This window comes from Scophthalmus maximus, chromosome 16, assembly GCF_022379125.1.
Source record: "Scophthalmus maximus strain ysfricsl-2021 chromosome 16, ASM2237912v1, whole genome shotgun sequence".
In the NCBI taxonomy this organism is placed as follows: domain Eukaryota; kingdom Metazoa; phylum Chordata; class Actinopteri; order Pleuronectiformes; family Scophthalmidae; genus Scophthalmus; species Scophthalmus maximus.
Genome location: NC_061530.1, coordinates 7,875,657 through 7,945,679, shown reverse-complemented (window position 1 = coordinate 7,945,679; position 70,023 = coordinate 7,875,657). Strand labels below are relative to the sequence as shown.

Below are 70,023 nucleotides of genomic sequence, written 5' to 3'. Positions count from 1 at the left end.
TCCAAACCGTGGAAACAGCAGCAACGAAAGAATATATCCAACATGTCATCTTTCCTTAAGGCATTAAGTGCCACAGAGGAGAGCTGTGAGGGGATGTTAATCAAAAATGGAGACTCTAATGGGGAATCATGGGATAAGTCTGCACTTCGCAGCATCCAAAGGGAATTATCAGAATTCTCCCCGGAATATCACACCAATCTGACAGAGGGACATTACAAGAACCATCATCGACATCACGCTGGTGGTGGCTCGTCAAACAAATCAGGCAAAGATTCTTCCCTTCCCTCAGGGAAATCCTCAAAGATCAAAAATGGGAAAACCACTGTCAAACTAAAGAAACTTAACATCAAAAACTTTTTCCTCCACAGTGAGTTTAGCCCTTTCCAAACATGGAGAGATTTTAAACAGTTCCCCTTTCGCCAAGAGGAGACAGTAACCTCTATTCTTCCCACAGATGATATCCCTAAATGGTACGACTTGACGTTTTACAAGGAGCTGACAGATGCACACAGAAAAGAGACTCTGCACACAGTGGAGACAAAGTCATGCCAGAAAACAGCAGTTGAGCCCCCTCCTCCCACTGCTCCTAAACCCATCCCTCCCCCTCCACCTCCGAAGGTCCTGCCAAAGCCCTCAGCTATTCCAGCTGAGAAGAGGTGCACATCAGAGGGAGGAGATGGAACTGCTGCCCCCTGGAGGCGCAACAGGTCCAGGGCAACAAGTGCTATTCCAGTAAATCAGCCTGGAATATTAAGTCAGGACAATTATTCAAAGACAGTGGATGAAAGTCTGTCGTTGATCAAAAAGGAAGCTAGATCTGTGGAGGTGAAAGCAATCGAGGAGGTCAGCTCTTTGGCCTCTACTCCGTTCAGTATCTGCCAACTGATGACTCCTCTCATTCCCTCCAGACAACCAACAGAAACATCTGAAATCCTCCAATCAGTCCTTTCACCTTCTGTCCTTGACCTTCCACTTAGACCACACTCTGAGGCCAAAGGGACCCCTGAACCTCCAGTCAAGAGGGAAAGCTACAAATCACTTGCTTCCAGCATCCTCTTCAACCTCAAAGACAACAGGAAAAGGGTTAAAAGCCGGTATAGCCCACCTAAATTCAAAACCATAGAGTTGCCTGAGAGTGGCATCCAATCTCCACAATCAGATCATTTGAAACATCCACAAGCTGGCTCCGAGGGCTATGCATCTGGATTAAGCACTCCTGCCATTTTTAAAGATGGACAGACAGTTTGCAGTCCTATCTTGGAAAGTGCCGGCACACCAACTCTTGGTCTTAAAAAGCATAATACTGACAGGCCTCTGTCAGGGGATTATTTGTTATCAAATCTACTGCAAACCAAACGGGAGGCTGCAGGTAGCACAGGTTTTGGTGAGGAGAATCCCATCTCCCCCTTAATACACTCAAAAAAGAACAAGAGCCCCATGGCTAAAAAGCAGAACTACCCCTCTCTCAATTTGTACAAGAAGGCCAGCCCTGTTGACAGTGAAGAGAAATATCTTCAAGTCCCTCCAAGCAGCAGTGCTCCTGTGCACACAGACCAACTAACTCAATCCAATCAACTTTCACCACCCATGCAAAACAAAGAACTCTCCCCACAAGCACTGCCAACAAATGCAGGGCTTTCACCGAATACTTTAAATGTCAACAAAGATCAGTCATCCACGATTTCACCCCATGTGATTGAGAAGGAGAGGTTGTCATCCAATATATTAGTGGGGAAAAGAGTCTCAAATCTACCAGACAAAGCAAAACAGCTGTTGAAAGACACAAAAGAAAAAGACTTTGGAGTGCAGCCTGCTTCTAGGGAAAAAGATAATTGTGGCCAAGCCATGAGTACAATGGATGTGATCAGAGCAGCAAGGCAAGCGATTAATGCAGCAAAAAATAAAGCTCTATCTGCTGCTCAGGCAGAAAGCATCAATAAGCCGATTTCAGACATAGATGGAATTAATGAGACAGAGGTAGATGTGGCCTATTCAAAGGAAAGGGTTAGCAACAAGAGGGAGAGTTTAGTACCAGAAAACAACAATGTTTTCTCTCAAAGTAGAAATGAATCCACTGGTGCAACACTGGTTCAAAAACGTAGTTATGTCAAGAAAGAGCCTCCGCCAGTTCCAAAGAGAAATTTTGCAAAATCTGATATTGAATTTGCTCTTGACAAACATCAAACGCAAAATGCTGAAAAATCCACTAATTCTGATTCAGCCGGTGCAAAACTGAATCTACCAGCAAAAGAAAATGAATCCGTCTCAAAACCAGGGAAGATCAAACATATGTTCTCCGCCAGACAGAACAATTATATAAAAAATCAGAGATGTGCAGTGACAGATGATGATCAAGTAGAGGAATATGAGGAACGTGATCTGAATGTGAACACACGAACGGAGATGGATGAGAAGATGATGTCCCTTAGAGAAACAAGTGATAGAGAGCATATTATCAATGATTTGCATGCTTTGAAAGACCTGGAGAGAGCAAGACTTGGTGATCGTACTCTAGATAATGGAAAGAACAAATTAGGGGTTATAAACATAGATGAGGAGGCTCGGGCTAAGAATGATTTGATCTCAAGGGAGCTCCGGAATATAAAGAAGGGCATGCTGTCTATGAGAGGGAACACATCAGTTAAGAGAGACGTATTTGTCAAGAAAGAGAAGGAACAGAGAAAGCAGGAGGCTTTCACAAAGCTAGACAATAATGTCATGGTAAACAAAGCACTTATAAATGACAATTATGACAAAGCCAAGATGGCACTTGAGGAGATCATTTCAGAAAGGCAGAAGATAAGGAATAAATTCACAGGGGAGGTAGATCCAATATTTGATGAGAATGGTGGTGATGAGAGTTATGTAACAAGTGTAGAGCAATGCAAAAAAGCAATGGAAGATTATTTGATGGAGGGCCCGGAAAAACAAAATGGCAGCACTTCTGCACTAAAAGAGAAAGAACTAAAAGAGGGGTTAAGTGATCTGAGAGACCACAATTATGTGAGGCAGATTCTGTCACAAACTGAACACAGACTTGGTGAGACTCACAGACTGGGTGGAAGGATAGCTCTACCGGGCATGGACAAGGTTGGCAATGAGCCAGACTCCGTCATCAAAACTAAAAGTAAACATGTTTATGATAAACTAACTCATAACCCCAGCTGTAAATCAGAGGAGGTGGATTTCAGACATGTAGCAAGACAGGTGTCTGAAGACAGTGGAGAAAGTCTGATTGATGAAATTGGAGGCAAAAAGTTAGATGCTCCTCCTGTTCCTCCTAGGAGCAAAAAAGGCAATCGAAGCGATGAAAGCGTTACTAAGGAAATACATATTTCAAATGATGCAGTGGACGAGGATGTCTTTTACGAAGTTGGGAAATATGAAAATGGTGAGGTATGTTTGGATGAGATGAGGGGGACAGGCCTAGGAAAACAACCCGTAGACAGTGACCTGTTCACAAATGACACAGTGCCCGTTCAAAGTGAAGCAATTGCTGATAGAGACATGAGCGATTTGGTAAATTATCCAAATTCAAAATCCGTCACAGTTACTGATGCAGGTAAATGTCAGCCCAGCTTGCCTTCAGTTTACACACAATCCGACAATAGCTTGAATTTGTCACCACAGTTCAGCAGAGATGAAAATGAGGCAAACAACTTGCGGACAAATTTGAGACCCAAAAGGGAGGCCACATTTGAAAACAGCAATGGTCAGGCACAGGAAACATGCAAGATAAAGCGAAAGGCCCCTTTAAAACCAGACCATTTAATCACACCAGATGACAAAGTCACCAAGATTATAATATCACAAGACGAACCTGACAGAATAAATAGACATACTGAGGAAGTAAATGTGGATACAGAGGAAATGTCCAGAAGCATAATGTCACCTTTACTGCTGGTAAATGGTGTCAGCGTCAATCAGAGCCCACACGATCAAGCTAGCTTGTCCTCAAAGTCTTCCTACTTCTCTGTGGAGAGTGCACTGCACAGAAACACTGAGACTGAGTCAAATGTTTACCATTCCCTGGAGAACTTGATTGGAGAGGAGGAGGAGGCTGATGCTGGAATGCAGAATGTTTCCCAAAACAAGAAACAGGATTCGGAGAGGACTGAGGTGGATTATTATTCCTTAAGTGATCAAGAAAGTGAGCCACAGGTTAAAAAGCGACCGTTGACTGCGCCTCAAAAAGGGATGGAAGTACCCTACAATGACCGCAATGAAAGGGAAATGACCACTACAGACGAAAGCTTAACTCATGATGAAAACAATCAGACACCATTGTCACCCACTAACACTTTATCGCCAACTTTGGGGATCCCTTCCTTATTTAAAGTCAAAGACAACACTTTCAATGCTAAGTCAAAGAAGACTCTACAACCCTGGGCAATAAGAGGCAGTCTGGGCGGTTCAGAGAGAGGAGAGGAGGAGTTACATGAAGCAAAAGAAAATCAAGAGCTCCCACTGGCTAATGAAACTACTACCAGTGGTTCCAACTTAACTCCGGAGGGAAAATTCCAACCCAAAGAGATTCTTACCAACCAATCACCCCCCCTGCTGCTCTCACCTTCAAATCTACTAAATGAAAACCCAGAGAAACCTCAAGTTGGACAGTTTCTGACCGTCCCGCAGGAGGAAGACAGATTGTCTGGAGTGAGTGCATCATCGGAAGGTGTGGAGAGCTCAACGACCACCACTGCGGACACAGCTGATGAGATGGTAATGAGCACAGGACTTCCAGTAGAGCATGAAGTGGCCAATGTTCCCAGTGAATGCTCGGGATCCAACTACAGTGGTAATGAAAGCCAAACAGGGCTTCCCAAACCACCGGCTGTCTTACCCAAATCTGAAAAGGCTGTTCTCAAAGCCATTAAGCTGGCAAATCGAAGAATGAAGAAGGAGGAGGCCCAGAAGTCAACCCACAAGGCATCTCAAAGCAGCAGCAAACACAGAGCAGAAAGACACAAGGGTGACAAATCTGAGCAAAAAAGTAGCAGCAGCAGCAGCAGCAGTAGGAATAGCAAGGGCAGTGAGAAAAAACACAGAGAAAAAATGGAAGACGGGAGCCCTCACGGTGAAAATCACCATGGCATAACCGGCAAGGAAAGAAGTGAGCAACTAGTCCACGAAAGAAGAGGCCACAACAGTGAAAACCACCATCATGACAGAACAGAAATGAACCGCGACACTCAGAGACAGAGACAAAAGGCGATAGGTAGCAATACGCAGAGCAAAGAAGCGCCACCCAGTGTCGCAACAGAAAGGCAAGGCCGCAGCAGTGACAGACACATTCGAGATAAGTCAGATAAAAGACATTACAGCACTGATAGGGTCATCAGTAATGTACCCGTGTACAAAGCTCAAGTCGAAGAGAGACCCATGTCGGACAGGCCGTTCCAACGAACGCAAAGCATCGACAGGTACTTGGGAGAGAAAGTGGAGCGCAGGCTTAGTGCCGATTCGTCGGGCAACGAGAAGTTTGACCCGAGGACCCAGCGCATCGAGAAATCCATCATGGACGGGCTTCAGCAGAGAGGCCGAGCCAGAGACAAGGCGAGCAGAGACAACCCTCTGAGAAGGAGTCGCAGTATTGATGCGTACAGTGGTGAGGCATCTCACCCTTCAACCCTGTCCCGCCAGTCAAGCCAGACCAGCCAACTATCCCGCCAGTCCAGCATTGAGCACACCATTGTTACTCAGGCGTTCCCCATGACCCAACGTAAGCTCCTGCAGGATCCAGACTCAGGGCAGTACTTCTTTGTAGACATGCCCATCCAAGTCAAGACAAAAACCTTCTTTGACCCGGAAACAGGAAGCTACGTGCAGCTGCCAGTCCAGCCACGAGAGGGTGCTATTCCTCAGGCATCTCCCATGGAGGTCTTGACCCCGCCTATGGTTGTTTACCACGGCTTTGTCCCAGTGCCTCTGTCCCCTATGGCTCAGAAAGCTACCATCCAAGCTGCTCACATGGAGTCAGAGGAGTTTGAGCAGAGACATCTAGTGAGGCCGAGGCAAATGCACTACAAGGAGGGATATCCGTACTTAGAGCCCGTCTATGGTCAACATGACCACATTTTAGGGGAGTTCATGGGCACCGAGGAGCTGGACTGTCCAAGCTGATGAGTCATTAGGTTTGAAAGGAAAAATTCACCCTCCTCATACGCTGTTTTGTGTCATCAAATTGTGGTGTTCATTGCATTCTATTTTGTGAACAAGTGTTACAAGTGGTCTGTTGCTAACCACATCTACTTTTACTCCAGTTATTTGTTTTCCACATTTGCCACAAGGATTTTAAGCAGGCAAAAACATTTGACTGATTTGGGGGAGGTGTCCCCTGTTTTCCAAAAATCGGATGCTGTTTAACACCATTGTAGCCATTGTGGAGATGTGATGTTTCGCATGGTAAATACACAATAAGAAAAATACACAATCTGCAACAAAATAGACCCAGAAATGCAAGGTACACTGCCAATACCTGTTTGATATTTAACAGCGTACAACTGTTAAAGGGTGGATTTTTCCTTTAAGTTGAAACGTTTTCTCAGTACAGATTTTTGAACCTTGTTTTGCTTTACTTGCCTTAAACTTTCAGGAAACAGAGAAGCTGTGTGGGCTTTGTGAAGCTTGTAAGGCCTCTATTATGTTCATGAAGAGGAATGAGTTTGACCTGAGTATAATTTGTGATGAATCCATGAATTTTTGGGTGAATGTCGCTCTCTATTGAATGCTGTTGTTTGAGTGCGAGTTAAAAGGATTTCTGTAAGATAATGTGCAATTTTTTGAGACAGATAAAGGACATGGATGATCCATGTACATATTGTATTTAGGTTTAAACAGAGAGGGTAAGCTTGAATGTAAATGTGGAATATTTATTGTAAATGCTGAGTTTGTTATATTCAACGACAGTGGTATTTGGGTCTCTTCTACTTTTCAGGTATTGTGGCGTTTTGTTTTATTACCTGCAAAGTTTGTTGCATGAGGTTCTTTTTCCACCAGACAGTTTCCAGTCACTCAAGTTACCAATAGAGATATCTGAAACAAAGAGAATTCAATCAAAAAGTATTCAAATCTTCAATTTATTACTGATTTCATCTGATCATTTTCACACAAATAGGTTTTTAAATATTTTGCATGGCACTTTTGAAATTGCAGTTACACCTGTTGAATATGTCTGATACAACACAAAGTTCATTTATACTGTCTGAAAGCTTGAACTGGCGTTATTGCCATTGTTGCAATTTTTTTAATAAGCAGAGGAAATAAAGGGGAATTGGTTTTGCACGTTTGTTGCATTGGCATTTTTCTCAACTAGAATAAAGCAGGGCTGTATTGTGTCTGTGATCCATTCCAATAAAAAACAACTGTTTTTACAGACTTGTATTGTACGGTAGTAGTTTTATTGAATTCATTCACATTCATTTATTGTTCATTTAAAGCAAATGTCTGAACAAAGTATAAATAAAACCGCCTACATATTTTGGGATAATGCTCTTGATTTGCCATGAAAAATGTTCACAAATGTTGACTAATATCAGGTCATTTACTCCTTGATTAAATGAAAATTATACTCCATTGATGGAGAGTGAATATTTAGAATTACAGTTGTACAGTTAGTTTGTATTTCAGCTAGACCTCTATGCCGCCATCTGCTGGTCAAATTATATAAAGACAGAAATAAACTTTTACAGTATGTTGCTGTTTTTTACTCATCTTAATGACTCAACAATGCAGAAGAACAATATAAACACAAGGCAGGATTTGTTTGGATGATACAAATTGAACATATATTTCCCAGCTTACTGTTCTTGAAGGTTCACAAGAGAATCTCTTGTTGGCTGTAGAGCTGTTCCATCCTGCTGTGATGGTTTGTGATAGGTAGGAGTGTTATAATTTGTTATTGGTAGGTGTTAAATAAATCAAATAAATTAAAAACAGTAAAGCCCCTTTCACACTGGCCAAAAACACTTTTAAACCCGCTAACACCCGGCGTTTTCTTCAGTGTGAAAACGTTTAATCCACATTCAGCCACGGGTCAAATGACTCTGCAATAGACCCGGGTATTAATCGGCTTCACCTCCGATCGACATTGATGTGAACGTCACACCCGCTAATTTGCGCGATGACGAGGCAACGAAGGCTCGACTCCTCCGTCGGTAACAGCTGTTACCTCACCAGCTGTAGTAAAGAGACCTCGCGTGTAGCTAGCTCGCTTAGCCTAGCTTTGGCTCGTTGGTGGTAACAACTGACACAATCCAGATCATCGATGAGGTTCAGAACGGGGCACTTTATTTCATCCCTTCGGCGGACACACGAGGTCTCATCAGGCGGTCTGTCATGACACAGTGGCCATAAACTGTCGCTAACATGGATGATGTGCGGAGCCCGTTCTCCTTGTGGCTGCAGCTACGTACACAACAGCAGCGCCAAGCTGCTGCTGCTGCTAATACTTCTTCTTCTTCTCTCATACACACACACTTCAAAACCCATAGTGCCGCCTACTTAAAGGACCAGGCTCGGCTCGTAACACTGCGCTGAGTTTGTAAACTTTGAAAGAGTGCCAGTGACAAGTAACAGATAGAAGGTAACGTTGACCACCGACTCACTGGCTACCATGCTTCCTGTTGCTTACTACACTGTTCTTCTTCGTTGTTTTACGGCGCGCGCCGCTCTCTACCGCCACCTATGGCCGCCACCTGTCACTACACGACCATCAGACCCCGGTCAGCTCGCAGTGTGAAAGTGACCAATTGCCGATTAAACGCGGATCGACACGGTAATTTTGCTGTGAAAGAGGTATAAGTATAGTTTATATCTATGTTAACACTGTTTAGGTTCTAAAAAATAGTTTACATCCTCACAAGCTTATTACATTGTCATAAATCCAGTAAAATGAAGATGCTGATTCTTGATAGCACACTGCCTCTTCGCATTTGTGTTTTGAAAATGGTGAAAACAATCTCCAACACTGATTAAAATAATTACTCATTACAATTACCTATTAAAGGGGATTGTTGCAAATGATGTAAACAAAATATTCAGATGTGAAGCTTCATCAATTAATCAACTGATGACTGGTAATAGTCTTAAAATAAACTGAATATTTTGGGGTTTGTGGGATATTGGATGGACAAAACAAGACAATTGATAGGCATTCTTCACCATTTTATCATACTTTAAAGACCAAACAATAAATTGTTTGAAATATATATAGTGATCCACAGTTTAATCCATAATGAAAGTATAATTTTGTTGCAGTCCAATTGAGATGCAATCAAATACAAATACTGACACCCCAGCTGGTTGAAAAAAAACTGAGATAGTTGTCCAAATCAACTTCCTGGGACCTGATACCTGGAAGTGGGTATACATGGAGACCCAAGTTGAAAAAAATTAAATAAGTCGCCCCTCCAACCTAAAGTAACTAGTAAAATACTACCACATGATAAAAAAAACCAAAAAACGAATCTCAACAAAGGATCATTAAACACTTTGTTTTCAACTGTATACATAGAATGAATTTTTGCATCCTATTATTAAAATGTTCTGGAATTCATAGACCAAACTGGAAAAAGACTAATTAATAGTTGGGGGATAGTTGTTTTATTTCTCAAAAATAATACAATATTTTAACATATGCACAAAAATAGTGTTTTCATTAACTCAAGCAAACCACCACCCCAATCGTCCCCGTGCCGCATCGTCCTGGTGTTAGAGAGAGTGGCGCGGCCCACTCAGTGACAGCCGCAGCTTAATGCCACCATGTCATCATACTGCTTCAGCACCACGTTCTCCTCGTCATCGAAATATAGCAAACTGATGGACTGGAGTCTGTCAGGCACGCAGCAGGGCGCTCCCACCTCGTCGCCAGAGAGCTTGAGCGCGTGCATGATGGAGCGAACCGTGGCGTGGTTGGTCGCCCTGAGGCTGCCGCCCAGCGGGAATGGACAGGAGCCTTTGCAGTGGTAGGCGTTGTAACCCCGGGGAGAGATGATCCAGCCCGACCAGCCGATCTCCTCGAAGTCAACGAAGAGGGGAACCCGCTGGCAGGGCTGCGGGAGGCCGTGGGGCGAGGAGCCTGGGGATGAGCGTCGCCTTCTGCTGCGGTGGTCGTGGTGCTCCGGTGCCGCCGCTGCAGGTTGAGCTTGTCCTATGGGAAAGAGGAGGATGATCACATTAGGCTAGAATGGTGTCATAACTAAAAAGGTATTTCATTGTGGGGATTTTTGGACGGGATCTGAAATGTTCACAGCGCGGATTAATAGCTCAGTTCAAACTAAATGTCAACTTTAAAAGCTTCTACAATGTAGCTAAGAAAAAGGTTCTTAAATTGTGTCAGTCCTGTGACATGATAGCGATTAGTCTGATGAGATCACACATTTGATGGATGCAGGAAAAAACTGGATCCCTTATACTCCTCTGAGTGACACAAAATCAGTACGAAATCAACAATCTACAGGTTATAATCCAATCCTTACACCACCGCATACGGTACAGTTCAATGCAAAGATTTCTCTCCACTTCCACTCTTTTTGAATGAATTTAGTGAAAAATCACAATAATTTAAGTAATAATAATTTAGATTTAAAAGCAAAATTGAAAGGTTACATAAAAAAAGCTTTGTACTATATCTTGACCAACACTGTAATTTCGTTATTGACATTTTGGAGTTTAGATTTTTTTTTCTTTAAATTATGACTTGGTGTACAGAAATGCACAAAATGAATATGAATATTTTCAGTGCCGTCTGAAGGAAAAACTTATACTTATACTTAAACTAGCTCAATATTTCTGTAATGCCATTTCTTGTTTCGGTACTCAACTTTCTCCAACATATACATTACAATACCTGAGACTATATGAGTTAATTGTAGTCCAGTGATGTAACTCCATCAGCCATGACGTGTACACTACTGTACATACATAAGTACAGCTACGTATAATATACAATACATATATTACTATGCACAGTTAATGTTAGAGAGTAGTGTTACATGTGATAACAGATAAAATGCATGTAATGTACGGACACTATGGAATATAATTGAAATAGAAGAGATAACATGAAATAGCATATCATTTTAAAATGTAATACTAACAATCTAGTGCAATCTTTTAGTGATGCTCGTGCAGTTACAGTAAAGATGTATAGTATAAACATGGACAAGCTGCAGGCGAGTTCTGCTGCAGTCAGCCTCAACCGCTGCGATGTTCAGTTGGAGTAAACTGTAACGAGTGAGCTACTGTGAAATGAAATGTAAAACACGTGGTAAATGACCCCTCCCGTGTCCGAAACCCTTTACACTAACACACACCCAGACCACTGCCACCACCTTACCCAGATATGACTGGTTCGACGCTCCGATCCGCCCGTCATCTGAGAATATGACAAGGTAGGAGTTTGTCTCCGCCTGCTCTCCGTTCTGCTTTGCTGAGGCCACCGCTGACTCCATCCAATTGCCAGAGGGAAGGGTGGTCACCACCAGGATGCCGTTGTTCTCCTGGCTGTTGCGGATCCACTTGGAGACCTGTCATCCACGGCAACATTGAATCGGTTAAACGTGGTCAGTTGAGAACAAATGTCCTAATCCAATCAAACTGAGAGATGGTGGGGAAACTGTAAAAAGAGCTCTTCGCACAAAAAGAACCAATGAAGCAAAAGAGCTTCTTACTATTTGAGTTAGGTTGAAGACCTCCCATCCCTGAGTGTAGAGAGGCACCAGTCTGGATGTAATGAGGTTTCCTCTCCAAGGCTTGACGCGGCTGTCCAGCACCTCGTACAGATCCACCTGGAGAGTCAAAACACACCACTGTCACTTCACAAAGCCGTGTCCGTCAAGACTTCCAAACCTCAGCTAAAGGTTATCAATACATCTGCATTAAAGCATGTTAACTGTTCCTGTTTGTGACACATGAGTCACCAAGCTACACATGCTTCCTCGGTCAGGCGATGTTTGTATTTTTTGCTCTAGAGGGCCAAATTTAGGACAATATACAAAGATAGACACAATGAGGCTTTTTACCTTATAGAAGTGAGGCCCATAAGACTTCCCGAGGTAAAACTTCTGTTTCTTTCTGAACCAGCGGAACTCCGCTTTGATCATCCTCTCCTCTTTGCCGAACGACGACAGGTTGAAGAAGTGAAACCTCTCTCCAGCGCGACCTGCAGAAGGGGGAAATATCAAGCAGGCATTTAGTGAAGCTATAAAATGATTAGAGCTGAGACAGTTAGTAATCGATTACTAAATTAATCGCCAACTATTTTGATAATCAATCAATTGGTTCAAGTAGTTTTTATGGGGAAAAAGTCAAAATTCACTTTCAATTTCAGCTTCTTAAATGTAAATATGTTCTGGTTTCTTGGCTCATCTATGACAGTATACCAAATATCCCGTGTGTATGATCACGGGACATTTTTCACCATTTTATGACATCTCATGGACAAAACAACTAATCGATTAATCGATAAAATAATCGACAGATTAATGATAATGAACGTAATCGTTAGTTGCAGCGCTGAAGATGATACGTTCTCAAAGAAAAGTCTTCACGATTCCCTGTTGAACACATACACATGGCTGTGCGTAATTGCGCGCGTGGATAACTTTTACGCATTGCAATCAACATATTTCCGCGCAATGGGCAAAAAATTACACTTGAGCCCAGTGAATAGATTTTCTCTAAACTTCTCACAAACACAACAGAATCCCACGCGTAAAATGCAGTCGCCGTTTTTTTTAAAATTTGTACGTCCTCACCTTTATCCTCAAAGCTCCGCACTACGTTTCCTTGCAGGATGTCCTTCTGACTTCTCGGGGTCCCGTCCGCGACGGACACCGCGTTAAAAAGATCCAACATGAACTGCGGCGCCTTCTTGTGGGGAGCCGCCGCCGCCGGACCTCGGAGCTGGAGCAGCGGGTCCAGGTGCTCGCCGCCCGCGGCCCGCCGCCCCGCCGCCCCCCCTCCTCGTCCGCCCCGCGGGATGGCGAGCAGGGCGACGCATCTGAGCTGGAGGGCGACGACGACGACGGGCCAGAGGCGCACAGCTCCTGCTGACATTGCAGCGAGAGGGGACTGAGGTCCACACCTGTGCGGACGGCTGGGTGATAAAGGGCGACCCCCGCTTGCCTTTGGTGACATGGCTGCCCCGTGTGTTCAGCTAACACCGGGAGATGATTGGGTGGTGATTGATGGCGGGTGGCGAAGAATAGCACAAAGGAAAGGTGAAAGTGACCCGAGAGTCAGCTGTTAAGGTAACAATAAATAAATGACTATTTTACCCTTAATTTGTATGTCCAGGTTAGGGGGGGGGGGGGGGGGGGGGGGGGGGGGGGGGGTGGCATGTGGCCCATCGCCAAACAGACTTTTATCAGAACACAGAGGCATGTTTGCAGAGATATGGAAAGCTAGTATTTGCAAGATCATTTATAAAAGTGATAAACCCCTCCGACAGGGGTAACGATGGAAACTGAAATCCAGAAATAATGTTTTCAAATAACTCCTTTACAGACCCTCTGTTGGATGATTAAAAACGTGGCAGTAACCGTGTTGTTTGAGATATTCAGAATGTATCTTTTAGTCGTGGACGAGGCTCGTGCCCCCCCCGCGACTGTCGTTTTTACAACAGGGGCCCAGCCCGTAACAAAGTTAGCCCATTACGATGTTTTGTCGCCGCTGGTGTTTCTCGGGCCACTTGTCCGTTATCAGCACGACGCCAGTCGCGGGAGAGCAAACGAACAGCGGAGCCGTGACGCAAGTGAAGGCGCGTTTTTCTAAAGCCGCCGTTAATGCGCACATTTCCACTAAAAACGCGGGGCCGGTCACCGTGTCCCTCCATCCTTCCATCCCCTCCCTCCGTTACGCTTGTTTGAACAGTGACTCACAGCTGCCACCGAAATCGGCGTGACGTGTTTATTCCCCCCCCCCCCGTTATTATTTCTCCCGGATGATCTACAGTCAGTCACACCGAACAACAGGGATCAAATTCCCAAGATCATCATGATGATCAATGGTAACACCCCCCCCCCTCGCTGTTAATCAAATTCATGGCGATCACACAGGAATGATGATCCCCTCATTTAGGGGCCATTACTCAGGTTTAAGGCCCCCCCATCTCTTGTATCACTTAGTAGCCTCACCGGCAGATAAGCCTCAGGATAGATTATAGCTATAAAGACTGTAAACACTGTAGGATAGGATGCCAAATGATGATTGGATTTAATGAAAGGGAAGTAGAATTTTTTTTTCTTTTTCAGAAAGAAATCTTCCTCTCCTTTGATGTCGTGTTTCATATTTTTCGGGGCGGCTAAACTTTTATCAACTACACTGATGCCGCGGAAGCTGTGACCTAATTCGACTGTAGCTCCTGTGACTGAGGCCCAATGACTCACACTAAAGACCCTGAGACACATGTCCCCCTCTTGACACTTGTTCCTCTGCACGTGTGTGTGTGTGTGTGTGTGTGTGAGAGGGGGGGGGGGGGTTCTGTGTCCAACCTCTTGGCACGTCAACGTATACGTGACACAGCTGGATGGTGTGGGATGTCCTCCAATGTTTACACTGACCATGTGCTGATCCCAGATAGACATAAAGGGAAGCCCTCTGACGTGGATGTGTGTCGAGCCCCGCAACGGCTGAGGACAGACCACCACGTGCCAGATGTGGCTTTTTCTACACCGACCTCTGCAAGGAAGCTGGAAATCATCAATTGTAGGTTTTATAGAGGATGGATAAGAAAACGTGCAATGTGCAATCTGTTAAATAAGCCGAGAATTTGGAATTGGAATTTACCAATATCTGTCCTCATCTTCGTGGCAATCGGTTCACTACTCGCGGGGACATTTCAGTTGAAACCAAAAATGTCACCTCATGTCATGGAAGCATGAGAGTAAGTGGGATCTGTCCTCTGAGGACCATGAATATCTGCATTGAATGTCACGCTAATCCATCTGGTAGTTGTTGAGCTATTTCAGTCTGGGCCAAAGTGTCGGCCTGATCAAGAGACAAGGGATTCGCCACAGCTAGAGTCACGCCATCAGCTTGGTTAGAAATATTAACAAAGAGGACTCAAGTGGGATCACTAATGGGGAGCATCGAGAGTTGGGGGAAAGTGGCAATCTCACGAAAGTGGCGCAACACTTTCACTCTCGTCAGATCAGTAACATATCGAGGACCCAAAATCAAGGTGCTGCAAATTAATGCAGAAAGGGTATTGGCTGCTGAACAGAAGGGCCAGATTATTTGAAAACATATTTTGATTCCCACAGAGATTTACATTGTCCAGCTACTGTCTTCATTAAAGCCCCAGTGGCGACTTACACGGAGGTCGGGTCCCCCTAATGTTACTACATGTAACTCAAAAACATTGGTTCTTTGCTGCAGGTGATTAAACATATATGAACACACAATTGTGGACGATACATTCCCGATACATACAAGCAGAACTGTATGGTTATGCTGTTCGAGCCAATTTTGTCTTACTCGTCTTACTTGCCCACCTTGCTTGTTATGTTATGGATGAATGTGGAGCATGAAACCAGAGAGCGGGTGGTTCAAGACTTTTACTCCCACTTCATTTATCCATTTATATCACTTAGCAGCAGATAAAACAAAAGAGGCTTGGGGCAGACATTTTGACTCGTCTTCGCGGACAAAGGGGGGAATCTGGCCAGCAGCTCTTCCAACTGCGACCTGTCCAAATCACAACATACATTATCTGCAACACTCGTCACATCCACACACACACATTCACACACCGCTCTGACAATTCGCCTACACTTAGATTTGTGCCAGAGCCTCGGCGCTGCTCTGCCAGGTCTCCAGCAGACTGGAGACGAAAGTCTGCACATCTTCTGCTTCCTATTAACTGCTCATCGCTTAACTCTGTTTTTTCCCGTGCAGCTGGGTGGGAGCAGTGCTCTCAGCTGGACAGCAGATGGGGCCATCGACCTATATATTTCAGGCTCACTTGTAACCCTTTCCTCGTGAAAAAACCCTCATGCGTGCATTATCTGTGGCTGTCATCTTTTGATCTGCAGCTATTAGGATCCAATGTTCTTGGACGGCCACAGACTCTTACATAAAGTCGCATTGCATGAACTCATAAATGCATGGCACCGTAAAGGCTCAAAGCAAGGTTTGTGTGTCGAAAATGGTGCATGTGTTTTCACCCGACAAAGACCAAAAAGTGATGACAAAAGTAACATTAGGAACGAACTGCAATTTACCTATGAGTCAATTTATTCATGTTCATCGCATGATTGAATATTTGTCCTCCAAAGGCCATTCAAACGCCTCCAGTTATTGAACCATCAGGACTTTCACAGAGGGTTTCCTCTTCGTGCGCGGTGGATGCTGCACAAGCCCCCGGCGCGCTGTTGTCGTCGTCGACGACGACTCTTTCACCCACGGCCGCCCTGGCTCCACATCTGACGAGTGTGTCCATGTGTTAATGACTTCACCTTGTGCTAAATACCTCTACTGAGGCAATTAGAGACACATGGAAGGCATTGGCCTCAAGTGCTGGCCACTGCTGCGACTCCGTTTGAATGAATAATGAAGAGGAATACAATCACGGGCAAAAGTGGAAACACATGACAAGGGTGTCGGAGTGAGCCACAGTGTAATGTGATTTAAAAGAAGAAGAAAAAAAGGATCTCTATCGCCTCTGAACACAAACAGGGTCAGCCGCCCTTTGAGTGCATGAAATGTCCATTTTAACCAAGAGGTAAATACTCAGTGAAAGTCAATCACAATGCCCAGATTTGAGAGTTGGGGGGAAGACGAGAGTGCCGTTTCACTGTCCAATTTTTTGTTTTGTTTATTTTTGCACTAGTTAGTTACACAATTGATAATTCAATAGCTATGAAAGACGAGGAAAACTCATTTTCTAATTCTTTTCCTGTCTACTTCTAAGTCTGGCACCGACGCCCTAGCCCCATCGTGCAAATATTATAAGCAACATAAATCATAATCAGGATCTGGATAATGCTGTCCTCGGCAGATGTGTGTTAGTCAGCGAGTCTGTGGTAGGTTTAATAATAGAAAGGCTATGACGATTATCAATTAGGATATACCCTGAAATGAACACGATGCCATCGATGTCCCAAGGCGAGCAAATCCACACATTAAAGGGCCCATATTGTCAAAATTGAGATTTCCTGGCTTTTTTTTTCATAATAAATAAGGTCTAGGGGCTTTGTAAGTAGCGTAAAAGTGTCAAAAACCATCAATTAACAGACAACTACACACAACCTGCATTCAGCAGCTGCTCTTTTTTTTACACTGCCCCAGGCCTTCCGTACAAATGTGATGTCATAGCGACGCAGTCACTGCCTTCAGCCCCGCCCCCAGCGCTCCCCCGTCATTCCGTTGCTGAGCGATCAACCGCACGAGAAAAAATCCGGAAGCTAAATCGTTGCACAGGCTTCCTAGAGACCAGAACTAACTCTGAATTATTTTATCCTTTGCAAAATTCATCGGTAACCGGCCGCTGCGAGAGAGCCACCATCAGAGCCCCATAATGCATAAAAGCAGCGGTTAGTTGTAGTTATACAACAGCGAGCAGCAGTGAACGATGCGTGTTGTTCTGCAGAGGTGTGGCATCTGTTCAAATCCTCTCCAGACCATCACGCTGCAAAAAGATTCACACTGGCGTCCTCTCTCTATGGATTCAAAAAGACCACAGAAAATAACATAGGACCCAAAAGAAAAAATGAAACAAGCATATCTTTTTTTTTAATGCTATTCAGCTGAACAGCTTGACTGGCAGTTATTTTATGAAGCCCCCCCCCAAAAAAAGAATTAAAATAAATATTACATTATAAAACATGAACAGGACAGAAAAAAAAAAAAGAGTAAATTATTAACATCTGTTCCTCTGGACAGAAATGACCAGACATGTCTGAGCTGTGGAGGAATTAAAGAAACTCCTGCACACATGAACAATAAGCTGAATACTGTTCAGAATCATACAGGGATATGAACAATCAGGTTATGTTCTATATCATGTCCCGGGACATGATTAAAAATCAGGATAACACATAGCAGGTACAGTGCCAGCATGCCAGAACAGATGCAATAAAAAATGGGTCCCTGGGTGTCATGTTGTGTTATGAATATTCCCCTGAGTAAAAAGTTATGACAAACATGGTTCTGAAAGATGAAATTATCCTGCAGTTTGAAAAAAAAAAAAATCAGAACAAAAGAAGAATCACTGGAATCGTTTTCATTTCAACCCGAGAGACGCCACACGGGGAAACACGTTGTTACCTTGATATTTTCACACAAAGAAAATCTAAACTTTGGGAAACATTTCTACGCAATACCCCTAAATTAACTTTTAAGTCTTTTGGAACCACTTTTGCTGAGTCAAAAACCTATAGACTACGCTGCTGATATTCATACACATATATGACTTTCCTCAAAGTCACCGAGCATATCCCTCATCTGTGTGCAGACTCATTTGTGATACAGCCTCTCAACTTGTCATCCTCCTCGGGGGGGTTGGAGTGACTCACTGATATTGATAAGTACGTTTAATAAGTTCCCCTTAAGCTTGACTTATACAGTCACACCCGGAACTTCCTTGCGCTGTCCTGAGCGATCTGTGCTCAGATCTAGTTGTTTTCATTATGCAGAGTTTTTTTCCCCCCTTCAGCTCCTCAGCCACCTCCTGAATTCCCTCCAGGACATCCTTTCTGTAGCTCAGCGATTGTCATGAATTCTTTTCCCAACTGTTCAACAGTTATTTCTCTGTTATTGTCCTAGTCACATTGGCTGTAGTCATAGCTACACTTCGCCTACACCAAGCGCTAGAGAACCCCCAAGTGTTACCATTTCGGCAGCTGCAAACAAAGCTGCAGCTATCCCTATACGATACCGCCCCAAGGGCTCTGGTTGGGTCTTTTTGCATCTCTGTTACCTCTTTAGATATCTCCCCAAGGCTGTTTGCAGTTTCCTGCATTCATTCTTCTTTGTCTTCGTGCAGTTTCACAGCTCACTTCATTTGTCTGTTTAGGAGAAAAAATGACGCTATGCCATCTGACCACTCCTCTGCTGCTTGGAACCATTTTCAGAAGGAGCTCAGTCAACTGAAGTTGCGTAAATTTGGAGTCTGTTCCAAAGGTAAACTCGGTGACTTCAGGGGAAAGAGGTCGGAGTTTCAGTGCACTCTGCGTTCTGTGTTGCCTTTCACGGTCACTGGCTGAAGTCAATTACAGTTTCATCAAGGTACAACAACTCCACCTTTTTGGTATAAAACGTAGCACAATTCAACATCGAGCACAGACAACAGCTGTGAGCTGAGATAACTTGTCGGGATAGCGATGCAACACTGCGATCACTGCATTTGGCGTCTGAAGCACTTAAGTCATAAGACGGCTTCCACGGCGTTCTACTTCCTGCCTGGGGTCTAAGTTTCAAAGTCTATTCCTCCTGCTCACAATACATCTAATTCCATTCTAATGTGCTCGACCAAGTGCACACTGATTATCTTTTTGGTGCAAACCGCATATGTCAAGATCTGGAATGCATTTGAGGGTGTACGTGAACAGTTGGTTCTTGTAGTCAACGTATTGGATTTGGGTGAAAAAAGAGCTGAGAGGGTTTCACATTGAGTTTTGACACTAAACCATCTCATTCCTCAAGATCACAGAGACTATTGCTTCCAAATCACTTAAAACTACATTTGACTTCACTCCACAATCCAGTATTTGAGACTACAGGCGCTAGGGACACTTTGAGTCGGATAAAGTAAAGATACGTGATTTGTCCCATTGTGGCAGTACTATGAAGAGCAATATCCTGTAAGACATGTACAATTTCGTTGTCTGCTCCGTTATCCTGCACATTTCCCTTTCACCTTTTCTTAATTTACTCCCTTTAAGATCAACGCAGACATGAAACTTTCTCGAAAAATCCTCTGCTCAAAATGTAAGTTTTGCAGTAAGGTGAAGCTTAAAATAAGAGGGTTTAAAGAGAGACAAGCTTAAAAGCACCACTTGGAGAAATGACAGACATCGATTAGGGGTGACAGTAAAGGGAGACAGAGACGGAGAGAAACCACAGAGCGAGACATAGGAAACTGAAGATTTGCATTAGAGCAGACAGGTTACCGTAAGCCTCCATCGCCATACTTCAGACAGGAGAGTTAGATTAATAGTCACCAGATACATTAGGATGATGAGAGGATATCCTCCCCAGCCCCAAATAGAGCAGATGGGAGTAGAAATGTATGTGCTGGTCAGGCATAGGAGACTTTGAGAGGACGTCTCGCCTCATTTTTACCATGAATGAAGAATTGGCTCACATTTACATGTATAATTTTCATGATGGAAATCAAGTAAATGCACTGTAAGTGTGCATGACACCTGTATACAGGTGCATGAGTGTGGACATCAATGTTATTATTATAAACCGAAAAAGACGAAAACCTAAATCATCACTGTTTTTGCAAATAAGAAGTAGGAAAATATTGAATATTTTCAGTGATCAAGGGCATTTTCACAACTATTGATAGTTTTCTCCGAATAATTTAACGGGATTGCTAAATAAGAGCATTTTCCACTTTTGTTCGGCTTCATCCACAGACTGTATATAAAAATGGACGTAGTCCGCCTGGTTCGGAAAGTGGCTACAAACTACATTCTCTGCAATCACCAGCAGAGGGCGACTCACTGGTTGTTAAAAAGAAGTCAGTGTCTATAGAAGTCAATGAGAAAATGAATCTACTTCTCACTTGATTTATAACGTCAGTAAAATAAACTCAATGGCTAGTTTCAAGTCTTCTCCAACAGCACCGTGTTAACTTCACAGATTATGGTCCAGTTAGAGTAAAATAGACGATAAAGCGCGGTACACGTTGGGCCCTGGATCCAGTGTGATTGACAGCTGGTGCCGTCCAATAGGTGCAGTAGGTGGACCTGCCGTAGACGAGCTCTCAGTCAGGCCACACCCCCTGGGCTCCTCCAATTACTTCTGGTTTCAAAAACCAAGATGGCGCCGGCCAAAATGCTAAAGTCGAGGCTTCAAGACGGCAGTTCACGAACCAAGGGGTAACGTCGTGGTGGGTTGCCACATGGTGACGTCACTGCAAACCAAATGAAAACTTATAAGACACTTATTCGTCAGCTGAGTCTGCGGCGGAGGCAAGAAAGTTAATACACGAAGAAGGTCCTGTGTTCTGGACGAGTGCAAACGATGTCACAATTTGACATGGAGCTGCTGCTACTAGCTGCTGCATCCCAGAAAGCAAAGCCCTGCAGCAGAGGAGCAGTTTCGCTCAAACACTTGGAGCAAGTCAGACCGAGGTCCGGATGAAGGTGGTATCAATGTTCTCGTATAGCTCTTGCAAGATGTTTCATCAAAATGTCATACTGCAAGATGCACTGGCAATATTGCACAAGAAATACAGAAGTAGAGGAGGCTGAAGCTATAAGTTCTCACTCCCTCCAAATCCCATTATTTTTTTCTGTTTTTGCAGTAGGGAGTTTGCTTCCAGTATCTGACTTCAATCTTTCATCTCGTTCAAATCTGAGCTCTAATTTGGAGAAACATAGAGGACATTTAGTCTTGGCTCAAACTCCAGAGGCAGTGGTATTATATGTGGCCGCAGACCAGTTGTGTTTTTTTTTTGGTGTTTTTTTTTCTCAATTCTTACATTGAACTTCCCCCCGTGATCCGCATGGCAACCTCACATCTCTGTCATTAAGTGGGGCCAGACGCTACTTCATCTGGCGAATTATTGCGGTTCAGATAATGGAAGCTGCCTCATAACATTTACCTGTTCCAAATTACGCTGTTTGTTATCGTGGTCGGCCACCTGCAATGGTTGTGTACATGTGTCCGTGAGCAAGTTTTGCTGAGAAATACGTTCATGTTTGATCGCACAAGTGCTTCTACCTCTGTGACTGTTCTAGCTGCAGTGAGTGTGCGTGTGTGTGTGTGTGTGTGTATGTGTGTGTGTGTGTGTGTGTGTGTGTGTGTGTATGTATGTGCGCATGCTTTTTTAAGAGGTAGACCTGAGAGTTCTTTGTCTTTTATTTCATTTTTTTTACAGTTTTGTTGCTAGGCTCTCATCAATTTGGATATTTTTTGTTTGTCTTTCTTGATTCCCATTTGAAACATGGGCAATGCCCATTACATGTAATACTTCCTGTTTGTCAGAACCCCCCAGAAATCGTCACGGTAAGACGGAAGAAGAAGCTCAACGTTTAAAAAACTCCGAAATGGAGGGACGGGGATGTGTTGAAGGGACGGGGAGCCGGGGGGAAATCTCTGCATTTCTCTCTCTCTCTTGCTGTTTTTTTTTTTATTGTGTGCCAGCATCCTGTGGCTCCTGTAGCTCCACTGAAGTAGATTGAAGTGGACTGGCCAAATAGACTGAAGTAGCCCAGTTGTTGTAGCTATGGCTCCAGCGGCTCCAGGGAGCCAGGCACGTGGAGTAGCAAAGGGTAATGTTTGTTTGTTAATGCCACATGGTCAGTTCCACTGTGTGTGTGTGTGTGTGTGTGTGTGTATGCTTGGATATTATACATGTATATGCACGTCTGTGTGTGTGTAAGCATGCGTGTGTGTCAAGTTTCCAGATGTAGGGAAGGTTTATGTTATTTAAATTGACTCATACATCATACTACCAGCCCATTATGACTGAGGTTTTGCTATCTGAACCACACATCTCCCGCTCCCCTTTTTTGGTCTTCTTTATTTGCATAAACTGGTCACTGGTTTGAAAAATTGTTGATCACAAATGATGCGAGGAAAAAGCGCAGCTATATGCCTATCTGCTCCAATTTGCTCTCTCCACTTTTTCTTTACCGCAATGCTCGAGTATCTGAAGATGTGATTTGGAGGAAAAACACGGGGGGGATCATTTCCATTTCTGTGTTACAGCTACAGCTCAAAATCGGACCAAAAAACCTTTAGGCTGGGGTATACTGTAGATCACCAACCCCAGTAGTGATTCACATTTATAGCCAGCAGTGTCAAATACAGTGACAAGCCACGTCTTAACAAAATCAGTTACTGCAGCTTCAAGGTATTAGTGACACCACTAAAGACGACTAGATTAAAAAGCATTTTAAAGTCTTTTCAGACTCCAAAACCCTGCGCAGCAGTTTGTTATGCCGTCAGGATTTTAGAACTCTGCACAAAAGCAATTATTTGAATCTTTTGTCGCTGAGATCAGGATTTCAAAAGCACCATTTACACTACGGTAACAAATTTTATCGCAAATGCGCTCTTGCACAGAGTCGACTGGCCAAGTGTTGCACTTCAGCACAAGCTGCACCTGCTTTTAACTACTTTGCTGGATGATCCGTGTTCAAACTCTGCTGCTCCATTTGAGTGGCTAAAGGGGGTCTGAACTTGAGAGCAAGAGTTATAAATAGTAATATACTACAAAAGAGGGCAACGGTAGCTTCTTTCCAAAGTTGACTTATGCCCCACTTGCGTATATACGTGAACCTCAATTCTTGTTTCCATTATCAGTTTTTAGGAAATCTGAACCGTAATAATGGGGGATTTGGTCCATATTTCACACTGGATGATGCGTTCGCACCAAACATGAGGCAAATGTTTGTGTTGCATTACTTTGCATGGGTTGGGTTTGCTGCATCATTTGTGCCTACTGGCCCAAGTCACGCGAATATTCGCAGGTTCTTCGGGAGAATCTCGATGCTAATTGGCTTTCTCCACATTGCATCAAGCAATTTAAAATATTTAAACTCCAGCGAGTGACGCGAAATTCGCATACTGGTGTCTTTGAATAAACTGTATGCAATCTCATTGTGCAAAAACATCTGCTTGGTGTTTGGTGTGAACGCAACGTTAGAGGATGTCGACTACTGCCTTTGCTACAACCATTCACGCAGATTTACATAACAGATAAATCGATATATCGGCGAGCAATTTTTTGAGCAATAAACAACTTCACACGAGGCTTTGGAAGGACAAGTTTGCCTCAGACTCGTCGGATGATCATTACCCGGTCGACAAATATGTCACAAACACCACATCGGTATTTGAAGCTTTTAAAAGTAAACCCTGCTACCTTTTCAAATGTTATGCCGCAGTTTGCTGAGGCTTTGGAGGAGCTGAACTTAAGTGCACACAGTGAGCACTTTGGGGAGCCTGGGAGTCTGGGGCATCAAATGCGCAGAGCTGCAGCGACTTTGACTGTTTGAAAACTCGATATTTCAGCAGCCACGAGGCAACAGAGACTGGCACTGATCAGCAACACTCGAAAAACCACACCGGTACATTTTTTGTTTTGTTTTGCATTAGCGCCAACAATTTTATTACATTGCACCTTTGGTGAGGTGGAGAATTCAAAGGGCTAATGCAAAGTAAATACTGAAGAAGTGCCTTAGAGGAATGTCAAAAGGCAAAGTAGCTGGACTGAGCTGTTGTATTTAGTACTGCACTTATGGTTTTCATCGGTCTTTGAAACAAGACATTGAGTTATGGAATATCAGGTTCAGGTGATTAAACACGTGTGAATTGATCACGTCTGTATTTGAAGACCTGGAAGTGCTGCTCATCCGTCGGGGGGTGTCCAGAGCTCAGTTGTTAACAGTGTCAACTTGTCCTCGGGCGAAAGCTTAGTGCACGACAGCATTCTTTGCGTGTCATCTTGAATAAAACTGTAATACATTAAGGGCACTGGTGGCGGGTGGATAAAGAAATCGTAGACGCTGATTTGTGGTCATTTTTTTCTGCTTTCCCACAGATGGTCCCGGACTGGGATTTGAGATGGGGAACCGGAGCAAGGTCTGTTGCTCCCGTCTGAGAGAAGAGCATATGGAATTCATCCACCACATACATCTATTTTTCATCATCACCCTCCTCTCCTTTCTCCGTTGTTGTGCTGAGTTTCTAATGGGACTCTGCGTTGACCGGTGGGCCATTTTTTACGCCAAATGCTCTGCACTCCCTCATCCTCATCTTTCCCTTCCATTTAGCAAGGTCTGGGAACGGCTCCTGTCTTTTTAAAGTGTCTTGAAACCATTCCAGGTCGTAGCTCAAAGAGGCAACTTCTTGAAAAATCAAGTTTTGGAATGCAGAAATCGTGTCAGTTATTAAACTCTTAGATGTAAAACTGGGTCAAAATTTTGTCCCAGTTGGTCTGTATCAATTTTCGCCATTGCATTTTCCAAGCATTCCTATGAAAATCTTGATCACTCACTTTATCTACCTATTCTACTTAATAAAATAACGTTATAGCTATAGTATTTTACACTGCTAACGTTGCTGTGGCTATGGTGTACTGGTGTCATAATAAAGTCGCTTGTAAGCCCAGTAGCAAATTTTAAGAACGGCTCTTTTTTTTTTAAGGATTTGATGAAATATAAACGTATTTATTGATTTGTAAATGACATAGTGTGCAGTTTTACAGGGCTTATCTGGACTGCTCCAGCTGAAGCGGACAAGGTTCCACTGATGATGTCAAGCACATAGCTTGTATATAAAGATGGACGACATGACATCTCCCAAAAGTGAAGCACATCATCCATCATGTGCAGATGGGATATGGATCAAACTGAGAAAAAAAATAAAAAAAATATTTTGGATAAGCTTGGTTTAGTTCAGCTAATTGATGCTATAAAAATGGAGAGAAACATTGCGATTGACCTGAGCCTGACTTGCGATTGGTCGATGCACGTGTAAATGGGACCTTGATACCGTGGCTCCACAACATGAGCAGACCCTGGCTCTAAAAGACGTCAAAAACTCAGACAATCACAGACAATTATCACGTGTCTTCAAAAAGACACCACACAAATTGAGTGGCGGGCTGTCGCCCCTGTAAACCCAGCGCAGTGAAGCGATGGGAAGGTGTGGCATGGCAAAGGTCACAACCCAACCACAGGGTCCATGATGTAAACAAAAATGCAACATACAAAGATGAACAACGTGACAGATGACCACTGATTCCTGTGTGGTTATTTTGATCAGCATTATATTCTTGACATTGTCTACTTATATATCTATATGGGGATGAATGAAATGTATTGGTTCCATTTTTTTTCCTCTCTAAAATCTACAGTTGAGGACAAAGGTTAAAAAAAAGAAAAAAAGAAAAATCACAGCCAAAGCTCTTTACCTCTCTGGTTTCAGATTGTGATTTTGCAGCACAGCCTCCGTGAATAATCTGAGACAGGCCTCATTTACAAATAAGTGCCTCAATTGCTTGGAGCTTGAAGAGTGTGTGTGTGTGTGTGTGTGTGTGCGTGTGTGTGTAGACACTCGTACTTGGAAGGATATAAGTGCTTATATAAAGTGTGAGCCGGGCAGATGATGCCAAATGTAGAGAGGGGTCTTGAGTTTTCGGGCCCAAATGCTCGTTAGAGGAGAAGCTGATAACAGTTCGATTTGACTGCAATTACATTTAATTAGTGACCAAAAAAAAAAAAAAAAGCTGCCAATGCCAACCCCATTTTTTTTCTTATTGTAACACACTCATGCATGTGTCGGGCTGAGGTGTGAGGCCTGGCTCCGGGGGCCGCTACTGCTTCGTTAGTGGATAATTACGTCGCAGGAATGTTTAGCACCACCGCTGAGCAGCTCCAGTTCCCGCCCCACCAAAACTCCGATGGCTGTCGATCCCTGCGCTTATTTAAACATCTGGAGAACGTGTTCAACGTTGCAATGGGATTCGCGCAGTGGCTTCATCTCCACAACGGCTTTCTTGACAAACAATGGCGGGGGGGAAAAGATGACGCCGGGTGCTCGGATTTATGTTAGCGTCAGAAGTTATTATCTCAATGTTCTCACCATCTTCTAATGTGGGTCACAGTAAGTATTTGAGGCATAAGGTTAGTGTGTCATAATATCTGTATTGGTAGCAAACTGCACCAGCTTAACCCAGTTGCAACATGATGCAAACGGTGCAGCAGAGAGCAAAAGATGGCAGGAGTCTGTGGTCTTTAAACATGCATGCGTTATACGAACATCTGTCACTCTTATCTACAGTATACTGTACTATCCGACGACAATAGCTTATGAGATTAACAAGATCCGCAAGTTTTTTTTTGTTTGATATTCAACTATTTTTAATATTATTATTATTCAAAACAGAAATAACAGAAACTGATAAATTACCTTTACATGAAGATTTAAGGTGATACGGTGAACTTTTAAAGAGACAGGAGATAAAAACCAAGACAGATGCTTCAGAAGAGGAGCGACAGGAATGATCAGTGTGAGGATTAGAGCACGTAAACCTCTTCAAGCAATAACTAAAATGAAAGTTTACCAGCCTGAATAGGAGCATAATGTGTCTCCTTTAAGAAAGACGTAAAAGTGGTGGCGATGTTTGTAGTTTCTACTCCAAAAGTTCTGCGATTGCTGAAATCTCCACCACCAACCACCTCCACAATTTCCAGGGGTGTTGCTCCATTTTGTCCCATGGGTTTCAGAAGACACAGAGTGCGGACAGGAAGGTTCCGTTCGTCTGCAGTTTGACTTTATCTGATTCGCGAACGTTAAGCTTCTCTCCTCTGGAAGCATTTCCTTCTCAGAGAGAAAAAAAAACTGGATAATAGACGATTATATAATAGAATCACTTTGATTCCTAATTGGGAATCGGAGAAGGCAGGGTAACGACACAGAGACGTAGAAATAAACACAGACTCAGACATATAGGTGAGAACAGTGAGAAAGACAGATGTGCGGAAGGTGAGAGTCTTGTGTGCATGTGTGTGTGTGATGAATATCCGTTGAATTCCTTTCCCTGACAGTGCTGTCTGTGTATGATTGATGCCAAAAGAGAACACTGAACTAGACGGAAAGACGGCCTAAAATGCAGGTTCGAGAGACAGAGTCAAGCAGAGAGGGAGAAGTCTGCGTTATATCATTGTTCTATCGATTTAACAGATCTCAGATGACCCGTTGGATTGTCTGGAAAATATGTGGACATGTTGGACTCATAAATGAAGATTGGAGTCAGAACGGCATGCTTGACTTGGTCAGGCCTTGTGACATTGGAGTATATTTTCATCTTATATAGCTCAATTTTTAGCGTTATCGACCACTCTGTGGCCCGGGGCGCATTCACCTGTTCATACACACAGTACTTGTCCTATATGAAGTCTAAAGTGCTTATTTAACACACTCACGATGGTAAAGCCATTGGCCAAGGAATGGAGGGGCCAGGGATCAGAAGCACCACCCTCCGATTGGTGGACGTCCACCGCTAGTCAAACTAAAGGTCACAGCGGCATGAGGTCAAACATGCACTGGGAAAAATGGCATGTGCATTTTGTCCACCTGATTAAGCGCAATGTTAAAAATGTTTCACATCTTCCACAAGTAAGTGGATTTTTATCGATACCAGCCTCACGACTGAAATGCTTTGCTTTCAGCATGTGAGCAAACAGGAATGAAACAAGTTCCAACAAGAGTTTCAAGTTAACATTTTGTCGTTTTCTGTTCCCATCCAACATCATAAAACTGGCGGCAGAACTCTCCCCAACTGTCCCGACAGATATTTACACCATGTGTCTTGTGTGCACACGTATCTCATGTCCTCAACCACTCCCCGTCGTCCACCACTGGCCAGATATTGTTGCGATAGAGGTGGGAGCTCCGAGTCGCTTGGTGATGCGAATCCTTTTTGTTCAATTGAATTTCAAAGATCGTTTCCGCAGCTTTAGCATTTTCATTAGTTAAGCTTTTCATGAGAATGTGCCCAGTGGGGATGATCTGACCTGACAACAGTGCTCTCGGTCCCCGATGTGGGAGTGCCCCTGCTAAAAGCTACTGATTTGATCAACGACAATGACTCAGCTCAGGCTTAACACCTCTATCATGCACGCATTGCAACTCTTTCCATTATGGACATATCATTTTTTGGGGGGAAAAACGAGGGACTCCTACAAAATGTAAGTTGATAAAAAAACAACAACATCATTTCAACAGAGAGCTGAATCCAGATACGTTGCATACTGTGTCTGCAAGATGGATTATGGATGATGATACTTGTTGATCATGAAACGTGAAGTTTTCAGTGATACCCTTCTCTTACTTCTTTTTGGTATCCACCTTAAAAAGAGTTTACTGGGGTCATCAATGTGTCGCTGTACCTGGTCCAAGTCAAACAGAGGAGCCACGTTGCAGGACAGCGTTCTTGTTATTTTAATGTCTACTTCACTTGTGTTTATGGCTGAACTTGCATATTTATGGTACGGAGCTGTGCTCATGTGCGTTACTCAGAGTGCCGGTCCATCCATGTGATACACCATGGTTGCAGCTCCTGTGATTTGTTCCTAAAATGCAGCCTGAAGGCAGTTTTCATCACTAGTCAAATATCCTGCTCTTGCCAAAAACGGTGGGGTTTTGTATCTTGAGGCCAAGAGATTCTGCAGCTACACAAATCAGCGAACTATACGCAAGTCAATTGTGGTGTTCTGCCTTACTTTGAAACATAGGATTCAAGGCACATTTTAGCTCATTGTTTTAATTTTATTCTGATTCAGCAGGAATCTGTTCATTAAAGAAGCTTCGATAAACCCATTGTGCGCTGCCAGCTCACCACTAAGGCAAAGCGACAGCAGCATACTGTGTACTGTGGGAACAAACATTTCCCCCAGAAGTTGGTAGAGACCAAAAAAGTGCTAAAAGAGAGTGCAACAGCAACAGCAAACAACTCCATCGATCCAACCAAGAGCCTGTGCTAAAATCATAAAAAAATGTGTGTGCGTGTGTGTATGTGTGTGTGTGCGTGTGTGTGTGTATGTGTGTTTGTGCGTATGTGTGTGTCTGTGTGTGTGTGTGTGTAAAGCCTGGGGAGGATTCCTTCCCTTTAAAATAACCAAAATTTGATTTTCCAAAGGTTCAAAATGCCAAATGATATCCTATTACACTGTTGGCTTTAACATCCAAGCTTGGCTGGGAGTACAGAGTGCCTGGCTGCCCATCGCTTATTCTTGGTTTTGTTAAAAGGCGCAAATGTGCCAAGAAGAATATAAACAAACTGTACAAGTTTCTTGAAATTCACTTTACCTAATCATGTATCTCTGGGACAGTTTCAGAGCACGTGTGCTCCTTCCTTTTCACCAAAACTGCCTCAAATTCACACGGTTGTGCATATTTGGTATGTTATTATAGTCATAAGTTTATTATATACACTTGTATAATTTTACTCGACAGCTGATGAAGTATAATGCAATCAATAAAGAAGTGACTATCCACAATGAGTTTAAAGGAATAATAAATTCCATTCCAGGCAGGGCTTCCGTGCGAACGTGGCCCTTTCAAAAGATTTGTAGTGCGCCCTGGACACTCCTCTGTGTCGCTGCAGACAGGAACTGCTTAGAAGAATGGCACAAGTTACTTTTTGGGTTGAAAAATCAAAGGACGTATTCATAGAAAAATGTATATAACTTTTGATTTGCATTTGTAAAATGTTTTGAATTGTTTTCCCTTCTAGCCAAGGCTTCAAAAAAAACAGCTTTCAAGAGGGAAACATCTTCATCATTGTTGATTGGTGTGTCATTCATTTGAATGTCTGTGATATTCTATATCCGTTTAGTTTTCTCTTTAGTCTTTATGGTTATATACCTATTTATACATGTGTGTGATATCACTGAAGCATACATATTCTGATAGCCTAGGTTGTCCTGAAAAACATTGTACTATTTACGACCTTGTTCCCCAGGATTTTCTGAAAGCTGCGAGTTCACAAGCTGTTTGCCAACATTTTCAGAGATGGCGGCTGCCATGAAAGTTCCGTTTTCCTCGGATGATAGGCTTTTATATCCTCATTTTATATTATGTACATGTTCTCGCCGCTTGAACGCCGCGCACAAAGTGAACACGACTCCTCCCATCGTAACCACGCGCTCGCGAGTACCAATTTGAAGCCCACGGCTTCAGACAGGTCACTGGATGTTGCTTTCCTAAAAATCTCAGGAGGCTCGGGAGGATCGTGAATCGTGGTTTGATAATGTGCATCCTTGAATGACTTTGTTTGAGAGCGAAACACTTGCTGATTTGTGCTAATGCTTGTTGCCGGCAAGTTGACGTCATTAGCTGAGCTGGTAGGCTGCTGGTTTACTGCAGGCCCTAATCAATGATAGCAGCTCCGTTTTATTGCAAGACAATGTCACACTCGAACCCCTCGCTCCCGTTGGCAAGCTTCTATCGCATCATTTTCTCCCCCTTTGTCTCGCTCTCTGTTTCTCATTTCTGGCGTCTCTCGTCTCCCGTCGGTGTGAGATTTCCCCGAAGGTTTTTGGCAGGATTCGTGAAATGTCTCCAATCAGACATCTGCCCCGGCGTTTCTCGCTGCAGTTTTCGTCTGGCAGGAGATTTGAAAGTAGCAGCAGCGTCGTTCCAACTGCTTGGGGGAAACATCTCAGGTACTCCTCCGATCGCTCGCATCCACAATGATTTTTACAGTGGGTGTGATGCCACAAACTGCTCCGGTGTAAAGCGGAGTGAGCGTGCTGAATGTGCATATTTTCTTTTCCAGTCCTCTGATATTACAGACACAGTAAATCAGAACCCCCTCTCGTCAGAAAGCATTAGACATTAAAGCGATTAGATGTAGAATTAGTCATCCAATTACAGTGCCACATGATAATTATATAAGAGTGAATCATTGCGAGGACATACTGTGGTGGAGGCGGATTTGATTCAGAGGGCAAAAGCAGCTGTTTGGTCCTGTGTGTTTTGAAGAGTGTCAGTTATGACATTTTCCTCCTAGAAACATAACAGAAAACTCATGAATAATTAATAAGCTCATGTGGCTTAATGCGGGCATGTCATGAATCGAGAAAGAGAGTTATTTTTCACCTTGATTTTAGTGGCAGACGAAGTTGCTGACTGCAGTTATTTGCAATTCTTCCAATTAAAATTAGTTTTTCCACTAAACCGTCCGTGTTGCCCAGGATGTGATCCATGTTTTTAAGTGTTTCTGGGATAAACAGCAGCAGAAGGGAGCGTGAGCTGTCGAAAACCCCCTTCAAAAAAAAAGAAAAGAAAAAGGAGTAACAGAAGTCCTTTTACAACTTCAGAGGATATTCTGAGTGTGTTATGATGAACTAGTCAGCAGGCAGTGAATCACCTACGAAATGAACCGGGGTTCGGGCACCTGTTTGCTTACTGACTCAGTGGGCACCGGCGCCCTGATGAGTGAGTGGTAAGTGAAACCGATCTAAAATAACATCAAAACAGAAAGCGTACGCTGAGTTTAGCCAGCCAAAATAAACCCCCAAACAAACCGGTTAACTCCCAAATGGAACTGATGATGTGAAAAAGAAAAAAAGTTGAAGAGTAAAGTTGTATACTGTGGCCGATTGAATAGAGTCAACCCTGGTTACAAATGCAATGACACTGACATTGTCTCAATTCATTTCGGTGGATTAGCTCCTCGTGTTAATATTCTACAAGAAAGGTTTGAAGAGGAGAAATGGATTTTTGCGACTCGATGGCCAACAAACATCCCCAGAAGAAGTTTGTCGAGTTAGTACTTGAGCAAGGGGCCCTGAGCCCTGATGGGACCAGTAACCCGCAGCACCCGATCGACTCAGACTCCCACAGACACGCCCGCTCTGCGTACACACAACAGTATGGATGATTAGATATCCATCTCCCCCCCCCCCCCCCCCCCCGCAGTGAGCCTATTGAGTCGTCGTGAGAGCTGTGCACATCTGCAGGCAGCGCGGTGCTCTGCTGACAGCGCTGTTCAATCCGTTCTTCAGACTCCATACAGCCACACACATCCAATCCCCGGCACCACCAGGGACTCACGTGAGAGCGGCTCGGGTTTTGCCTCTGCCCTATGTTGCATCGCAGGCTGCGACCTTTGCGAATGCTGCAGCGGCCATTTCACTTGCAGACTCTTGGATCTCGCCCTAATGGGTAATCCATCACGGCGGAGATCATAATGCGGCTAAGGGGACGCGCTGATATATATACTGTATATATATATATATATATAAAAACCTGGCCAGACACCGTGCGGTGGTGCGTTCAAGTGATGATGAAAAGCAATGACTACGCGGGTCACCAGCTTTACGTAATTGCGAGAAGCTCTCGAATGCATACGCCCCTTTCGTGAAGTCTGTGCTTACTTATCGGCCGTTCTCTGGGTTTCAATGTCTGACAACACAGTCAAAAGCTTCTGATGTAATACTAGTGAGAAAGACAAAAGGAAAATACATTTGAATGTGTATTGAGAGTGGTAGACAGCAACATAGTGATTTACACACGTCCCACCCCGGCTCTCAAGAAGTCCTCATCCCCTTTTTCCCTCCTTGTCTTTCTTCAGGGCCCTGTCCCCTGTCAGGCGGACGAGTCTGGCAAGAGAAGTGGCCTGGGATAGGTTGTGACTCACATGATAAGTGTTATGGGCCTCCAGGACGTACGGTCTGTAATCTGTTAACGTTCACTGCTGGCTCGTACGGCCAGCGTCACAGGGGGAGGGGAGGGAGGTAATGCTTTTTCCAATCGCCGAAGTCCGCGTGACTGCGGTCAAGCGCTTTCTCTCCCCGAAGTCTCGGCGGGTCCCGTGGGACTGTCATCAAACTGTCTTTCGATACAGGTAGAAGTTCATCGTAGAAAAGACACAGGGCCCCGAATGGCACGGTGGGTGAGCGTGATGATAAAAGACTGAAAAGAAGAGAGAGAAAAAAAGCTGAGCTGAATGACAGTTGTCGGTTTGTTGGCAGTGGTGCGTGAAATACTGCACAACACACACATATTGAAAACTAATCAGATTTGGGCTGGGTTTTTTTCCCCCTCTTCTGATTTTCTCCATAAATCTGATTTAAGAGCGAAACTGTGTCAAGCTTTTTACTGGTTTCACAGGATATAGATTTGAAAGAATAGCTGAAGTAACATTTATCTGTACCGTCAGATAAGGATGGGTGAGTGATTCGTCCTCTAAACTGCTTGAGGAGCAAATCCAGTGTGTGCTGGCAGGTGTCAGCAGGTTGTGATCGGACGTCCTTCATGACAGTCCAACACGATTGATACGAAAGCTACAATGTCCTATAAATGTCACATCCACAGTCTCAAATGCCATATTTGGGGTTTTAAAAAAAGAGCTGCATTTTCCAAACTGGACCTGGTGGAGGCAGTAGAGGACCACGCAAAAAGCCACCGGTTACGGCACGGAAACGAGAGATGTGTGTCTCGGCACGTCCCGATAGAGGAAAGGAGACAATTACAGGCAATAAATAAAGACGTACTGACACCACATGCTCGCTGGTTCTCCGCTGCTCCTCTTGATCTGCTTTACGTCTTTGGGTTCAGCTCGCGCGGGAATACGTGACCTTTGAGGGGAACCCAACGCTATACAGCTGTCGTACAAGGCCTCTAAAATCTTTCTCCACATCCGCAGTTGAATGACTCCCACTCACCACGTAAACACACGTGTTCTGTCCGAGCAGGAAGCGTGTTTGGAGATGCTTTTTCCACAGTGTCCTGAGGAGAAAACTCAGCTGGAGCCGCCATATGTTCCGGCACTATATACATGGTAAAAAACACAAAACACACACTTTGCGAACTGTTCTCTATGTAGAACACAGATGTGGGCAGCTTCACAAAGGGATCAGCTCCCCAAAGCTACAGCAAGCTTTGCCGTAGAGCATTTGATCACTTGGCATGCAGGGCATGTTTGCAATATGATAGTCGCGTGTAAGTGAAAGATCCGTCTAGTCTGCCGTATCGCGGCGGTGACGTAACGCGACAGTGATGCAGCCTTCCGTCATACCTCGGAACTCGGACCCCGGAAGCCGGGGCGGGGATTTTTTTTCCGACCTCCCGAGTCGGGAAAATTCTGACTAAAAGTGTTTTTCTTCTGTCCCTCTCCTCCAAATTGTCTGACATTGACTTTAGGGACCGGTATCCGAGCAAACTGTTGTCACCATAGGGGTGTTTTCACGTTCCCCCCCGGAGACGACTGCCTCAGCTTTGGTTGTGGTTTGGCGGAGAGGATGAAGCCATAGAATTACTTTTTATCATCTAGTTTTACTGAACAGAAAAAGAACACAAATAAAAAAAAGTCTAGGAATATACAACAATTACTTCTTTTAAGGGGCAGTAAGCGATTTTGGAGAGGGTGCTTGTCTCTCTCTTTGTTGTTGTAGTGATTTTACTGCAGTGGCCGCGCCACGAACCTGCTACCTCATGTACGTGAGACCGACGCGGCCAAAACCCCTGATTTGCAACATCATTCACCATGACTTCTCTCAAGTTGTACTCGCAGTGTTGTGAGGCGCGGTCCGATTTACAGAGCCGGGGCTGAGCCGAAATGACATAACCGACGAGGAAATATTCAGTTTAAAAAAAAAACGTCTATTGCTTTAGATTCGCTTACTGCCCCTTTAAATAGCTATTATATTCTATTTTTTAAACAGTACACAGTACAGAGCAACAGCAACTTCAAAACGAAATAAATCTAGCAAATAACAATTCCTTTAAAAACTGTTAACGTGCGGCCGCACTTTATCTTACACAGTAACAGTGTAAAACAACAATACGGCACACGTCGCCGGTTTACTACTTTACAGCGTGAAATGTTGCCAAGTCGCTGACACACAGTACTTGCCAGTGGCAGCACAGTACTGGAGCAATGAATAGCTGTATTGGAGCAATGAAGAAGAAGTGATTTCCCTAAGAAAAGAAATTGCAGTTTTATCTGGATGAAACAAATATACCTTAAAGACGTGGTATCGGATCGGTACATAGATCGGCCTACTCACCGATGCCCAATCCGGCATTTGCGTTGGAGTCCAAAGTGACAGGAATAAGGGATGGATGTTGTTATTCATTCTATAAATTGCATTTATTTGTCCTGTCAAAACCATAAATGCAGTTCGATCCAAATTCTTTGTGATGGAATCTTATGACATGTGGATAACCAGACATGTGGATAACCAGAGAAGAAGTTTGGGTGAACTAGCCCTTTAAGTTTGACTGTTGGTAGCACCATTATCTCTGTCCGTCTCCTTCTCTCCATCTCTCTCCTCCTCTCTCTCACGCTCAGATCCCACCCCTCAGAATCTGCCCCTCGTCAGTTACGGTACATGATGTCAGGGATTATCAGCCAGCAAGGCTTGGCGCTTGTTGGTGATGTCATCATTATGTCCCCTGTGGGGACGTTGAGGTCAGCCGAGGAGCGATAAAGGGCCTTTAGTTAAACACCAGAATCAAAATTGTTAGCCCCCAAATTGGCAGTACAAGCAAGATTACTGTGTTTTTGGAGGAAGTCGGTCTTCGGAGAGTTGGCCGTGGTATCGAGTGCCGTTCCAAGAGTCTGGGTTTCTGTGGGTGGGAATAGGGAGACGGGCACAATGTGGGAGGCTTAAATAAACCATTATCTGAGGAGAAATGAGACCGGGAGATTACACATTGTGTTAGGGGACACAGCATTCTGTCAGTCTGAGTGTGTAGTTGTGGTATCGTCCCTTAAAATGTCTGTGTGAGGTCACGTGGTTTTACACAACCGTGTACGAGTCTTTGTGAGCGTTCCTGTCAAGGCCGCTCATCAAAGTGCGGTTGCAGACCAGAGCCGCATTCCCTCAAAGCATCTCATGGCTGAGACAGATTTTGGGAAATCAAGCCCAGTCTTTTAGGGATTTGTCTTCCTTTGCTGCAGTAAAAGTAGCAACACAGCAAAATACTCCATTACAAGTTAAGTTCCTGTTCGAAAAATCCTACCTCAATAAAAGCAGAGAGTACTGTATGTAATGTTATTATAATCTTTGTGTAAAAAACTAAAATTCTCTGTTGCCGTGGAGCTGATTTGAACCAGTCTGCTGTTTTTAAACACAGGGAGATCCGGTAAATTTGAGGGGTTTCACGAGATGATGAACATCTGGAAGAAGAATCCAAGACGAAAAAAGAAAGTTGGGATCTTTGGATCTGTTCTGAGCTTCCGGACCTTGCCTCTGATCTGGGATTTGTTTGATTCGATTACCTGTTTATGCCTATTTCCTTGCCTTGTGGTTCCATCGCTCTTCCTAATTGCACAGACATATGAGAGGGGGAAGAATCTTATCATCTGACCCTTGCCAAATATAGTTCCAAAAATATCAAACTAACGCATGCAAAAGTATCCACACCCTTTGGTCGTAGGAAAAACCTCCGGAAACTACGGTATCATTTGTACAGTGTTTTGTTTTGTTTTTCTTTTTGAATCACAAAGGCTAAATTCCCTTACACTGTGAAATCATTGGAAAGCTTGTGAGTAAGTTGTTTTTTTTTTTAAATATAGTGTGCAGGTGTACTGCTGTTCTCGCATCTAGCCAATGGGTGGGGAAGCCCCGGTTTGATGACTGCTGTTGATCAGCTGTTTGCCTGAGTCAGCACGTAATGTCCCACAACGAGAGCGTGGGTGATTGGCATTTCAGCGCCCGCCCTCCAACCCCCACTGCTCCAGCCCCTACAGGTGTGTAGCATGGCTTTAATTTAATACTTTGTGTGTGTGTGCGTGTGTGTGTGTGTGTGTGTGTGTACACACGGATGACCCTCACAGCTGCAGTGTCACTGACATCAGCACTGCAGCTTTTGGAAGTGGAAGACCCTCTAATTAGACCTGGGTGCCCTGTCATCACATGCTGCTGTTATCCCCAAAGCAGCTGGATCACTCTCTCACACACACACACACACACACACACACACACACACACTCTCTCTCCCACTCACACAGGTGTCGAGAGCTGACACAAATATCATAGCAACCTTTTGGGACACGGAGCGAGACAAAACACAAGAAAACAAACGCAACACGTCATTTGACCACAGGAGAGCTGGTGTAGAAGTACACACGTGCGTGGTAAAAAAACCCCAAAAAAACCCGTCTACAATACGAATGCCGTAAAAAGTTTAAAGCAGATATTACAAGAGATGCACCAGTTCAATTTACACTCCCCGTTGATTTGGAGGACCTACATGCAAAGTGTTATTGAAGCAGCTATAAGAACTGAGGGTACACACCAATTTGTCGCAATAAGGTTGCTATTAATAACATGTAACCTCAATCCATCATCGCGCTTTGTTTAAAATGAAATCCTTCCACTCTGAGAGACTTGTGTCAGAATTCATGAAAAGTTCACATTCATTAAATTCCATTTTTTTTTCAGATCACGCGACTGTGTAAGTTGCTGCACTGTAGGGGTCCTGCTTTTGGCAGCAGGGGTCGGCCCTGCTTTGTTGATGTAATGAAATCTCTGTTGCACAGCAAAACCACTTCAGTCTCAAGCTGTGTGGAGCTTTTAGCCAGCTATACAGTCCTACACCACTGCCCGCACATTCAAACGCATTTATTAAGTCTTGCTTTCACCATTATCATTCACGTTAATTCTCTCGACCACCGGGTCATGGCACAGAGGAACTGCCTCACCCCGATGGGGAACCGGATCAAGGAAGACAATCGCTCCTCCCTGTATCCATCCCAACCGATCGAAATGGCAGATGGTGGAACAGCCGAGCTGACAAAAAAACATCTAAACTAAAAAAGAAAAATTGACGGAAGAACAAAAGCAGGCGAACGGCGAGAATGCAATGAAAAAGAGATAAATCGCGAGTGGCGGGCATTCGCTTCACAGTGGGAGCTCAGAGACTTGAGAAGGTTTCAAAGACAACATGCATCTTTTCGTCTTTCCACCAGATCAGTAAGTAACACGACGAGCAACACCACAGGACGTCTAAGTCGTGGTCATTTGTTCGGTTCAGTGTACAAACTTCTTTCTTCTCCTTCTCGTTATCTCCAAAGTGGTGTTGGCAGCTTCTTCTGCGTCCTCGCCACGGCGACCGAACAGCGACACCACCTGGAACCACTGCGGGCACGGAAGTTGTCTGTTGCCTCTTCAGAGCTTGCACCTTTGTGCAATCTGAAAGGTGACAGTCAACCGGGTGAAACATTTACGGAGCGCCGGATGTTTCTTGCCGCCGCGGTGGGCCAATACACTGACAGCTCCTTTGCAACGCTTGTACTCGACGGACGACGTCAGCCGGCGAACACAACGGAGCACCGCCCCCCCCCCCCCCCCCCCCCCCCCCCCCCCACGTGACACTGTTTATTTTCATGTTCCGACCCTTTCCGCATCTACACCGGCGCAAACAGTGTGCGGCGGTCGTGTGGGTCACGGCACGCTGCTCGCACATCAGTGGGTGACTAACCTGGCAGGACGCTGAGCGTGGCAGCTGGTAATGATTCAGCAACGTGGAGGATAAAAAAAAAACAACAAAAAAAACAGTTTGAACCCTCAAAACCAAATGGACTGAACGTGTTTTAACTGAGTTCTGGGCAATGGGCTCTCCTCAAGCCAAATGGCTCCGAGGTTACAAGCATCACGGCACAGTTCTTAGTTCGTCTCAGCGGAGGAATTGGCAGTTTCGCTCAGCGGCCCGACAAAAGCTGCTGTTGCCGAACAATGTTTTACACCGTCACATGGAGTGACTTGCCGGGATGTGAGAAAATGCAGGGATGCGGGAAGGGAGCAGGCAAATTAATTTTGTCTTCGCAATCGCTCCCCCCGCCTACCTGGCTTGGATCTCAGATGAATTCCATAATACAAGCTGTAACACACTGGATGCTCAGTTCTGCAGTAATGGATGGGGATGTTAATGTTTCGCGATTATTATGAAGCACATTCAACATCATTTCCATTCCCCCCTTTGCAACTTTGTATGAAAGGTTTGAGTGAACCCGCCCACCCTGTCAAACCCCGAGCTGTATATAGACACAAATTACTGCCTATTGCTAATTTCCCTTGTAATTGCAGGTTCGGCTGCGCTCTGGAATCCACTGATTGTCCTCAGCAACACAAACCAGAGCTGTCAGAGTGTCAAAAGAGGGAATTTCCCCTGTTGAATTCCACTGAAAAGGTTTAAAATGGAGAGAGAGACAGACAGACAGACAGAAGGGAGAAAAAAAGGCTACATTTTGAATTTTCTTTTTCCTTTTTGAACTGTTCAAATGCATATCCTAGGATGCAACGTGCGTTTTTTAACCAGTGTGAGCTGACAGTCACGTGAAAACGTTGCCATGTCCATGTCTTTGTACCTGCACTTTGTCCATCTACCGTGCAATTTCAACATTTCCAACGAGATCCAGACCGGTGCTTGAAAAAAATGAACGAAATAAGAATCCAAGAAGCTCGATTTTGTAGATAGTGACAATGAACCCTGTCCCGACATGGAGGGAGACAATTGTGACGTCGTCTGACACCGTTGCCCTTCCGCGTTGACTTCTCTCGGAGGAGAGCTGTGAAATTGAGTGGTGGGTGTCCTTTGACACTCATCTGGAGCTGCTTGCCCCGACATGCAGCCGCCTGCGACCTGCGTGAACCTGCAGTCCCCTCGGCTGGAGGCAGGGGGCCGACGCACACAGTCGCAATGCGCTGCTTGGACACTCCAATACCACATGCATGTTGACCTCTCTCACTCTTTGGTCCCACTGCCGTGATGTTGTGGAGCTTGGTTTACTACCCGGCATCACAACGCTCACAATTTTTTCTTTTGATTATCATAGTATTTCATACTGCATGTGTTTTTTTTCCTGTTTATTTAATATTGATTTTTAAATAAATGGAAAATGTGAATATGATATGACCTGTCCACCCTCCCTCCTACTGTATGTCACAACCAAGTGGCAACCCACCGTGACGTAACCCGTCATTGGTTTGTCAACTGCTGTTTTGAAGCCTCGAGTTTAGCATTTTGACCAGCGCCAGGCTCAGACCCATGATACACCTGTTTGCTGCAGAATTACATTGGTTCAGTGTGGTAGCAGATGCCCATTTTTTATACGACTACTCTGTATTGCTTTGAGGAGCATTTATGTAAAAACATTTACAAACCACATGATCTTTGGTGCCATATGTGGATGCATCCCCTGCACCTAGAGACACTCTGCTATTGAGATGAATACCCACAGTATTCTTCTTTTCTTATAGGAGGTTCGAGCCATAATCTACACTCTTGCAATGCACTATTCTCTCGAAATTCTGCAATCAGATCAAAACCCACAAACGAGATCTGAAAGTGCAGTCTCTGTCTTTTTTTCCCTGTTTGCTCGACCGTTCATGAAGAAATTAGTCAAATTAGGCATAAATAGAAAATGGCTTTGGTGAATTGACCTCATTTTGTTTGTCTTAATGGGCCTTGTTATGGCTTTACGTAAGCAGCGCAGGCCAGGGCCTGATCCGTAACTCAAATGATGTTATCAAACACATGTGCTGCCCAGGTTTCACCGCACGAGCCTGGACGGAGGTAGAGGGACGACGATGAAGGAGCAAAGCCACAGATAAAGGAAGGTGAGGGGATAGTGGGAAAGAGAAAGGAGGACAGTTGGAGCTCCATGGATTAGGGTGCACCTAAAGGCATTTCTTGATCAAGCATGGCCGCGATTCATGGGAATTACCACCAAGGCTTGACCGCACCATTGCATCAGATTGCTCGGTTAAAACTATTTACTATATAATTACATTTACATTCTGACCAGTCGCGGGTCAGTCCCTGCCCTGCCAGGACTGCATAATCCACCTCCACACGCCTTCCCTGTTCATGCTCCGCAGGCAGCCATGTAGATAGCCCAGATAGAAGGATATGACATTTATACAGTCCTGGGTCTGAAGCCATTACAAATAAAATTATGTCACGGTCAACTGTGCGCTATCTGATTCTGAGTAATGGTAAAAAATAAAAAAAAAATCCCCTCCCACGTATGCTAATGCTGTTTTTGTAGTCCCTGTTGGGAGAGATGCAGCAGACGTGCCAAGAAGTTCAGAGCTTGAGAAAAGCGAGTGGGCGAGGTGAGTGGACGAGGCAAGCGGCTGTCGTTCCGAGGCAATCCGAGGTATTATTTCTTTGAAAAATGTGTAATAATGATGTTCCCTTGACCTTAATCAGCAGTGGGTTTTTTGCGCTGTAGACAAGGTGATCTCTGCAGGTACTAGACAAGGTCATTCTACGATGCATCTTCTGAGCCTACTGTCTACAGTTGTGTTGGCTAACCTTAAACCAGCGTAAAACAACGGGTGACTTCTTATCAAATGACATTTCTTTTCAAGTTGATATAAAAATTGTTGGTTATTTGCGGTACACGCCAGGCTGTTACGGAGCAACACTACCATTCATCGGATGCTGTATTTGTGGCGACCTGAGGAAAGGAGGCATTCACTCTTTTAACTCTGCTTTTGGTCTCCACCAACCCGTCTTCTGGCTCTTCAGCTGCCCGGTTTTGTTGTTTAATTAATTTGTTTTCCATAATTTCGGTCCAAAGTGAAATATCTCCGCAACTATTAGATAGTTCACAATGACATCAGGTACGGGTATGGGCGTCTGACGACTGCGGTTTACTCAGACCTCAAGCGTTAAGAACACCAGAATAGTTGTGAATAGATATTTTCGGGAATAGTTGGGAACAAGATGAAGTGGGGTTGCCAGTAGAAAGTAATTTACAACAATTACAAGAAAAACTGCCCTGTCTGTCGGTGTAAGAGAATCTGAGGGGGAGTTTTCCTCTGAGAACTGGACTTAAGCAAACTATCATATGAGGACAAGGCTTGGACGGAGAGCCGAGGTTGATGATGCAACCACATCTTTGTTTTTAAACCTTGAAGTCAGACAGTTGGCCTTGGCCTACTCTTAGTTAACATCTGAAAGGTACCACAAGAGTTTTTTTTCAACATTCCCTAAACCAGGTCTGTGCAAATAGGCCTGCAGGACGACAATATTTGTCTTCCAGCTGCAGATATCAGTACAATAACAGAGTCAACATCCCTCTGGCTTTAGCCAATGGCTCAGTCTGCTTCACACCTGCTGTACTAACACACAGGTGAACCAAACTGCCAAAGAAACAGGACAACAGGGTTTGTCTTCTCCAAACAGACGGAGACAGATGTTCCAGGGTGCTGGGAGGTGACGGGGCTAAAGTCTGTTAACAGGGACTATAAATCCAAAATATTTCTGGTCCTTCTATTTTAGGCTGGCAAACTGAGCTGTCTAACCGCAGCAGATGAAAATATTTCTGTTAGCATGGCACACATATCCTGAGTCTGATCCCTGGACATGCCAGGTTCAACACATCACTTAAAAGTCTCTAATAGAGTATATACAATATCTGCCATCTGGTAAATGCTCTCAGCTACAGACTGTTTCTTTTTTTTTGGGGGGGGGGGGGGGGGGGGGGGGTTCATTGTGTAGGCTTTTCTTGATGACTTCAATATATAAAATCGACTATAGGTTTTGAAGAAAAAGCCTTAGTTTCATCCAGATTGTGAGCAAGAATTAATGTGAATATTAACAACTCAAAGCTGCTGTAGTTCTCTTAAAGCAAGATTCAGGAAGATCGAGATTTTTCTATTCTATTCTATTCTTTTTATTCATTTCACATCTGCCTGCTTCCTGTGTTTTTGTTTGTACTTTAAAAGCACGTGGCTGCATTATCTAACTATTGCATCGACTTAATGTAATAAAACTAAGTAGGACCAAACTGTCCAAACGGTTCTGTGTAACAAACCATTTGTGCGACAGGATGTTCTTTCTTGTTTTAATGTGATACGATTTGGTGACTGCTATTTTCACCAATAAAATAGAAGTTTACAACTTAATCAATCAAAACCACTCATACGCTAGGTAGCACCTTGTCATTCAATGGTCACAGCATGGCGATATAGTGGTTGTGTTATGCTCACAGGTTGTTGCCCTGTTTGTGGGCCGAGGTTAGTGATGATGCATTTAATGTCCATTAATATCCTACGGTTCATCCCTCAGACGAAGCCAAATCACAGTCGTAGCGTTGCAAGGATGAAATTATTTCCCATTTTGTTGCCTTGATCTGTTCAGTTTCTGCGGTTGTTGGGTCAAAACTGTCGATTACTCCTTTTTGTAAACGTCACTTCTGTTATATTTTTACACTGCTACTTTCTTGTGAGTAATTACAGTGAGGGTTACATCCACGCATTAGTCTTTCCCACACAAGCCGAGCCAACGGGACGGGACAGCGCGGCCAGGAACGAGAAAACAGGACGTCTGTTTTATGTTTCACACCTTGGCATGTTGGAAATTACATGCAAGTTTTACCGAAGAACTGAATCAGACACACACTGAGCGCAGAGACGCAATTACCATGTTGAAATGATCTATATTTACTGAATGCTGTGCTATGTTTAACCTATGACAAAGTGGCATAAAATGAACCATTCACAGTGTAATTTGGGTGATTTTGAGTATCATTTTTGTTGTTGGCAGTTTCTTTTCTTTTTTTTTAAGTCTCTTATTGTCTCTACAGCCTAAACCTGAACGGTAACTGATCACTTGCTCTTTATTTCTCATCCAACAGTGTCCTCATCCAAGTTGGCTACAAACTGTGCTGGGTGATTTAGTGACTCTGGGACCGAGAAAAGTCTTGTTGTGCCAGAACACGCTGCAAATATGGGATACCTGTAAAATCTTATTGAATCAGCAATTTCCAACATTTGTCAAGAAATTGATTCACTTCCTGGTGTTTAAACGTCACCATTCAATCGCAGATTTACATGTTCGGCTGGCGCTCTGCCATCTTGGACTGAACCATCTGATCCAGATCAGACCGTCTTGCGTGTCACTGGGTCGCTCCCGATTGGTGGCGGGGCTGACCGCAGGCTTGGCACTGGCATCTCATTATTCCTGAATGGCGGAGCCAACTGCAGGCTCGAGCATCAGCAGAGGAACAATTAAAGGTCCGCAAAAGCGCAGAAGTAGGAGTGATTTTCTTTTTGTTGCTTTGGGCAGAACTTAACTGCTGCACAGAGCAGGAAACATGCTTGTAGCTATAAAAAAAAAATTTTGACTAATAAAAAGTCATGTCCACGAATATTTGTTACTGCTTTGGAGTTACCTTTCATGAGTTTTTCCGTGGTTATGATGATAAGAAAGCATTAATTGAAGGAGACACAAGCACAACAAAATGATATCATTGCATTAACTCAGTCGATGGAAGCGACTGTAATGCTCCGTTAAGGTGAAACTTATGATGAAGCAGGGACAATTTAACCGGCTGAAATCTGCTTTTTGACGAAAAAACATTGGTTCTTTGTTGCAGGTGATTATACATATATGAACATAATTATGGACAATATATTAAATTTCTGTGAATATGTTCTTCTCAATATTACACACTGTACGTAGCTTTAAGGTTTATATAATGGCCACCAGGTTTCTTGTCAGTTGTTGGCTGCTATAGAAAGTACTGGTTATAGTAGTATATACATTTTTAAGAGTAGGTTGTTTGGTTTAAAGCTTGACATGTAGGTGGGAGGTTGGAATGAGTCAGACCAACTTCTTTCTTCTTCTGTAAGACGGACAGCACTACAAAGGCTGGGATGACATAACATGAACAGCAGCTCAGCTCATTTTATAAATTTGTTAGAGAAATAAAAAGTGGAGCAAAGATGCTGTGGAAAAGGAAACTTTTACAACAACAACAACAAAAAAAGGATTGGCTCCCTGTGTTTATGTGCCCTCTGACTCTGAAATTCAAGATCTCACACACACCGAATCTGTAAATCCCCCACGAGCTTTCACGGTGGTGTAAATTAGAGTTCAAAGTAGAAAAAAAAGAAAAGAAAAAAGAAAGAAACAAGCCACTCTTCCCCTGAAGCACTGTGGCTGTGTGGCTCTCATTAAATCCACAAACACACGCACACACACACACACACACACAGAATTTACATTTCCCAAAAGCTGAATCTGAGTTTGGCTTTTCACACGTTTGGCGCTTGCGAAAAAAAAAAAAAGCCAAACCGTAATGCCAGGGGATCTAGTCGTCCTTCAGGGAGGTGTGTGCGTGTGTGTGTCCCGCTGGGTGACCTGGTTAATGAAGATCCCAGTGTCGGGGAGGACCCCGCCACGGGACCCCTTTAGAGCAGGAGCGCAAGTCCCCCGCGGAACCGACTTGGCCGGGATTCAACATGCCACGGAGGCCCCGATGGCCGAGTGAGCAGAAACACAGAGTGTGTGTTATGGTGCGTGGCGCTGGCTCTCAAGCTGATGGGAAGTGGGAGAAATAAATTCTGCCGTACAGAGTTGGCGCTGTTTTGGTGACGCTTTGACAATCAAAGCCGAAGAAGAGTGCTTCTTTCTCTGTATGAGTTGTCCTTTCAATCAAATCTGCATGAACGTCGGCAACAGCAATTTGGAAAACATTGAATGCACAGTAGCGCACAGAACTTTTCTGTAGTTGGAACATGACATTTATGGGGGGAGTGTGGAGAATTTCCTAGAAAAGCAATACATTTCCCAAGTAGCCTTTGTCCACCATGCATGCTGGTACTTCGATGATAAAGCCCTGGATTTATCAGAAACGACAGCTGAACTAAAAAATGAGCTGTGTCCGACGTCTCCAGGATCCTCACCTGAAGCTTTTCATACGGAGGGGGCTGTGGTCCCATACTCAGTCGGTCTGGCTACTGAGAACTCCAGAGATTAGTTATATCTTTTTTTTATAAGTACATGTTTAAGAGCTTTGGGTCTGGTACATACATGAGCTCATCCTGAAGATCTGAGTACCTGGGAAGAGACGGCCTGGGAGCGCAGTGCATGTGCTTATGGAGTAGATAAATGGAAAAAGCCTGTGAGAGTGCTGATGTGCGTGGGTGGGCCCTGCTTTCGTATACTGCATGAGATACATCAACGTCCCACGTCCTACAGAACCGGAGCATCCGCGGAAACTTGCCAACAAGTTCACTGGACAAAAAGTGTTCTACGAGACGGTGAGCAAACGATCATCACTATGGGCTGAGAGGCCAAAAGCAAGATGAGATGCAGATGATACGCAAATATATCTGCCACTTAAACGCATCTTTGGATCTTTGTTTGGTGTGGAGGAACTGAAAGTAGCTGAGGTTCAAAGTTCATTCTTGACCTTGGGAGTACATGACGATTGGGCAAACTCCATTTTGCGAAAATAATCATTGGTTTTCAAAACGGCTACTAAAATTGACCTCACGGTGATACAGATTTCTCAACAGGACTGAAATATATGTTATACCGTAAATAACGTCTACACATACAGGGTGATAAAATCATTGATGGATGTTAAGTCAAGATGTAATATTGTGTTATATCAAAGTAATAAAGACACTCATCTAGCAACATTTGATATATAAGTTTGCTCAGCTGCTAAAAAAAATGTTTTGAAAATCCTCCATTAATTATTACTTTTCTACTAGCATTCAATCAAATCTTACATTCTTCAGATGTATCATCATTCATTAATTTATCTCTTTATTTATGAATTTCAGGTATAGATTTGTATTTATTCCTTTTTTAAACTACACACAAACATAGTTTTATAGTTTCCTTTGAGGTTAATTTTTGAATTTGGTGGCATTTAGATCCACAACATTTCTTAAAATTATCTTTTTTTTTCCTTTAATAAATGTGTCACTATACACTATATGCTGTAATACCAGAAATGTTTTAGAAATTAAATAAAAATCAAACAAACCATCCTCTATAATGGATTTTGACATCATGCCCACAGTATAAGAAAAGTGGAAATATGATCATATTGGATGATTCTTCACCAAACGTTCATTGCAAATGCAGAGGCAGTGTGTCTTGTATCTTAAATTAGGGGAAAGAAAGTCGGGCTGATGGGTTGTAGTGTACGGTTGGAATTATTGATCCCGTCAAAAAACTCTGATCCTTTTGCAAAAGCGAAAGTTAAAAAAAACTAAAAAGATACATGGGTGAAATGTCACTGAATGATCATCTGGGTTTTTCAAAAGTGTCCTATATCAACATTCTTGTCTGTTGATAAAAAAAAGTCATTTTCAGAAGGATAAAAGTAACATACTGACGGAGAAGACAATTGCTACTCACACTCGAGTGTACCCGTTTCTTCTCGTCTGCTGTATGTGGCCTTATTTCAGGCTGGATTCGTGCATCAGCCGCATCTGTGTATAGTAAGTGTTTGCAGTGTAGACATAGTTTAAGAGAGACAGATATATATCTCCCTGGCAAAGCCCAGTGCTTCCTCTTAATGCCAAGACCTTACAAGCACATAAAACAAAAGCTTGCACGTTTGGCCTCAGCGCAGTGGGTCTGCAGGGGAATTTCAGAGGGGGCAGCGGGCCCTTTTTAATAATTTCCTATAGGGAAAGAGAGAGAGGACGGGGTGGAAAGAGGATCAGGGAGAAAGTGTGGTTATTTAGTGAAGAATGTATGTGCTTGTATGTTAACCCGTGTGTGTTTGTTTCCACAAGTCACATTGCAAGCAAATCTTTTTTAGATTGAAACGGAACAGTACCAATAGAAATCGTAGGGGGGGAGGGGGCACGAATTGTCCTTCCTATCTACTATTCCTATCTACTATTCCCTGACCTCGGTGGAAAATGTCACGAGGTCAAGGAGGACTGATAGGAAAAGTCATCAGGCGACGGCGGATGTTATTGACGTGCGTCTGCCGTGGTGAAACTAGAAAATTTACGAAGATGAACTGTAAAAAACGCAGCGGCTCCATCAGCATGTTTCAGTGTGTTTTACCATCGTGTGACATCAGATGTAAATAATTCATATGTAACAGTAACGGACATGATGACGTGCGTACCCTAACCCTGACCTTTATCATGGCTGCTGATCCAATACTTCCGGGTCACGTTGAGATTTAGGGAAACTTCCTAAGCCAATTTGACAATACGACCTCACCCCAAGTTTGAAACTACAAACATCGCCACCACCACCATTTACAACCCAGCCACTTTTTTCCACTTTCTTAAGTTCTTGACTCTGCACTTCGCTCTGGTGGATTTTTGCTTAACAACCATGCAGACGTAAAGGACACATGGAAGTATGTCTGCAGTGACAGCTGCATCATCATCTTTTTGTACTTAAAGGTGGCATTAGACATGATCCTTGACATCTTACATAGTTTAGACTCCAGGAGAAAGTTGGATATTTACACATTCTGCATGAATGAAGCAACATAAGAACCGATGTGCACTTGTGTTCCAAGCAAACAAGTCACATGTCTCCTCAGCCATTTTGGGCAAGCAGTGTAAAGTGGATTGGCCACAGCCTCTTTTGCAGAAAGCAGCGTCCCCTTTTGCAAACAACATCGTTGAGAGTTGTGAGACTGAATCGAGACAGCACAGTTGTGGGCTTGAACACCAAAAAAGAATCGGCTACATGACGCTCAAACACAAGGGGAACTGCAGAGTCGCGTTCTACTTCACTGTGGGTTAGGTACTACGAGCAACTATAGGCAGTAGTGTGTTCACCACATTGCCCTTTGTTCTTAGGATGTTGATTTACTGAAAATCATTCCCCCTTATTTTACATGAATCATTTTGCTTACGAGGATACACGTTTCTGAATAGGAGAAACAAAGCCCACCCCTGGCGCTGCCAGGGCCCCCGGTGTGGGAGATAGTGCCGGTTACATCAACCTCTGGAAACAGAGGAGGTGCAGTAGAGTCTGCAGGAGAGGGTGAGGTCACACAGAAGCGCTGACGTCTGCTGCGGTTATTTGCATGAAACGGAACACAAATGGAAAGAATAAACTACCACTTAGGAGGAATAAACTATGTATGTATTCAGATGAACATGTGTGAACAGTTGTAGAGGAACACACACACACACACACACACACACACACATGTTCATGGACCCTGGCCGTTGAACTCTTAACAGATGTAACAACTGTATCAGTCCAGGTTTTTGCAGCATCTACGCTGAATAGTTTTTTTTTTTCTAGTTCATGTTTCATCTCTCATGTATGGAAGTCAGAGTTTGCTCTTTGTCCCTGCCAGAAACTAGTTTTATTGTTTCATGCAACACTAATTTAGATGTACTACTGTACATTATATTGCTGGCAGGATAAATGCATCTCCGTACCTTCTGCAAGGGCTACCACTGTATACACCCATAAACACAAAGCTTGCACAGCCAAAGCCATTATTTTTTATCCACAAGTTAATCTAAGTTCCTCATAAAAGGTCAAGCAAGTGGGGGGGCGGGATTTACCTTGGGGGTTTAGACTGAACTGCAGAACTGCATGGTCAATAAGTCCAAAACCACACACAAACGCTGGAACACATTAAAACTTTGAGAGATTAGCCACTTTCGCCCCAGCGACAGTCACAGAGCAGCAAGGCTATTTGGGCTCATTCGTCACCGGAGTTGCTCCCTGAAGGCCTCCACATTGTTCTCATACGTGTTGGGGGCCACATAAAGTTTGAATCAGACCAGGCGCCCGACCTAAACCCACTAGGGTAAAATTAGGCATGGGGGCCGGCTTTTTCTCCACTGCCTCTTCTGGGGGATTATGTGACGTTTAAAGTTATTGGAAGGACTAATACGCATGATTAAAACGGCTGATTACTGTGCAAAATGGAGGTGTATTTTATTGGCCTCCCCCTAAAAGAGTTGTTTGGGGGGAAGGGCGGCTACGAGGGGTTTTGGAGTAGTTTAAGGGGCTCACACGGGGTCCAGGGTGAGATTATAATGCTCTATTTTACACTCGATCTGTGGACGGCAGGCGGTGAACTGCTAGTGAACCTTCAGCGGCCAGCATTAGAACAATATGTGTGAGGGGTAGCTGGCCATTTAGTTGCCCCTTTTGTAGTTTCGGTGCTGTGTTTTCTTAGCGTAACCTCCAGGGCAGTAAAATAAGGGGTCTTTTAAAGTGAAGTTAGCCGAGGTATTGGATGACGCTCACAGACGCCCAAATTAGACGGAGACACTTCCCGACTGTGAACCAGCCTCAATCAAGGTCAGTGCATTGGGGACTCCTTCGTAAAGATGGCGTCGCCAACTGGTTTTCTGCTTTTCTTTGTCCAAGATATTTTTGCATGCAAGTGTGATTAAACGCAACATTAGAATTTCCTCGGTGATCCTGTAAGCCACCAAAAACAACTAGGAAAGAAAAAATAGGCTACAGGAGTGACAAAGCCAGAAATTGTCACCCCCCCCCCCCCCCACAAACACTTCTGTTTAATAATTGGACCAGTAGCCGTGGTAACAGAGTGACATCACGTCATGTCACCATTAACAGGTGCCTCATCCGGTTGGCTGTTCATGGGAAAGTTTTAATCACAGGTTCCTGGTTCACCCGTCCGAACCAGTGTAGGCCAGCGATTAGTTGTTATAGTTAAGGGCTGTTGTCAATATTCACGAGGTGTCGGAGGGACGGGAGGCAGGCTCGCTGTTACTCCATGGGGTCAAAGTCAGAGGTCAGGGGGAGAGGGAGAGGGAGAGCAGGCGGGGGGGCTGACCAGAGCACAGCCCAATAAACCGGAGGAAATGATGCTGACCACAGTAATTGCTGCATCTGTTTTCCTGTTTGTTACTTTGTGTTTTCTGGTCCTGTTTGTCTGCGAGTTGTCAGGATATCACAAACACTACTTGACAGATTCCAGCGAAGCGTGGAGAAGTTAGGTCAGGCCAGAGGCCTGGGGAAAAACTGAATGCTATTGTTATATTTTTTTTTCATGGATTCCACGCATGAAACATTTTGCCATAATATACAATGCAACATTTCCATCATTTCACTAATCCATTTCCTGAGCCACACCACATCGCCCCAACATAAATATTTAGTTTTAGTTTAGTTTCTATTAGTCTCAGTCTTGGATTCATGGGGGGTATTGTCAGGGACATCATTTGATAAGTTAAGAGTCTTTGTGGAGGCAAATTAGTCGCGCAGATATCACATTTTCGAGCAATTGACAAAGACTATAACTCAAGACACTTCCAGTAAATTTTATTTGATCTTAGTTTTTGAAGTGCATTCCCAAAAGTGTGTTCCCCCAGAGCAGCCTAGCAGACAATCTGCACCTCAATCCTAGCCTCAACATCTTTTTACCGTATCTTTCCGCCCACATCCAATTCATCAATTCCATTAAACCTATTACACATTGTTCTGGTGTGGTCCTTGCTAGTGAAACATGAATCAGTTGTTAAATGTTCACATGGAATCTGTAGCGTCCCTCCGTGACTCAGAGTCAGTGAAATCTTTGTGGTGGGCTGCAGCTGGACTCAGCGTTTCAGTTTGGGTTTCCTCCAGGAGCTGGAGACAAAGTGTCAAGTCTGACTGGAAGAGGAAGAGTCTGTTCGATCTGCGTGAATTCCTCTCATTAATAAATGCTCAGACCCGCTGACAATCAATCAATTCACCTGATCAGTATGATGTTCATCACTGTGGAATCAAAATGAAATAAAAACGCCCTTCAATCCTTCTCACACCTGCCTGTTCTCTTATCCTTATGTGTGCAGTGCTGCCCCATATACAGCCCAAAGACCCGCCTCAGAATTCTATGCAATACTTGCTGAATTTAGGATTTAGGAAACTCAGGATTTTGCCTCTCAGGATGGCTGTGGCACGGTATCAACACAAGCAAACACAAGAGCATCTCACATTCATCACCAGGACAGATGTTTGTATCTCCTGGATCTAACCGGGTACGGAGGTGAGAGGGGACAGCAGGGATCAGAGCAGATTCAGCAACAACAGCACAGAACAAGAAGAGAGTAGCACAAGAGAGAGGGCAACGGTTTCTTGTTGTAAATTTCTCCTCTCTCAATCTCAGAGGAGGTCCTATCTATCAGGGTCAGGAGGGGAGCCAAGCCCTGGCTCGCTGCTCTGTTTGCAGGGCAGTTGGAGACCCCCACCTGGCTGCCTTGCAACCAACCAGTCGGCCGATGAAATGCAGAGATCCTGTGGCTAATAAAGAATACAGAGTCAAATAATCTGTCACCACCTACTGTGTGCGTCTGACTAATCCCCGTTGCATCACAATTATTCATTCCATATTTGTTTGCAGTTTGAAGTTTTAGCCACAGAAACGTTTCTTGGAGGCAGAGTTGCTTCAGAGGGAAGAGTATTCTCTTTGGTTGAGGCCTTTGGCTTCACCCACAGAGATCTAATTTTTTTTTTCTCTCCAGAAGTTCTTTGTCCTGTTGATGTGGTTACAATTACAACAGGTCAAATGACTGACCTCTAATGTTCCCATTTAGATTCTTTTGCTACGCTTGTCCAACTTTTGGGGGGTTCTGCATTTTACTTCGAACAGTGGCTGATTTAACAATCAGAAAGTGGAACTAGTTAGTTAGTTAAGGAACCGTATTCTTTCTTTCTTGTTGTGCAATTCTAATCTTTGGGGCAATGGGAAATAATAAGGACAAAAGGGCAGACTCTTTTAGTTGAAACTTTTTTCATAACAGTGAACGCCGTCTGTGGCTGACGTACAAATGCTAATCTAATATCATCACTTGTATCATGTTTTACTTTTGAGACACAAAGTCAGAAGAGCAACACAGAGTGTTAGATGTGGACAAAGGGAAGTTTCGGGGCTTACGTCAGGTCTAAGCAGTCGCACTCTCCAAGGGTGACTTAGTGTAAGTTGAAACCAGTCTGTGTTTTCCTTTTATCTGATATATATTTTCTTTTTTACTTTGATATGCCCTAAAAGATAAAAGAATTTAAACTACGTCCTTGGTCCAGGGCAAATATATGCCTGAAGTTAGCCCAGAGGCTCCCTTTTGTCTACAGTTGACCAACGTAACTTATGCATCACCTATAGCATTCACCCTGGTTTTACTACCTCATAACCAAGAGCTCCCGAAAAGTATTTACTTTTTTTTTTGCATGTGAATTTAAGCTGTGCTGTTTAAATCTCCAAACATTATGTTTCCCTACAGACCAGGCCAGACTCGCTCACGTTAACGTTGACTCTGGAGAGCATCATCTAGGATTGGTGTTCCTACAGATTCCTCGCAGTGGATGTGTCGGTCCTGAGTGAGGCTTACTCTGTACTTTGCTAATAATATTACAAAGTATGTCCAATGAATGCAACGCTAGATCACCAATGTTGGTAACATGCAAGTTAGCTCCTCGTGCTGTACTACCATTGACTAGGCAAGTCAAGTGGTCGGCAGGTCAAAAACTGACCTTTGGTCATCGTTAACCCAACAATTTTGAAGGGTTGGCCCCATCAATATTATTTACTGTCTGCAATTGATCTGCTCAGTGTGTCTTTATACCTTTGTCTCACCTGAGAATACGTCATATTTTACAGACAGGCTTATTTATAGACGGAAGATTGAGGTTATCTTGCAGGAGGACACTTTACATTAGGCTATATTTCCTTTAGGAGATACAACTGGGTAACCATGTATCGGGAGAGGAAGCCGTCACGAATTGCCCCGTGCCGTGCAAACTCAGCTCAGCGTTATATGCCGAAAGGCTCGAAAGAGCCTCGGCTATCACAGCGGTTTAAACCATCTGCAGAGAACAGAGCGTCCACTGGGATCCATTTGGCAAACGCGTCTGGCCACGGCGTGGCCGGGAGCAGAAAAAAAAAGCTTATTTTCTCTGCGATTTTCTTCTTTCACTGTTCGCCCCCATTTCATTCTGCAGCTCGCTTTACCGCTAGCTCTCCGTCTAGACAGAGAGAGGAAAAGACATTGATGCCGAGTCATGTGCCGTCGAGAGTGTAGGTGACACACAGACACACACACAGCTGGTGAGGTCTGGTCGAGCAGTTGAAACAAACAAAGATGGATGACAATTAATGTCCTGGTTGGAACCCTCGTGTTGCCAGAGGTTAGTGGATAGGGCCGATTAACCCTGTAAAGCCCAAATATAGAAAAAGAAACAAGCAAAATATGTTCACCCTTCAGATGTTGTTATAGAAAGGTTTTCAACTTTCTTTTACGTTTTATTGAGTTTTTATGGCAACTATTGTTATTTTGGAACATTGGGCCACAGTGGGAGCAGAATTCAAGTTCTCTGTGACACACACACACACACACACACACACACACACACACACACAGCTTTATGGACAGAGTCATATTCGGACATGTGGGAGCCATTTCTCCACCTACCTCCTGCTCCATGACAACAGAGGGGAACACAGCAACATTAAGGGGAGAAAAAAAAAACATGCCACTGAACCGACAGTGATTAGCAAGCGGCAACTCGCGGTTGTAATGGACCAGGTGCAACACCGGTGCAAAGAATAATGTCCGTCCATTTTACGAGGTGGCCGTTTGTCAGACAGCCTGCAGAGCCGACAGTCAAGCATGAATGCCAGTTTGAGTTCTGTAAATAATGTAAGGGACTGAATCAGTGTCATTATTACGTAAAAACATATCACCCAACTGTTGCAGATTTCCATACTCTTGTTTGATCAGTTGTAGGATTTCGGTATATGTAGGCCCTAATATGTGTAGTGAGGGAATTTTGCAAGACTTTCATAAAATACTGTTTGGGATTTTTTCCCCATCCATTTACAGAAAAAAAAACAACATTTAGGGAATTGTGCAACTGCGCTGTACGTTTTTCCGGGACTACTGAGGAGAAAACATGGACGCAAACAGGGTTCAAACCAAATTCCGAACACAAAATGACTCAAATTGCTTCAGATGAAGAATTAATTACGACACTCCCTGCTGACGCACCCCAGAATTCTTTTTTTAAACCAGAGGTATGTAGAAAAAACAGCAACACCAATGAAATACATTTCCCCCCCCCCCCCCTTGTTTTTATTCACTAGTAACCAAACGCAGAAGCATCCAATAACTGCCAAAGCCACAGGAGGTTGAGGAACATTGAGCAACACATTAACATGTTTGATAAATGCACGAACTGAGGAGGTAGGACGAAAAGCAAACGATTTGTTAGTTCATCTGCCTCTTCCACGGAATGAGAACAGAATTTTAATGACGCTGTTTTACTTGGAGCACATGTGGTCAAATGTGAAACTGTTTTAATTTGCCCTCATTTGTTTTAAATACTTTTACCCCAAGCAGCGGAGGCTGGAAGTTGAACGCCGAAAGCTGCCCTGTTTTCTAGGGGTCAAGCCCGTTTGTTCCACAGAGCGTGCTCCGACTGACTTCATGATAGTTGAGCTAATACAATAATCCATAATTCAAAAGCTTGAGGGAAATGACTGCTACAGTTGCATATTCAAACACTCATGAAGGCACACCCACGGGCAAATGCGCGCGCACATACACACACACACACACACACACACACACACACACATGTCGTACTGCAGATAAACCCTGCAGGGGAGGTTTGCAGCCCCTGTGTGATTGCACATACATGAACATACGAGAATGCCGGTTATGTAAACACCAGTAGCCAAGGAAAACCGTGGGTCAGCTGGTTTTGTTAACCTTTCCCTCTGCAGGCGAGAAAATGCCAAAAAAACCTAGTTTCGAAGCGGGAACGAGAGAATAGGCCATTCATATGCACCGCCGTGTGTCGGTGGGCTTTGAGACGTGGCAATTGAAATTTACCAGTTGGTGGAGCAACTCACCCAAAACAACCCCCCGTCCTCGTGCGACCCCGTACACGGTAAAGTGCAGTGATGGATGGATGCCAATGGATACATTTAAAACAGCAACCATGACTTTAATAGCTGAATTTGGAATAAAGTGGTTGTTAAATTTGCACCTGATTTTGAACTCAGATTTTGTATGTCGACCACATTCATGTTGCATTTGTACGAGTCGTTCCATCTATCTGACTCACCTCATTTATCCCCCTCTGTGTTGCCGTCATCCTCTGTTTTTGAGGTTATATCGCCATCATCACCGACCACTTTTCTGACTCTCTGGAGGCCTGAATAGCTTCCTCCTGTGGATCCACGTCTCTATGAAAACGAGTTATAGGTGTATGTTGAAATTTGACCAACAACGTGATGTGACAGAAGAAGGCAGAGGAGTAATAGGAAGGACATGAAGGGGTGAGTGAAAACAGCTCCTGGATCATCTGGTCTCTTTTTGAGGATCGAAGGGATGAAGTGAAAATATAACAATTGATGATATAATCAAGTAAAGTAATGTAGGGCGAAAAGTGCTATCAAAGTTGTGGCTTGTCCAAATGAAAACTGCACCAATAAATGATGAATTCATGAATGAATGAAAATGGTTTCATATCGACAATGGGTCAAATCACTATGTTATTTTGGTTTGCAGCCAGCGGCTTTATCATTTAGGTTCTCCCTCCTCGCTTTTACCACGTTTTAAGCAGCTGCAGTCGACTGTTTATCGCAGAATGACCAACCGTTCGCTACTCGCCGTGCTCTAAACAACAGGTAGACAGAGCTAGGGACGATAGCTGGGGAACAAAGTCTAGAGTACCGCAGCCGCAGGACCAGATATTATGCCTCAGAGGTCAAAACCTGAACCTTAAAGAGAGTGAATACTGAATTTATTAGGTGGCAAACAACACAAGACTGAATAAATGCTTATTTTTGCTCCCTCTGTGCTGGGTGTGTGAACAGGTAACTGTTTGCTTACATGTTCACCACAGTTGGTAGTAAGTCAATGTGTAAACAGTTTGTTCAATTGCCCCCCAGTTGCCAAAGAAATGAAAAAAAACGAAATCAATTGTTGCTGCTAAATGACGGTGGAGAGAACTGCCATGACTAATAGCAATTTCACATCACTGGACCGAACATCTTGAAATGGGCAGAACGCAAAAATAATGCAAAACAAACCGACAACGATTCTGCTGTAAATGTGGTTGTTGTTATTGCAGTGGGGCAGCAAATACCAAGGAATCAAAACTGCCTCTGAACAAATTTAAATGTGCAAACACACATGCTCAAACTTGGACTCTGACCAACGAAGGACAAAGTCCAAATATAAAAATTTGGCCACAGGTCAACATGTATCTGCAGATGGGTTTCCTGCTCGATTGCAGAGGTCCGTCCAGTCCACTCTGATGCAGCAGGCCGAGCAGCGGCTCACTGATATAGAAACCATGTGTGACATAATGCCCCCGAACGACTAACATGACATCACCGCGCTCTATAAATCTCTGGACAGCCCCTCACCCCCATCCCACCCGGTCTTGCTCCTCTTCCCCGTGAACCCCGCTGCTGGTGCTGCTGTTTTTCTATCCTGATCTTAGCTCTTCTGTGGCACGTCGACTTAAGCACGCATGTTCGTTCTCAAGCGTTGCCCCGTTTTACAGTAACACAATTTCCCACCTGGTAACAGGCCAGCACGGCTACATGCGTCAACGCAAACGCAAAACACAGAATTACCTCCAGCTGACCGAAGTGCGAGCGTTGCTCATCAACTTTCCTGGTCCAGGCTCCCTCAGCTGTTCCAGGAAACAAGAGACCTTACAGCAACAATTTGGCTTTGTTACAATCGAACACTATCTCAAGGCCAAATATGGGTAACTTCTAACAGGTCATTCAGAGATGGGCCCTCTATCGTTCTCTCTTGATGGTAGTATAACAATCTACACGCACACACCAACACAAACACACACACACACACACACACACACACACACACACACACACACTGCACCCCTTTTTCTGTTCTAGTCCTATGCAACATGTATAAACAGAGTGGGTGTCCTAAATCTGTCGAGGTCCCCCTTTAAATTAAGGAGCAACTTATTAACACTCGGCAAGATGTGACAGCAACACTTCAGCAGCTTAACATCAATGAACGAATCCAACAACCTGAAAGACAATAAATGTAATTTGTCCTGACCCTTGGATACGGATGGCAACCAGAAGTAACCACATTTGGAGGAGCCGGGGGGGGGGGGGGGGTGGCCTGACTGAGAGCGAGTCCACTGCAGGTCCACCTACACCTGCAACCACGCATCTATTGGACAGTACTAGCTGTCCATAACACTGTATCCACGGCAGGGATGTAGTACTCGAGTCTGACTTGAATCTCTATGTCAGGGACTTGTGACTCGACTCGGACTCGAGCATTAATGACTCGGACACAAATACTGGCCATTCGAGATTCGACTCGGCCTCGAACTGGGGTAATGGTGACTCGACTCGGACCCGACTCAAACTTGTCTTTGGTGAGTCGGACTTGAACAATGGGGACTCGAGACTCAACTCGAACTAGTGAGTTGGTGACTCGACTACAACACGCCTGAATAAATGCACTGCTCTTTCCCCTAATTTTTCCTCAAAAAGAGACCATAATTTACAAAAAAAACCATTGTGACGTATTGAGAAAGACTTGAAACTTGCAATTGTGTTCTTTCTCTATAATTCATCATATACTGTATGTATCTTGTTCCCTTTTCATTGATCTATTATGTATTTTCTTATGTGAAATGAAATAAAATCTGAATCAAAAATATGTGCTGGGCCTTTGTCGTCTTGGTTACAATAATAAACACACAGTTGAGGTTGTGGATGGAGGGGCGTCGATTCTCAAGCCGAAACCATGATACAAATGTCCACAATATTGTCTCAATATTAGGACGCAATACCACAACCCGCCGCCACCGCCGCGGTGCGGCCTGTTGGGCCGTCGCGACTTTACAAATGTAACAAACCTCACTAGTAATTTCACAATTTACAACATAGCAAATTTAAATCACAAAAGGCCTCAATAGTTGACTCAGTGACGCCAGCTTCATACTGCAGCGCTGCAGTCGAACGGCACCCCCGCACCCCTCGGCTAACAGAGTGGCGGTGCTCCACATGGAGGCTGAGTTAAGGCCTCATTGGAGGCTTTTTTCCAGGCCAAGGGTTGAGCCAGTAAGCTAAACAGATGTTCTCATAAAGCAAATACAATAGTGAGATGTCCAACCCCGGTGTCAGGGAGGAGGTGGAGATAGATTGATGGATTGTAGAAGGAAAGGGGGAAAAAAAATAAAAAGAATTTGGGAGGGCTTTTTTCGAGGAGTGCCAGGAGAGAGAAGTGGATCGATGGACGGACAGATGACGGGAACAGAGGATCTGGGATAAGATCTGCAGATTATCATGGACGGAGGGAAAACAACAGGAGCAAAGTCAGTCATCGCAGACGCAGCAGATAACGGTCGGAGCAGACACTGTCCAACACACCTACCCCTTCTTTTCTTTTTTTATTTCAATGTCTTCTTTTCTTTGACTTTTTCTTTTCTTTGGGATCTTTATTTCCCAGGGCTCTTTTCTCTTTGCCACATGCACACACACAGTCCAAGAACTATAGGCCCAGCTGAACTTTCTCCCATATAGGTCAAGCGGTGAAGGAGGACAAAGTGGTATCTATGCTCTGCAGTTCATATTTGTGTTGGAGGCGCCGCGCGGCCTGAGCGCCATGTTAGCTTGAGGTAATTACACCTATACACTACCAATATCCCCTCCCATTACTGCACACTAATGGGCCTTACTGCTCTCTCTCTCTCACACACACACACACACATACACACACACACACACACACATAAATACAATCACAGTTAACACACACCACTTTGTCCGGGCAGTAGAGACCAGTGACAACATCAGTTACCTTCGATCTGACACGTCAACGTTCATGTTTTTCTTTGGTCAGGCTCAAACCCACCCTCGCCCCCCTACATTTAAAGAAGTGTGTGTGTGTGTGTGTGTGTGTGTGTGTGAGACAGTGTGTGCATGCATGCGTGTGTGACAGGTAAATGAGGGAATTCTGCTTGTCACGGCGTTCAGAAAAGTTCATTATTAGATTTTGACATCCTTGTGAAATAATTTTACCCGAAGCTGCCGAGTGGAGAGGATCGAGGCTCACAGATCCCAGTAAACCTACTAGTTTTTTCACCTAATTTCATGCTTAGATAGAAAAACAACTGATAAGGATTAAAGACAGAGTGGCATTTGATTGCTCCTCCCTTTACGCGTTAGGAAATACACAATGATACACAAAGACCATTTTTGGACAAAATATTGTCAAAGCATCATACCCGTGGTCAAGTGTTGACATGGGACTTAAGGCATTATACCAAGATGGTACCCCCTGTGCTATCCTTGTAGCCACATCATCCTAAATTAGCTGTGAAAGCTGAGTGTGTATCTCCTTATAATGGATTATATTAGTTTTAATGTTGGAGAGTAGCTGGAAATGCCTGTGTCAATACCTTAATAGAACAAGACAGGGACAATGAATCCTTAAATTCATTTGTCATCTGGGGAAAGGGCCCTGGAACCATTTGCGTCTCGTCCCGAGATTCCTCCAAAAATAAACTCATCTGATGGCTTTATGAACTTTCTGCTCGGCGCTTTATGGCCGGCAGAGCTCTGATCAGGCAGTAAATAACGGGGATGATTCATGCCCTCGGATCCCATCGCTGCACCGCTGCGCCTCGTCCGCAAGTGGGGATCAAAGCCAGGTATGTGCCGAGGTCGGCCGCCCCCACTGTCCCCAAACACACGCAAACACGCACATGTTAATATTGGTGCGTTTTAAGTCTCTGGGATCCAGCACGATTTGCCCTGGTTAAGATATAACAATAGATCATAAGTAGATGTATACTCCCTCAGCGAATACTGTCTGCTCTGATAATATTTGAGATTTTCAAAACACCAGTTAAACTCAATTCGGGAGCCGCTGGTAGCCAACTCCGTTTCCCAGAGGAGTTCTTTCAGAAACTGGAGTGTACGATAAAAGTTTTTTTTGCTATTGTCACCCCGTGGATTTGTCCGCCTAAATCAAACCGAGTTGCTTGGCCTCGCCTCTAAACAAGCACAGGCCTGTGTCGCCCTATAAATTTCTTTCTTTTAACTTCGGTCCTTCACACTCTCACGCACGCAGAAGAGAACACCACTCCCCCTCACAGATGGAAATGGAGCTCTGCGGGCCCTTGAGACGTGAAAACAGGTCGGAGACAGTAGGGTCAGATTTGAAAATGCTGTCTAATGGCAAATCCAGCCGACTGTGTAACTGATCCGCGGTGCAATAACAATAAAACACACACCACACATGCTCATTATTAGGCACATCCGATGCCTGCACACCACAGACCGTTGATATGTACGTACAGCTACTGAACGTGACTACCAGGAAGAAAATGCCATGCAGACAAAATGTCGAATGACAAGTTTAAAGATTTATCATCCGCACCAAAACTCTGCCCCTGGAAAATGTATTAAAAGCTACAATTAGGTATTGCCTTGTCACTCCACAAATGTTAATACACAAAGAGGTATATGGTTGTGTCTGTAGCCATAAAGGCACCTGGGCAACGGGACAAGGAGTGCAGGGGGGGGGGGGGGGGGTCGAAGCTGTGGTTTCGCTTTGCAAATGTTTGTCTTTTTTTTAAAATAAACACATCGTCCTGAGCAATCAGGCGGATTTATTTCGGCAACCTTCGTCAACGAATCCTTTTTTTAAATTATTTTTTTCGCGAGTGACAAAAGTGTCAGTGTTACCCGTCGCTGATCGATTGGAGCAGACGCGGTGACAGGGGGGGACGGAGAGAGGAACTGTGTGGGAATTAACAGTCGAATGTTGGAAAGTGACTCATTTTTATCACGACTGAACCAGAACCCGTGTATAAAATCAACGGGCGGCACTTGAATTAGATAGTGTCTGTGAGGCCACTGTTTGACTGAGTTAGACTAAAGGTGTCTTGTCGGTGTTGGTCGTTCACCTTCATTATTGAGCCAGGTGTAACTGTGGTCGCCTACAACTTTGACCACGTCAGGCTACATAATGATTTTTATGAATATTTTCAAATACAATGTTGATCAGCCATTCCTGTGAGGATCATTTCCTGTCCTGATCCACATACTGTTCTTGATATATTCTCGGTTTAAATCGCAGACTCGGTCTAACTAATCTAGACTTGTGGCTTTTTCTTGACTCAATTCATATCCAATAGCCATCCATTATCTATACAGCTTCATCCATTAAGGGTCGGGGGTGGGGGGTTGGAGCCAATCCCAGCTGACATTGGGCGAGAGGCGGGGTACACCCTGGACAGGTCGCCAACGTATCGCCGGGCCAACAAACAGAGACAAACAACCATTCACTCTCACATTCGCACCTACGGTCAATTTAGAGTCTCCAATGAACCTAACCCCAATCTGCATGTCTTTGGACTGTGGGAATGACTTTTGTTTTTTTTCCGGGGGAACAGACTAGCCTCCAATTATGAATGGTTCCACGTTTGCTCCCACATTTTAAAACATAACCCCGGCGCCCATTTCTGTAGCCAAACTTTGGGTTGAACATGTGACGGGCCTTCGGCCAGCCCCGCGCACTAAATATAACAGAGTGGTGGTCCGGCACTGACAGATCTGAGCCAGGACATAACTTAGCGCCTCTTTGAGCGAGAATGAGAAAAAAAAAAGGCCGGCAAAAACGCTGTCCAATCCATAATTGCACTCTCGTGTAAATAAATCGTGCACATTAGCAACAGACCGGCGAGGATTTTCCTTCTCTGCTGTGAGCTCTGGTTAAAGTCAAGCAGGAGGTGGTGAGGAACGCACAGATTGCCATTATAATAATAATAATAATAATAATAATAATAATAATAACCAAGCCCGATCACGGAAACTGCATGAACACATAATCATGCACATACGACCTGAGCATGCAAAGCACAAGTACACGTGCAAGTCACAAAAACCACTGCAGTCATTTTCAGATTAAAGACAAAGGTTGATTCCGTCTGTCAATAAGGTGCTTTCACGCTAATGTAAATGATCCTACATTATCATTTATCATTCATGAATATAGTTAGCCACTAAATCAGAAGGTGTCGGTTTCTACAAACTGTGGATAACTGCCTTTTTTAAAATCTTTGATCAGATTACTGGAGGATCCACACTAGGTTGAATGGACTTCTTTGAGGTTGACATGGACTTTATTTCAAAGTATTTTTTTCAAAAAAGAAAGAGAGAAGGTACGCTCGTTGAGACGCTAAAACCCGTCAAAGAGCCTCTGTCACAGTGTCGTATCACACGTGTGCATTGGGCCTTCTGTCCGGAAGCTTATGTTTGAGCAGATTGTTAGCAGTCAGCACGTCTGCTTTTTCACAGTCACTGACAGACTGGACCCAGACAGCCTCAATGATCGGAGGGAAAATTATTAATAGGAATTGGAGGATGCCTGGAGAGCTTCCTGTTATGGGGTGGGAGTTAAGAAAAGTTGAAAAGAAAATTCATAGTAGATGCAGAATGTTGAGCTTTTAAACAGAAATGGAAAAGTGTTTTTTTTTGGGAAAGCCACTGTGTCTAAGTTTGCATGCATGCGCTTGAAGTGACGAAAAAAAAAAGAAAAAGAGACGATGTTATGCAGGCGAGATTTGTGGTGTGCAAGCTACTAGCTAAGGATCTGAAAAGTAATTTTGGAGGAGGCTTATTGTCGCTGAAAAAACCTCAATTTCCCATGTCCAATTTAAGTATGGCCCTTGAAGAAAGTTCTAAAAACTGAAATCACATTTTAGAGGTTCCCCACCATCACGGAAAAATTCCCCTCTCAGGATTGTTTGTCTTTCTTTCTGTCTTTATTTGCTTCATTTCTAAAAAGTCACTCTGTATTTGTATGTGTGTGTGTGTGTGTGTGTGTGTGTGTGTGCTGTAACTATGAATCAGTAACAAAAAATGACTTTGAATTGGCCTTTTTAGCGATGCATGTTACCGTATATCAATACAATTATGTCTGTTAAAGCAAAAACAACACCACGCTGTTGGTCTCAGCATAATTTTTTTTACTGAGGTAAAACATTTTAAGCCTGTCAATGTAAATGTATTGCTCCACTTGTTACTCGCAACACAGTTGCTCCATTGCTGTACAGCTAGAAAATGGCAGTGGCGGGCCACGCCATATCTAACTGGTTCCTAATTGGCCAATGATAGATTGCAAAGCAAAAAAGGGGAAACGCAGTGCATTGTGAGCTTGTGATCCCATTCATTTCCTGCAATTAAGTGAAATTACAGTCAATTTTGAAATAGATTTGTTTTGTTAAATTAATATATCGATTTAAGCCTTGGCTACAGCGTGAACAGTGTAAGTAATATAAAGTTAGCCCTGTAGAAAGAAGGTCCTGCTTTCCAATCTACTGGCTTGAGAATGACCGTCAGATAACCGCCAACTGCGTTCACTGGAAAGTACAACCAAGCCGGAGGTGGAGGCGGGATGAGGTCGCGCCGCATCCAAAGATAATAGCACATAATAAGTCAGACAATAAAACAGCACAGTGCTTTCCTCTTCTCTCCTCTCATCAGTCGGCTTCATCGATTGTCCCCTCGCTTAAAAATGTACACACACCCACACGCATTGGGAATGCATGTGAGTTTGATTGGTCATTAACAACAATCATGCACTTTAAGAATTAACAGTGGTCCCGTGCAACAAAGATATGAGCAACTTAAAAGCTAACGCGACAACTATCCCACCACACGGGTAAAGTAGGACGAGCATTGGTAAAACAACTATCATCAACTAAGCTTGACCCGGAGTTTACTCTTCAACTCCTGCCGTATTTGTTGTACGTGGGAAGTTTTCTACCGATTCTGAAAACATATTGAACCTCTTCAAGCGATTCCTGTCCTTGTTTTCTCAGCCCTGGCCTCATTGTGCTTCGTTATTTTCAATGGCAATAGCGTTCTGTAACAGCTGGTTCCTGCCAAGCGCTCAGTTAAAAAACACTTTAATTTTCAACACGAGGTCCTTAAGTAGGTTTTTCAGTAGTTGCCTGGCAACCGCAGCGGCGGAAGGTGCGGCCAGCGCCTTAAACATGTTTCTTTAAAGCCAAAACAAAGAAGCGGCCAACGGAGACCGAGGCTAACACTTCCTGTCGGTGAAGGACATTATATGAGGTGGAAATCGAGTTCTTGGTGGGTTGGGAACATAGACTGTGTATAAAAAATATACTGGGTCCAGAAAATGGAGCCAACACAGAAGTGCCGGAAACCTGCATATTTCTCGGGTGACCAGCAGAGGGCGACTCAACTGGTCGCAAAACAAAAAGAGTCTGAGATTTATGACGTCAGTAAACGTTGTCCCGATGACTTTATGGTCTCAATCTCGCAAAATGGTAGTGGAATGGAGGGCCCGCACATAAACATCCATATGCTGCATATCACGGCAGATGTAATAACAAGGGTTTTATATGAATGACCATCAAATGTCTCATGCTTTTCATTGTGTAAAAATTTAAGTGATTTCATTTTTTCATGTTTTTCCTTTGTTTATTTCGGGGTCTTACCCCCCCCCCTTTAAACCCAAGGGGTCAAACATGGTCTGCTCTGCATGAATTCATGTCGTCCGACCGCCGTCCCCTCACTATAATCCCCGGCCTTCCTCTCCCTCTTATCCCTCACAGCATGCTGGGAGTTGTGTTTCATGCCGCCCCGGGGCTGGTGTTCATTTAGTGGCGGACGTCAAGATTTCCATTTTCGTGCAATAACTGACTCACAAGGTGACTAAAGTAGGGGGGATAAAGTGCAAATGTGTGCTTTACACCAAATATAAGTTTGTTCATTGGTGTGCACACACACACATATGGAACATAAGCTGGCAGGATAACACACTGTATTAAAGAGGATCCAGACAGCCGACCACCCGCCGTGTGGCCAGAAACCTGAGTGGGTCATATAAGATCTGCAGGGGGATCTACTGTTTTCAATGGCTGCGTTTGCACTGATTACTTTATTCTGTAACGCATATTATCTGATCAGTCTAAACAGCAGGAATTGGATTTTTTTTTCTTAATTTCTGCTCTGCAGAAAAATAATTGGAAAACATTTGACGTAACCTTCTGTTAATGTGTGGTCAAAAAGTGGATGCCGAACTGTGTAACAGGCTATTTCTGTTCTTTTATAGATTGGAACGTGTTGTAAGGTGTTGTAATGATTTCTGATTCATTTGGAATAACACCCAATCACATATGACCAAGGAGGAATGGGTATAGGCACAAAATTAAACTGGGGGTAAACCTCAGCAGATCACTCTGTACATGAGTCTAGACAAATGTCAACATCCAAAACAAAGTCAAAAGTTAGTTTCTGTTGATACATATAGCATACTGTTGTCAAGCTTGTGTCCACTTAATCGAGAAACTTCCAACACTCACTTTCCTTGGAGCTCCGTCTTGACCGACGCTTACGAAAACAGCCTGGCTCTTCAGCTGCTAAACGCTTCACTGTGATCACCGACTAGTTGCAAACATTGGTGGTGGGCACATAGTTTATCGTGGTTTAATCCAACCACCTCTCTCTTTTTTTTCCTCTTTTTTTGGGGCCTGCTGCGAGTGGAAACAGGGTTGACGAGAGCCCAGAGGGTGAACCAAACCAAGTGAAGTCATGGGACAGAAGAGAAACAACCCCCGCCTCAAATAAATCTAAGATATTAAAATGCGAGAATGATCCCCATCCACTGCAGAAGGTGGGGGATCATTCTCGGTGGGTTCACTACTATAGAGTGAACCTCCCCCCCCCTTCCCTCCACATAGCCATTTGACCCTCTGTCTGCTGTATCAAATTGATTGGTGCGGCGCTAAGGTCTGTAGCCTCCTTGGCCTCTATAGATGATGATTGGGTGAAAATAAAGCAAATGAACCTGGTTATTACCTCCATGTCAACTCAAGTTCACTGTACATATGAAGGGCTTTTATCGGCTGATTTGTCTCACTCAAGGCATTCAAGCATGTGCATGTGCACGCACACACACACACACACACACACACACACACACACACACACAAGAAGTGCAGTAATGACTCACTCTCTCTCTGGCCGGTTGGTTGACACAGTAGCCTTTTAAAACACCAACGCGAAACCTCTGTCCAAAATTATAGCCATATCGTGTTCACTATCTGGAATGAGTTAATCTCAGTCTTAGCTCCGAGGTGAAAAACAAGATGTTTATTTTTCGTCTCCGACTGCGCTGGAGAAGTGCTGACGGGTTGTAAACACCCCAGATCAGACGGCGGATTGAATGGTGTCACTGAAACTGGACCGCGGCGTAATGACGGGCAATCACGGAGCGAACACGGTAGATTACGTGAGTCACAGACGCCGGCGGAGGCTGGCGATGGAACCCAGAGCCGGGCGGAGACGGCACACGCACAGTCACACACCAAATATATACAAATGTGTACAGGCCTGAATGCACATGCAACCGTCCCATACGTCCACCGTAATGGACGGAACAAATGCGTAGGGTTTTTGTCTGACCTTCAACCTCCATAACTCCGTGCTCTCAGTCACGGGGCCTCCTCTTCCAGTAAACTCTCTCCTCTTCCTTCCCGTAACGTCTACTCTGTGTATACACGGTCCTCCGACCACAGAACCACACGTGACGGAAAATGATTGAAAAAAAAAAAAATTTGAAGATGGAGTGACTAGTCATGTATTAGGTGGAAAGAAAAGAAAAAAGAGTTGACACATGAAACATTTTGTCCAGGTCTTAAAATACAATGGTAAGACATGGTGAAACATGCTGGATTGATTATCGCCAACTGTAGTTCTGCCATGGAAGAAAAAACCTGCCATATGCCTGCCGTTCACTTTGCATTCATACTGGGAGAGCAATTCATACCAGTCAGGATTTGTTTCACCGGAAGACCTGAAAACTTTCAACCCCCCCCCCCCCCCCAACAAAATCCCATAATTTTCCAATCTAGCACCGCATAAACGCCCGCGATCGGGCTGTGGTGTGACATCGACGGCTGGGTTATTAGTAAAGCTGCGTGGCCATTGGCTGCCTGTCATCGTAGCCATGGAGGTTTACGGCCCCTGCTGAACCTCCAGGGAGGCCGGTAACAGTGCAGAACAACAATGGAGTACACGCTGTGTTTAGTCTGCGTCTGAGGGGCTTATGGCAGATTCTGCACTTTGAAACAAGAGCCCCGGCTCTCTACCAAAGACTTTAAGACTCTCTCGCAGCAAGCTTATTACATCTTAGTTGACTTTTCATCCGTCTCCAAGTCTGCACACAAACACACACACACACACATCAGCACACACACAGACCCAAACCAGACGCACAAGTTGATATCCGCCGCTTCCCAGTCCGCCCTGGCTGACTATCGATGCTGCTTTGCTCTTTATTTTTCCTGAGGGACCGCACGGAAAACGATTTTGCCGTTAATAACTGAAAGGTGTACAAAGAGTTTCAGATAGTGCACATATCCAAGTTTGCACAAAAGGAGGGGGAATTTGCCAGTGCCAGAATTATGGAAAAACATAACAAGATGATGCACCCCGTGAACCGAATACTCCAGCCATCCTCTATCTTCAAAACCAAGAGCCGTCGCTGTCCCTTTATCCGACGCATTTAAAGGGGAAGTAAGCCATTTTGGAGAAAGCTTGTCCCTCTCTCTGTCGATGTTGCTGATTTTACTGCTCTGGCCGGGCCGCGAACCCCGCAGCCTCGGGTATTGGAGACCGACGCGCAGACGACTAGGCCCAAACCCCTAGGCCCGTACCTGAGTGATTTTTAAAAAAACTTCACATACACAAAGTGTTGTGTGGTGGTTTTTTCCAATTTACAGAGCCAGGTCTGAGCCGAAAACCCAGATTTCTTTTTCCCGGCGCACTCAGAGTTCCGGCCGCTGGGATCGGAGGAGCTAAGACTCTGATCGTGCAATCACACAGTCGACATTCAGTAGGTCTTTGTCAAATGATCACCCACCTCCCCATGTGTGAGTGCTCCATCAATACAGGTTCCCCGTGGCACTTTTTTGCATGGTTACTGCTGCTGGACTCAGCGTGACTCCAAATGATCCTTATTGAATTGAAAAAGTACATAAAAGCCAGTGCGTTTCTTTCTCCCATTGCAGAATACAGAGACGGCTCCGGCCGGACCAGTTCGCCTGCGCTATCACAGCCCTGATTGATTCCTTTGTCCATTACATTCCCCACCCAGCTCATCTGATAATGTTGTTCAGTGCAGTGCAAAAAAAACCAAACTGTGGCGTGCTCTCTGAACCGCACCGTTCGTCCTTTCTCTAGAAAGGCAGAATGATGTGAAGGTGTGAACTTCTGCGGCGCTAGTGACAAACTCATTTTCGTGCTGCCCCTTGAGCTCCCTCGAGAAGGTGCTACGCAGCGAGGCAGGCATGTGGGTTAATGTAGAGCAAATGGGTTTTAATATTTACACACACACACACACACGTAATACTTGTCTCCGTCAGACATCTTCTGGTTTCTGTGGCTTCTCGGCAGTCCATGAGGAGCCTTGTCTAAATAAATGTCAACTCCCGACCGGGGTTTTTAAAAAACTCGAAGCACATATACTGTATAACCGAGAGAGAGAATCCGACTTGTCAATCACGCCACGCATCCGCTTTGCCCCCGGGGTTACGAGCGACAACTCCGGTGGGCTC

General features: G+C 44.2%; 1 protein-coding gene and 1 long non-coding RNA gene across 2 annotated transcripts; one reads left to right on the top strand and one right to left on the bottom strand.

The window, feature by feature from the left end:
• Positions 1 to 9,534: 9,534 nt before the first annotated feature.
• LOC118287544 (bone morphogenetic protein 2-like) lies at positions 9,535 to 13,250 on the bottom strand. Its single transcript, XM_047327655.1, has 5 exons — positions 12,759 to 13,250; positions 12,024 to 12,163; positions 11,673 to 11,789; positions 11,339 to 11,528; positions 9,535 to 10,150 (listed from the first exon to the last, which is right to left on the bottom strand). Exons 1-5 carry the CDS (start codon positions 13,138 to 13,140, stop codon positions 9,735 to 9,737), a joined length of 1,245 nt encoding a protein of 414 aa, XP_047183611.1. The 5' UTR covers positions 13,141 to 13,250; the 3' UTR covers positions 9,535 to 9,734.
• LOC118287545 lies at positions 13,147 to 25,267 on the top strand. Its single transcript, XR_004785678.2, has 3 exons — positions 13,147 to 13,253; positions 14,581 to 14,709; positions 24,728 to 25,267. It is a non-coding gene; the product is annotated as an uncharacterized LOC118287545 (long non-coding RNA).
• The last annotated feature ends 44,756 nt before the right edge of the window (positions 25,268 to 70,023 follow it).

Bases quoted from the DNA above. Each gene is read 5' to 3' on its own strand.
- LOC118287544 (XM_047327655.1), bottom strand. From the start codon at position 13,140: ATGTCACCAAAGGCAAGCGGGGGTCGCCCTTTATCACCCAGCCGTCCG. The intron at 11,790-12,023 runs GTAAAAAGCCTC...TTGACTCTCCAG, and splicing joins ATGGGCCTCACTTCTATAAG to GTGGATCTGTACGAGGTGCT. The intron at 10,151-11,338 runs GTAAGGTGGTGG...TCTTTCCCATAG, and splicing joins GTCGAACCAGTCATATCTGG to GACAAGCTCAACCTGCAGCG.